Source organism: Ascaphus truei, chromosome 4 (assembly GCF_040206685.1).
Source record: "Ascaphus truei isolate aAscTru1 chromosome 4, aAscTru1.hap1, whole genome shotgun sequence".
In the NCBI taxonomy this organism is placed as follows: Eukaryota; Metazoa; Chordata; class Amphibia; order Anura; family Ascaphidae; genus Ascaphus; species Ascaphus truei.
In genome coordinates, this window is record NC_134486.1 from 409,975,974 (window position 1) to 410,035,937 (window position 59,964).

At 44.4% G+C, this 59,964-nt stretch overlaps 1 protein-coding gene across 3 annotated transcripts; it reads right to left on the minus strand.

Moving 5' to 3' along the window:
- Nucleotides 1-15,755: 15,755 nt before the first annotated feature.
- Nucleotides 15,756-34,043, minus strand: LOC142493956 (uncharacterized). 3 transcript variants are annotated; one of them, XM_075598760.1, is made up of 6 exons: nt 33,858-34,043; nt 26,788-26,861; nt 24,311-24,412; nt 22,691-22,794; nt 19,820-20,632; nt 15,756-16,447 (listed from the first exon to the last, which is right to left on the minus strand). In XM_075598760.1, exons 3-6 carry the CDS (start codon nt 24,367-24,369, stop codon nt 16,386-16,388), a joined length of 1,038 nt encoding a protein of 345 aa, XP_075454875.1. In that variant the 5' UTR covers nt 24,370-24,412; nt 26,788-26,861; nt 33,858-34,043; the 3' UTR covers nt 15,756-16,385. The 3 variants fall into 3 exon arrangements, with proteins under 3 accessions (XP_075454875.1, XP_075454874.1, XP_075454873.1); XM_075598759.1 differs by lacking the exon at nt 15,756-16,447 and adding an exon at nt 25,525-25,966 and having other exon boundaries at nt 16,457-20,632; XM_075598758.1 differs by lacking the exon at nt 15,756-16,447 and having other exon boundaries at nt 16,457-20,632.
- Nucleotides 34,044-59,964: the final 25,921 nt, after the last annotated feature.

Sequence of the window (59,964 nt, forward strand, 5' to 3'; positions counted from 1 at the left end):
TGGTGCTTGTGTTTTTTTTTGTAGCTTGCCCATTCATTGCCATAGTGGCAAACCATGCTCATATTATGGGCATGGTGTACCACTGTGCCAATCAATTGTTTATTTTTTTTTTTTTAAATTCAAATGTAATGTCTATTATTTTGTGCTTGTTATTTTATTTGTAGCTTGCCCATTAATTGCCATAGTGGCAAACCATGTCCATATTACAGTCGCGGCCCCTTTTATTTAAAAACTTCTCGGATATATATCTGTGACTTTTTTCGAATGCCAAGCACTTCACTGCGTTCATGCGGCGTCCATGCGACATTTATGCCGTATTCATGTCGCATTCATGCCGGCGTAACCCACGCTTGATCTGTTTAATAATAATGGTTCAGATTTAATTTGTTGCAATTCTTCGCATATCCGCCAGGTGGCAGATATTCATGAATTGTAATGAATTCTAATGTGTACACTATATGTTGTTCAGTAATGTGTCGACTTGCAGGTGTTTAAAAACAGTGATCCATTGTGAATTGACCTTGGTACTGAAGAAGTTACAATAATGTATCAATTTAGGCTTTTCATATTAAAAACTAAATGCGCAGTGTCTGGTGTTCTTTGTCCTGAGAGTTCAGAGATGAGTGCACCGCTGCAGTCCGTGTTCCAAAAACCCGACAGAATGTACGCTTATTTAATATGGGCTGCGATTAATGCAACAGATAATAAGTACTTCTGGCCTCGTTGTACCAGCAGCCACCGTGAGCTATCATGCCCACGGTAAGACCAAAAAAGTCAAGAGGACACCAACGGTAACTACCGCGTAAGTACTGTACTATACTGCAAAGTATTTTGAATACTGTACTGTATGTTTTCTGTACCGTGCAGTACTGCAATAGCACTTTTATTGGTTAGATGGCTTATTGTTTTTAACAGAACCATTTTCCTAGCAATTATTAGATATACTGTACTGTACAAATTGTTTTTGTGTTGCACCTCCTTCCTCAATTATCATAATATACACATAAAGTACCGTTAATATTATATCTCTCATATATATGTTATATATACAATATATCTGTTATACTGTATATATATATATATATATATATTGTTATCGCTGTATACAGTATTTATATAACTCTATTCTATATCTATCTATTATTATTGTTATTGCTGTATATTTATACAGTCTAACTATTATATTACAGTATTATATACGTAGCCATGCTGTAAAATGGTCTGCAGTTTCCTCTCCTGCTGGCAATAAGCCTGGTAAGTTACAGGGATGCCAGCAGTAATCATGGAGATTTGCCCTCACACCCTGGTGAGGTGCCCTATGTATGGATGGGAGTGGCTACATACTCTGAGTCCACTGTTAGTGACATCAGAGATGTGCCTGCCTCCTGAGAGATATAAGGCACAGCACTGCTCAAAGTTAGTGTGTTGGAGTAAGGAGCAGGTCTACGTTGAGACCTGGGAGAAAGAGGCCCACTAGTGCTGTAACTAGTGGCCCCATTCTATATCAATCAGCATTTAGCTGTGAACGCCATACTGTGTCCAGGGACCTGGCACAGGGGTGATCTCCCTGAGGGGAGAGGGGATCCCACTCTATTGGGAGGGCGTACCTTTGAAAGGTTCACATGGCGAGATGTGCGGCTGAGTAAATCGCTGCAAGGGGCAGCTGGCCCATACCAAGCAACAATAAAGAATGACCTTGAATAAAGACACTTCACTGTGTGAGTCTGGAATTACTCAGCAGGGGAAGGCACCACCAAGAAGGAGTTCCTCATCAGAATCATCCCCACGCAGACGCAGGGATCCTGGTGAGGTGGAGGCGCTGCACTGGATATAGGTAGGACTCACGCACACTACCTCAGCTGCCTGTCTGGGTTGGCAATCCCCACACAACATCATGCGGGAGACTCAGGAGTCCTGTTGCCAACAGGTGCACCACCAGACACGACCATGTAATGGGGACTGGTTAGACCACAGGGGCCAATGTGAGATTGGGTGGGTCAGGCCAGGCCAGAAAATCCGTTACATATATATTTAGCCATACTGTAGGCCTGAGCATAAATTATGTACTGTACCTGTACTTGTGGCCTACTGTAACGTATTGTTGTTTTTCCTTTAAACTGTAGGGAGACAACTGTTCTGGTTGACCAAATATGTGAAGAGAATGATGAGAAGAGTGCCTCAAGGGTCAAAGACACACTGCAGAAAAATCACAATCTAACCGTATCAGAGACCACCATCAAGAAGATGAGACGCAGAATTGGATGGAAATATGGATGTGTGAGGTTAGTACTGGACAGTACAGGAGGTGAAAAGTGTGGTTTAATAAACTGTACTGTACCTATAAAATTATTCCTTGTCATTACAGAGCATACCCTATGATAAGGGACGTCAACAAGATCAAGAGAGTGGTTCAGGCACAGGCATGGATCGACAGTGGCGAAACTTTTCAGGATTGCATCTTTACTGACGAGTCTACTATATCGCTGGAGAGATTTGCCACCTTTGCATTCCACAAAAAAGGACGCATATCTATGAAGCCGCGTCCAAAACACCCAGTGAAGATGCATGTGTGGGGTGCCATCTCTAGGCGTGGACCAGGATGCATTGTCATCTTTGATGGTACAGTATAATAATGCACAAAGTCACATGCTGTAGCCTTATGCACTGTACTGTACTACTGTAGTGTGCATTATTTTGAGCACTTTTATTTTCTTGTTACAGGAATCATGAATAAAGCTTTTTTCGAAGAGCAAATAGTGCCTGAGATTGTGGAATATATTACACGTGAATTCCCAGATGGTCACCGTTTCTACCAGGACAACGATCCGAAGCACACCGCGTCAACTGCGCATATTCTTGCCTGCGGTATCAACTGGGTGAAGACACCAGCGGAGTAAGTACGGTAACCGTGTCTCATTTTTTCCCCACTGTTTACTGTGTACAGTATCTCTTTAACTAATTCTCCTTTTTTTCCCACTCCAATGACAGATAGCCAGACTTCAATCCTATCGAAATGATCTGGCATCAGCTGAAGGATCATATCCGAAAAGTGATGAAACACTCAAAAAAGGATGAGTTGGCGGAAGGCATACTGAGTTTTTGGAACAATGTACTACTCACTGTGGAACGATGTAATAAATATATCGACCATATTGCGACTGTGTTGCCCATTGTGATAGAGCGTAATGGGCATGCATCAGGAAGGTAGTATGGTACAGTACTGTACTGTAGTATGGTAAGTACAGGCACACCAAGTACAGTATGATGCAGGTAAGTATGGCACAGATTGTATTACAGTATACAGCATGCACTTTACTGCACTAATTTTTTATTTTCAGAGAGACCTGCACTACCAATCTTGTTACAAAGTATTTTACAGTACAGTAGTTATACAGTAGTTCCAGTATACAGTAGTTTGACAGTAGTAACTGCAGTCCAATATGGAGTCGTTATACTGTACACAACGCCACTAAATGCACTTAACTCCACTAATTTTTAATTTTCAAACAGAGCTGCACTACCAATCTTGTTACAAAGTATTTTACAGTACAGTAGTTATACAATAGTTCCAGTATACAGTAGTTTGACAGTAGTAACTGCATACAGTAGTCCAATATGGAGTACCGTAGTTATACTGTACACAATGCAATTATATGCACTTAACTGCACTAATTTTTTCTTTCCTTTTCAGAGACAGCTGGCTGCACTAAAAAAGGACGGGCGGGGGGAGGGGGGTATCATGTATAAATTGTGTGAACTGTGTGTATAGTGTATCAACAGTCATGATTTACACAAAAAAACCTCTCTCAATGAACTACAGAATGCAATGTGGCCATGACGAACAAGAGAAAGACTTGCCCAGGACATACTTGAAAACGAGAGGTAACTTTCAATGTATTACTTCCTGGTAAAATATTTTATAAATAAATAAAAATTTGTATTACTGTTTTTATTATTATAAATGTGCATTATTCATGATTATTTGTATTTTTCATTCATCCATGATTATGCACCGGCCCTCAATTTTCAATTGACAGAAGAACTACAGTACACTACTGTACGTGTACAAAGAAGATAAACACTGAATTTTGTATTATTCATGATTATTTGTATTTTTATTCCTGATAAAATAAAATAAATATTTCATTACATTCACGATCGTCATAATAATTGAAATAGCCACCCCCGCCCCCCTAAGAATATTTTTTAAATCTCTTTTTTTTCCTTTGAACTTTAAATTCACTTTGAATGTGTGTGTGTGTGTTTGTGTGTATGTGTGTGTGTGTGTGTGTGTGGGGGGGGGGTTCTTCAAGAGGGCTTTGGGTTTGTGTGTGAAGTGCTTAGGGGTGGGCTACACTACTTCCTGTAGTTGCCAAGAAGGGATTATCAGATTAACATATTAAATTCGGGAAGGTGTGGATACACATTTCTATTCATTGGCTAATCAGATTAACATATTCAATTCGAGAAGGGCTTATCACAAGTGCGCATGCGTTACTGTAAACAAAGCCTCAAAGGGTTGGGGGGGGGGGGTGGATGGATGAGTCATCATAATGGATTAGCTGGCGCAGAGATGTGAAACCAGGCTCGGCTCGGGACGATTAAAAGCACAAAGCCAAGCATTTGAAAATGAATGGTTTGTGATGTCGATAAGAAGTTGAAATCCTTGAGCCTTGTGTGTGTGTGATAAAGCTGCATGAAGGATTAGCTGTACTGTAGTTCAAACAAATATTTTCAACAGATCATCATAATGTTTTGATCCCCACACCCCCAAATCAATAAAAATCACATAAAGCATGTGAATGACTAGTGTCGCATTAAAAAGCTACAGTACCAAGTGAATATCAGAATATCAAGAATTTTTATGCAGGCACATGTCTGGAAACGAAACAAAAAAAAAACAACAAAATTTTTTATTTTTTTTTCTGACTTGAACATGAATGTGAAGTTATACACGCATGCGCTGAAATGTGACACCAGGCTCTGTATGTTATACACGCAGGAATGTGATGACAGGTTCGGGATGATTGAAGCCAGAAAGCCATCTGGCTGGGAGAGGTGTCCAGTACTGCAGATAAGAAGTTGAAATAGTACTTTAGCCTTGTGTTTGTGCGGGGGCGAGAGGGAGAGCGCTGTATGCGCAGAAATGTGATACTGTAACACGCCTATGAGTTCCAACAATGTTCAAATGAGACATACAGTACTGTACAGTACACATAAAAACAGTATGAAAATAAGTAAAAGTACTGATTACAAAATAATACAGTACATACTGTATAGAAATGTGATAATTTTATATTCGAAGACGCAACATTATATTTTTGTAATACTGTATACTGTAAATCTTCCATTTTACAAATACTGCGCGCGCACGCACAGACTTGCAGAAAATGTACGGCTGAACTGTAGGTTGAATTGCTATTAGACTTTTAAGACAACAGCTCGCGAACGCCCACTTGTGTTTTTAGACGGTATTGCAGTATAGCAGACAGTGCTAAAAATCAGAGCGCTAACATACCGGAAACTGCCCCGGAAAAAAAGAAAATATACCGCATCTGCCCGCGGTTATCAGAGCGCCGCGGATCCGGCCGCATTAGGATAAAGGCGGCCGCAGCTGTATGGGCATAGTGTACCACTATGCCAATCAATGGGTTGAGGGGGTGGGGGTAGTTGCCCAAAGGAGGGTGGTTAGACCTCCCGGGTGGGTAGCAGGAGGGGTGGTTTAACCCCTTAATGACCACAGTAGTTAATAACTGCTAAGGTGATTAAGGTGTTAGTTGCCAGTAGTTAGTTTTTTTTAATTTACATCGGTGCCCACTGAAGAAGAGGAAGATGAGGGCGGCCTTCATCCTGGTAGGGGTAAGTACATCTTTAATTTACTATATGCTGGCTGGGTAATGTTTTGGTTATGTTTTATTTTTAATGGGCAAATGTTCTATTATCCATATATGGATAATAGGGATTTTGCCCATTACTGTACTGTATGTGTTGGGCGGAGGGGAGGAGGGGGTTGTTCAATGTATTGTATTAGTGTTTGTATTCTAATGTTTATTGGGGGTAGAGGGGGTGGGAGTAGGGGGTAGTTGCCCCAGGGTGGGTGGTTAGGCCTCTCAGGTGGGTAGTGGGAGGGGTCAACCCTTTCATTACCATAGCGCTTACTACCGCTAAGGTAATGAAGGGGTTAACCCCTCCCGCAAACTTCCCGGTAGGCCTAACTATCCACCCTGGGGCAACTACACCCTTCACCCACACCCATTACCCCCAATAAACAAGGTACCCTGGCTTAACCCCTCCATTGCCTTAGCGGCTAGCCGCTAAGGTAATGAAGCTGCTTTTATTTGAATAACATACAGTATTATTGTAGCAGGGGGTCTCTGGTGCTGAATCGTCTTAATTTCAGGTCCGGGGACACACTGCTTCCTGAGTTACAGGCGTCTTTATGGGATGGCAGTATCCCCACGTTTAAATCTCCCAGTGACGTGGGAGAATTCAAACATGGCAGGGATACCGGCATCCCATGACGGGGCCTGAAACTCGGGAATCACAGACAGGTGCAGCTCGGTAGGATTCACACAGAACGAGCCCCATTCAAACGCAGGGATCCGATGAGCCATGACAGCCTGCTATGGACTGTGTTGCGGAGTGTCCCGGATGTGCTCTAGAATTTTCCGCGGACGCTGGAACATAAGGAAAGGTTCAATCTGTACCTTGAGATGGGCAATGTTTTTGCGGATTTGCACCAATAAGTGTCTTTACCCCCCACATTTTCAAATATTTGTGCATTCGTTAGATTTCTAAAAATTAAAAAAAAACTAGGTTTTTAAAAAAAATTAGTAGTTGAAAATCAGCAAGAAAACGATTTATTTTCCTGAAAACAGAAAAAGAATGAGAAAATGGACCAAAATTTGGAAAATTGGGGACAATTATATATGTCTAAATTTGGCAAAAAAGGGAATATTTAAAGCAAATATTAAGAAATGGGAGAATATTTACATACTGTAGTGCCGACGGTTATTCTAACACAAACCAGTGGAAATCGCCAAAAAGACCCAGGTACATGCTGGTACATGCTGGGTCGTGTTTAAGACAAGTTTAAGGCATTTCTGCATTGACTAATGGCCCAGCAGCTTAACAGCGTGGGTCCCTGGCAGTCCCATTCAAACTGAATGGGACTACCAGGCACCCCTGCTGTGTTAATCCGATGGGTCATTAGTAAATGCAGAAATGCCTTAAACTTGCCTTAAACTAGCCAGGTTACACCCAGCATGTACCCAGCATGTAACCGGGCTTGTTTAAGGCAAGCATTAGAATACTCAATGTCTCGTCTGTATGGATTTAAAGAACTGTGATGTTTGGGTACTGGTGTCGCACGCTATGGGGGATGCAAGATGACTCGAAGGCTCCAATGTTATATATGCTACTTATACTATTATGCAGTCGGGCCCTGATTCTCTGCGTTCTGCTTCTCGGCGTTCCTCTAATACGTTGATACTGTTTCCTGACTTCATCCATGTATTTGTCATGTTTTCGCGCATGCGCAGAATGGGCCACCGACTCCGCACATGCGCAGAATGCTGCATTCTGGGATGGAGGAGGGACGGTATATCGCTGGTATATAGCTTTTTTTGTGCAGAGCGCACAAATGCTATGTTTCGCTGTTCGACGATTTCCACTTTCGGCGAGGGCCTGGAACCAAACCCGCCGTATGAGTGGGGCCCGTCTGTACTTTTGCTTTGCAAAGATTCACTGCAGGAACATTGGCTTTTACTATTAAATGTAAAAGATAGTCCCGTGGGGTCCAATGGCGGAGCACAGCTGTAGAAGAGTGGGGGCTACAAACCAGTAAAACCACTCTTTGACAAAGGGACCTGTTCCCGAAACGCGTCAGAGTAACCCTGTACTCCTCACAGACCACCAAATAAAGGGGCTTATGCAGAGAGGTACGGAGCAGAAAGGCTTAAATTCGCCGCAGGTTTGGCATTTAATTGTGTCCTATGCAGGGTACTCCGGTAGCGCGGTGTGCATGAAATTACTAATTGGCGAGTTTCACTTGGCGTGAAACTCGCCATTCTGAGGCGCGCGGTATCTGGCCACAATACAGCCAACTTTTGTTAGTGGGCAAAATTTCCCCTGAACGCGCCATTTAGTAGCTCCGATTGGCGCGTTCATGCGCATCGGAGCTACTGGAATCGTGCGTGTTTCCGCATTGGCAAAATCACGCTTCTCGCCACACGTCTGGCGAATTTGAATTGGCCCGCCAAGTTCTCGCCAGTAACTGCCTACATGAGGAAATTTTTGCCTCTAACCTGGCGAAATTTAACTTTACGTTCCTCTCTGCATAAGCCCCCATGTCTTTTAAATAGCTTTTACTGGTTTGTAGCCCCCACTCTTCTATAGCTGTGCTCCGCCATTGGACCCCACGGGACTATCTTTTCTATGCACACATCGGCGTGATGCACGCAACAGGCAAAGGTTGAGCTGATACAAAGGTTGAGCTGATACATTTACCACCGGTGAGAGTTTCGTGTAATTCCACATATGTGGTATATATGATAAACTGTGAATGCGGCTTGCAATATATTGGCCGCACAAAACGATGCCTGAAAACCAGAATCCAGGAACACATTAGGAACATTAAAATAGGTTATGACAAACATAGTCTTTCCCGTCACTACGCACTTTATCACAATAAAGATCCCTCGAGTTTGCAATTTAAGGGGATTAAAGTGGTCCCCAAAGAAAGAAGGGGAGGTGACAGGATTAAAAGTCTCTCACAACAAGAGACCTTTTGGATATATCAAATTAATTCATTGAGCCCTAAGGGGTTAAATGAAGACATTGATATTTGGTCATTATATTAGTTTCTGAAATATCTGAGTGTTTATAAAGACATCCAATCCTTTTTATATGTAATATTACTGCTTTGTATCTAATTATGGCTTTTCTTTTCCAGAAGCTCCACTATTCATGCGCCGAAAATGTTTTTGAAATAAATCTGTTTTAGATTAAATAAATTTTATGCTTTTTTATACATTGATTGTTAATATGTTCTGTGAGACAGAGTATCACAGATTAAGAGCAATTTGCTACACCTGTAATTGATGATGTGGCAATTAGACACCGCATTTGTGATTGGGTGAAGTGTAGTATATATATATGTACCTGCCCCCTCATTATGCATACATTCCCTGAAGAAGTAACCCAGTGTTACGAAACGCGTTGGAAGAGAGGTGTCTATGCTCTTCTCCCCCATTCCTATGTGATTTTGGACACTATCTGTAAGCCGCTTCCTTAGCGCTATATTCCTCCCCGCTGCTGAACAGTACTGGACTGACACGCACGCTGTGCGTTCCACGAGAGGCATTGCGGAAGTGGAGGAGCGACTCGTGACGTCATCGCCGAGAGCGCAGAACGAGGAGTGGCGGCAAACGGTGCAGTGATCCACGAACGCTGATTCCTGTGGCTTCTTTACCACCCTGTGAGCTGTGTGCTGTGGGGCTTTCCACACAAGGGACTCATCCACCCACCACCCCTAAATGGAGGACGCTGTAAGGGACAGATGAGACGATTCCAAACCCATTGCATGCTGAGATCCATCCGAGGGTGTCGCACAGTGTCATCTCCTGGTGTGGTAAACCTATATACCAACTGCTTGGTTATTCTCACTTGATGTACGCAGAACTATTTACTTTTAACCATAAAGTCACATTTTATACTTTAATACACTATGTGCGTTGTGCGCCTTGTTCTTTTGTTTTTTGTTTAGTTCCTGGGGTGTCGAGCCACCTCCAAGAAAGGCTGCAGACCCACGATTAGTGCCAGATCCACATTTAAGGTCAACAACATTGTTTGTTTAATCACGGTGCACTGTTCACTTGATATTTGTTGTCACTAGTTATTAGCTGCGCACTATCACTCTTTTCTATGAGTGAGTTCTCACCTGTTTACTCCAGGACTGCTTGTTTTACTAGGAGCTTTAGCATGACCTTTATGGTATATATTTAGATCTGCTATTATCTCTATAGTATCAACTTTTATACTGCTATACCTATACAGGTTCATTGAGTCTCACGTAGCTTTTATTATAGCTCTGTCATCTTTGCCCAATATTATTGCTTTCTCGATTATATATATGTTCCACGTTGCAGCTGAGCCCTGACTACTGGGATCATATCCCTTAAACATTGTACTATTAAATGTATGACTTTTTTGAGCAAATATTTTGGTTGTGCACTGGCTCTTTCTCTTTTTGCTATGATTGTCCAGTGTGGTAAGAATTGCTTTGTCATTTTACTGTGTGGCACCCTATTGTAAACCATTGCTTAATGCAGGGAGGTACGTGGAGTAGACAGTCTAAATGAGTCTAAATAGGATAATAATGTGATGAGATGCGGTCCAGCGGGAACAAGGGGGGACCCTAACCCCTCCCAAGCAATAATAACAATAAGAGTAGTTCCCAGGACAATAATAACATACAGACACTGATGCAAAGTAATTGCAAAAAGGGAAGCAATTACTAAAGGTGTAAAAAGACACCTGTGGGTAAACCTCAAGTGAAAGGAAGGACAAGGGGTATGGGAGGAAAGGGAAAACAGATAGGGAAAGAGGGTGGGGGAGAAGGGGGTGTTGGGAGGAGGAAGTAAGGAGGGGAAAAAAAAGAATAAACCAGGGGGGCAACGTTTCGGGAACGAATCGCTTCTTCAGGCCCGTTCTCAATGATCTGTGGGACCAAAGGTACTTCCCTCACCCTATATTCTAAATGAGTGAACCCATGCAATCAAAAAGTCCATGTGGGGATAAGCCCAAGCGCACCCAAATAGGTGCAGATGGACGCAAGAGCACTGGCTCAGATGCAGTGATATCGGTAAGTACACAGTCAGGACTCCCGCTGGAATACCAAAGCCACAGTCCAGACTATAAATGCTCAGTCAAGTGTTAGCACAACAGTGCAAGTAAGTGCACAATGATCAGTTCAGGCAATAGCAATTCTACAGTGCTGTATGTCTTAACCACTGCAAAGCTAAATTCTACTGGACATAGATGGCTTTCAGCACAACTTCAGTCTTAAGTAAAGACCTGGAAAATTCAACAATGATGCATATAGCCTGTCTAGATAACCCCATGAAAGGTACCCATGAATAGGTACATCTCTGATGATGAATGGTGAGATGTACAGTACCTATTGTTAGTGTACATACTGTACTTCGTATCAAAGACAGCAGTGAGAATATGTGAAGGGAACATCCCTTCTACTAGACTGACTGATTCCTTTGGCTATTCTTAAGGCCTACAGCAATGTGACTAACCTGGAATTAGCTAGTGTAACAACCGGGGAGTCACGCCGCGCCCGGGGTGCTCCCCACTCACCGGCATCGCCGCAAGGTTCCCCCGCGCCGCACTCTCTGCCTCCCTCCAGGCCGCCCGATCACCGCCGCACTAAGGCGCACGCCGGCGGCATCCAAATAGTGCCGGCTCTGGGCGCTCACCCGGCCACTCGCGCGGGGGCGCGGCCGCACACGGATGCACGCTCCAGCCTCTTAAAGGCACAACTACCCGGACGGCACTGTGCTATCAGTTGCAGGTACTTTACTCTGTCCTCCCTAGCTCCACCCCAGGGTGCTCATCTGGCCCTATCTCCTGTCTCAGCCTGGTGCATTCACACACCTCCACATTGCTGCTCTGTCATTGGATCCTCTCTCCTATATATACCCTGCGGTTTCACTCACTCGTCGGCTGAGCACAGAACCAGTTGTTCTCATTACTCTCTGCCTCCCTAGTCCTGTCTTGTCTTGTTTTGCAGTCTTCCTCGTGTACCGAACCGACTTCCTCTTCGACTCTCCGTACCTCTGGCATCCCGAACTTGGCATACGGCAATACGACTCTCCGCACCTCTGGCACCCCGAACTCGGCAAATGGTAAAACGATTACGTCTCTCTCTCTAACCCCGGACTTGGCTAACAGCACCCATTACCATCCGTACCTCTCCTGCCCCGACTCGGACACCCAGACCATTCTACTCTCAAGACGTGCCCTCGTGGCTGTGGGTGGCGTTATATCCTTTCCCACCTCAGCACCGCGGTCCCGCCTCGTTTGTGGTGAGCTCGACCTGACAGCTAGGCTACCACTCATCGGGATGCCTAATCTCCGGAGTGCTCAGCAAGAAGAATCTCATGGTGGAGGAATTTTGTTTGGCACGTTGGGTCCTAAGCAGCACTCACGTTAGAGTCAGCATGTTAACTACTTAGAGCAGGGGTGGCCTGCTTGAGCACAGGTGGCTCATTCAATACCGATTGAGCCACCTGCGGTGAAGCAGGGATATCCTTACAGCCTGACCTGTTGGTGTCCCTTGAGAACTGGAGTTGGCCACTCCTGATTTAGTGGATGTCTACAACTGCACCAGGATTTAAGATACTGGATATTCCCCATATTTCTTGATGTTTGTCAATGAAGCCCGACAACCAGTTGACCTCTGCTTAATAGTCTCTGCAGACGACACCACTACTAACTTGTATCAGCAATATACTAAAGACCTTCAGGGCAATCAGCAGAAAGCTTATCAGTTGCCCGGTGAGTATGTTGCCAAGCTCAGTTAAAGTAACAAAAACAGATATCAAGTACCAAGTAAAGTAGGATGTTTTATTGTAAGACACACACTTCTCACATGTACACATATACAGTATATCTCTGCCCATCATTCTCTTTCTTAGATGGCTTGCTGGTCATTCACTTAAAGGTCAGTTGCCTTGCAGACCATACTGACAAAGGGGTAGATCCACAGGAGTCCGTCATTTTTGTGCATTTTCGCGTTACGGAAATTGGGAATGAAAGTTATTTTTCATCTTAAAACTTTAACGTTAACATTCTAACACTTATTAATGTTTTCAATAATTTATAGTGTCCTTCCTTCATTTATTTTAATTGTACAATACGTGAATAAAAATTCAATATTAATCAATATTGTTGAGATATGTACTGTATGGATTGTACACCCATACGTAATAGTCATTATTACATTAGACAGTATACCATATTAGTTCACAAAATATCACTTTATTCACTAAAAACCATAATATACTGTAATTTATGATGTGTTTCAGACATTTATATGATCCAATATATATATATATATATATATATATATATATATATATATATATACAAACATCACAGCTTGCACTCAATGTACTGGTTCATATAGACAGGTGCTAGTCACAAATAATAGAAATACAACATTACCATTCTCTCGTCCGGTAAAGAAAGACTGCACTCGGTTCAGTAATCATGAAAATCTGTATTGGGCATCTGAATAGAAAAGATATATCACCCAATCCGACGTTTCTGTCCTGGAATAGGACCTTTCTCAAGGGGGTGATTTATCTTTTCTATTCAGATGCCCAATACAGATTTTCATGATTACTGAACCGAGTGCAGTCTTTCTTTACCGGACGAGAGAATGGTAATGTTGTGTGTGTATATATATATATATATATATATATATATATATATAAATATATATATACCCAGAAAAAAAGTCAATGATAATCAGTGTCTTGATGTTGACAACGCCTTTTGCAAGGTCTTACATGCCTAAGCGTTATTACCGTGCGATCACATGAATGGAGGTCACTGATGTCAAGTAAAACTGCTCATTAACAAATGATTTGCATGAGTAAGCCAAAGGTCCGTTCAGATGTATCCATCTGCATTATTGGGGATATGCATTTTTGATAATTATGGATAATTATGGATATTGTTCTGTAAAATGGCGATAGCGTAACACTAGAAATGTAACTCACTTCTGTGGATGTACCTCTCACTTCTGTGGATCTACCTCCACTTCTGTGGATCTATCTTAGTTGTTGCTTCAGACAGTTTGGTCACTGCTATTTCTTGGGACGCTCGTGGCTTTCTGGTCATTGGCATTTTCTCGGTCTTTGGATATTAACCCCAATGTAACCAGTAACACACAGACTGCATGATCTGCTTAGAGGTCCATGGACATAAGGTCTTATATTCCCCAATGTTTTCCCTAATCCAAAAAGGGCCACATTAGCATTGTATCTTCTTCATGAAGCGATATCGCCTGCAAACACATCATTTATACAACATTCATACCCTCAATCGCATTATTATATACTCACACAGGCTATCCTTCATTAGATAATAACTAGCACATTGTAACTGCTGCAGCGTCTAACATTAACAGTTATATAATGGGGAAAAAAACAATACTGTATGTCCATCATTATTAATACAATAAGTGAATGTATGAAAATACCCTAAAATGTATCTGTAATGATGATATACCCCAAATACTCCCACCCACCATGAAACCGTAGTGTTGCACTTACATTTTGAGGATTTCCTTTTGATTGTGTTTTACTACTATGGCCGTTTTAGCTCCTACGTATGGTAGATCATTTAAAATGTGATTAACCTTCCAAAATGTTTTAACCCTTTGCTTAGTTCTGCTCCCATTACCCTATCTTATATTTTCTTTAGAGATATTTATCGTGATAGTGTACAGTAGTGGCACTATGACATGTTCTACATTTGGTACAGCAATATTCCATTCTCTGGAGGAAACCTGCACCAGGTACCGTCAGACAAGAGTCGTTCACATAGTATATTGGACCCGAATTGAATTTTACATCTGTCAAATAGATCCCATATCCTGGTGATGTTACAGTAGGTAGGACAGGTGTGTGAAAATAATCTATCCGTAGCTACTCCTATCCCTACATTTCTATATAGGACTCCTTCAGTCACAGCCCAAGAAAAGCCACTCAGTCAGTCCTTCTAGTTCTGGGAGGTCTGATCAGCAGCTGGCGCTCCCGTTTATTACAGACCACGGGGGAACGCCGCTGCCCATGCTGTATCTGGCTCCTAGGTCTCTACTATAATGATGTAGGGACTACTTAGAAATCATTTTAGATCTTATCTCGCACAAGGAACATTGATTCTTTATAGGGACCTTTTCCATCTGTCTCTACAACTCGGTCTACTCTACCTGATCTCACTATCATTGCAGGGTTCACACATTAGTGACAGAAAGGGCAATTGTGCAGTTATGTTCATATACAAGAACTACACAGTGTTGCCAACATTAGCCACACTGCTTGCCCATGTGTCACTACATCTGAGGAGAAAATGTATCCTCAATTCTAGTGAGTATCTCATTTGGTTTTTGGTCCACTGTACTATCAATGCACTTGCTACCAATATTTAATATTAATTGTAAAGCTGGATCTTAACTAGTGCTGTGCACATTTCTAATGTCCTTCTTTTCCTCCCAGGAGTGAACTTGAGTTTTAATTATTTTTTGGTTATATTTTAGTTATTTCACCACCCTAATTTTTAACGGTATTTGAATAAAGTATCGTGTTTTAACCCTACCTAATACTCTTACATTTGTGGTTCAGAGTGCAGAAAACAGAGCCCACTTTTGGTACTAATACAGTATATAGATCTCTGTATAAACCTTTACCTATCACCACATACTGTAGGGCCGACGTGTATTCTAAAACAAATCTGGGTCAATCTCAACAAGACCCAGGTACATGCTGGGTACATGCTGGGTACATGCTGCAACATGTCAGTGACATTTCTGCAGACAGACCAATGGCCCATCGGATTAACAGCGGGGGTCCCTGGCAGTCATATTCAAACTGAATAGGACTGCCAGGTACCCCTGCTGTGTTAATCCGATGGGCCATTAGTCTGTCTGCAGAAATGTCACTGAAATGTTGCAGCATGTACCCAGCATGTACCCAGCATGTACCTGGGTCTTGTTGGTGATAGCCCCAGGTTTTCCAAGGCAAGTTTAAGGCAAGTTTTAGAATACTCGTTGGCGCACCCGTTGTTACTATATTGCTGAGCAGGAGCTGTTCACGTCATTGTCTTAATATAAGAGATTACAGCTCACATTTGTCCACACTGCATGGGCCTAAACATGACAAACACCTTAAGATACAGTATGCTGTATAGCGAACTGTGGGATTTTTAGCCTTGCTGTAGAGACCAACGATATGGGCCATTTCCCTTCCCACAAACTATGTAACAATATCTTTAAATGGGAAGACATCTCAATTTCTACTCGTGTACACAAAAAAGCCCACAAAACATTTTTTCTTCCATTCAAAAAGGCCGGTCCACCAGGAGCTGAAGCTTAGTTCTCATTATATTTCCATCAATGAACCAAAAACAAAGGTAACAGTAAATTGTACCCTCATGCCGGGATTCTGCTGTTTGGCCTTCACCCTTTTTTTTTAACCCTTACATTAGTTGCCATATTGTGATCACGTGCAGTATGCAATAGGGTCTACAATCCACCTTACGTTACTCAACATTAAAGTAAAAATAAAAGCAAACGCAATTACAGACATTCATCTATTCCAGTCTGACAGGCTATTTTGGATTTCGTCCTCACCCCATATTTCCTTGGAACCTGAAAAAGATCAAATATAGTATCAGTTCTTAGCATTTAATCTTTCTTTTCTAGCTATCACTTCCATGTCTTGTCCCTACAGTATGTGCCTTCTATCTACAAACTTTAAAAGGGGCAATCCCTTCTAAAACCCAAATGAACTAATGCCAGTGGGTTATATCTGGGTGATTTATGCTAACAGGGTGGGATAGGGGCAAAGACACTTAACTGACAACCCTCCTAGCCCGAGGCCCCCAAGAAATTAATCGTATAATTCATTTAAAGCAGCCCTTTGCCATCAGCTGGTTAGAAGTGTTCAGCAAAGCCAATAAGACATAGATTTTCACAAAAGGTTACTTTCTGGACGTCTACGCGGTGCTGCACCGCTAATGGGTTATTTTACATTAATTAGTCAAATGAAACTCCAATTTGCCTTTCCTTTCATGAACCACAGAAACATTATATTACAAACAACACCAACCACTTAAAGCTGCAGTTCAGTCAATATCCTGCATGTGTGTTTTTTTTAATAAATCAGTTCTGTAGTAAGAAAAAATACTTTTAGCATTTTCTGTTTTAAAAAAAACAACTTTGAAAGACCAATTTTCTTGTATTCTATTTTAACAGCCATTTGCTAAGGCACTGCCCCTTCATGTCCTGTCACAAGCCCTGGCACACCCCTTTGTCAGCCCTGCCCTCCCTCTAGCACATGTCAGTGCAGGAGTGCTCATGAATATTCATGAGCTTCCACTGTCAGTCAAGCAGATTATAAACAAATCCCAGCTTTTAATATGTCACCAAATTTCGACCTATCAATACATGGAGAACGAATTGAGCTGCAGCTATACAGTTCTTTAGGTAATTAGAGATTGCCCACATGAAACTATTGAAGTAAAAAAATAAATGGAAAAATAAATAAATAAAAAAGACTGAACTGCAGCTTTAACTTGTTCTTATGTAGCGTGGATTATGCAATTTTGTTTATGCTCATGGACATGTTGTTACTATCACATCATTAAATAGTTTGTAAACAATTTGTTAGATCAGTGAGCTCCCAATATCGTAACGTGTAGAGTTAGTGGAGTTATTTTTCGTGAAGAAATACACGTGCTACTCTATATTAGAGTGGGTTATACAAAATACAATGGGACAATCGTCTGTTGCTCATGGGAGCATCCAATAGAATACCATTAGCAGTGTGTTTGGTGAACAACCAATTCACAGCAGTAGGTGTCACACTTTTCTAACAAGACGTGGCATTGCAACCATATTCTTCCTATTAGAGTTACTCCGGCTTCCACTGAGATAGGAGATGGATCAGTCTGAATCACAACACAATATATACGGTATCGGTGTGTGGTGTCCTTTTCCTGATCACAAATAATCTTATCTGTACTTAGTATGAGGCTTGGGCGCTGTCAGCGCCCACACTGAAGCCACGATCTTGTTCCCTGGCAGTCCTTTACTCACTTCTGCCCACACTGAGGCTGCAGGGGCCATCTTGGTCACTGGCATCCTGCCTACAAAGAGGCAGGGCTTCCTCCAGGATGATGCCAGAGCATAGTTCCTGTTTGTTCCTGTCTATCTCCTGTGTTCCTGTGGATCTTCACCCTGCATTGTGTCTAGCCTGTAACCCGGACATTGCTCCTCTGCCGCTTGCCTCGACCAGAAGTTGTCCACCGTGGACTAAAGAAAAATCAAGCCCACAAGGAATCTAACTTATAGTGAATTAGGGCAGCGATGCGCAAACTGGGGGGGGGCACGAGATTGTCTGCGGGGGGCGCGGGGTTAACAGAGGCCCCGCGCGCTTCCTGAAGGCACTTAAATTAAGTGCCGGGGAAGGCGAAGATTTACCTTGGTTCCGGAGACGCGTCGCCATGGCATTGCGGCGTCATGTGACGTCGCGTTGCCTTGACAACGTGACATCATGATGCCGAGGCAAGAGGGGTGGGGGATGTGGACAGAGGGGAACAGCCGGCAGGGGGGCGCTGGGAAAAAAAAAAAAAGATTGTGCTCCCCTGAATTTGGGAACTCAACTGATTAAGCTACACATGCACTAATGCAATGCATTGAGCTAATGCTGGCATGATATTTGAAGCCAAATGGAATTCAGCTTCATTACACTTGCATGATTTTCTTAATGTGTGCAATATTTTGGTTTGTCACAATGTGGTATATTAACGTCTGCAACATCCGTATGTCTGCGGCCCACAGGGAGGTGAAGGTTTTAGAAATGCTAGGTAGTTAATCTTAGAATAAAGCAATGCAAGGATAGTGTAACGTTATGCTACTCCTGTTTTAGCATCAGAGTAACAAATGTGTTAATGTGGTTTTAATCTATTTGCGCCCCAGTATGCCTTGCTTGGGACAGCAAGGCTTTTTCCAGTGTGCGTGTGTATGGGGGGGGGGGGGGGGGTTGTGTGTATGTGAGGCCCTGCTAGGTTATACTGTAGCTTGTAACATGTATATATGTATAACACTTTAGGTACTTATTTTGGACAGTGGATGACATCGCTGTCCTTCATACTTGTGGAAGACAACTGAGAGCATGCATATGAGTTCTGCACCATAGTCCTAGGCTAATCCAGCCCAGCCAACTGTGCTAATCCACAGCCAACTGTGTCTTGCTCAACTGCATCAGGATCCCATCACAGATCTGCAGGTCCCTGCACTCTGTCTGCCTGGAGAACAGCCTGTCTGATTCCAATCTATCACTGAGCACAAGAACTGTGAACAATTCCTCAGTGGCAGTAACAGCAGTATCCCATAACTATATACTGTATTCTAATAAGAGAATTACAGAGTATTTTCTTTATATTTGTTCAGTTTAGTACTGACAGTTTATAAGTGTATCTGCTTCAGTTTATTTCTGAAACGGAGTTCCATACTATGACTTGCATAAGGAACTCCCCTAAGTTTCCATTGAAGTTAAAAGACTCTTCTATGACTTAACCATCAAGGACACTTGCTTTGGACTTAACAGTACTGTACCTTTATTGGCAGTTCAGTATGTACACAGATGATCATGTGTGGACTGCAGACCAGTGTATACAAAGCAAGTGACTGTGTGCTAAATCAAACAAGTATTAGACACATTTAAATTAATTAACACAAATAATAAAACTGTTTTACATGAAACATACTAGTGCAGCAGTTCTCCTAAGAAAATACTTCATACTCTATACACACTTAATCAACACAAATGATGACATTAATTTTTAACTTCAGAGAATACACACGAGTGGCTCGTATAACTTGTGCTACTGCTAAAGTCTCGACCACACACACCACATGTAAAAGGCTTCCTTCCTGAGTGCCTTTTCTCATGCCTCACACAACTTGACCCACTACTGAACCTTCTTCCACATATAATACATGCATACGGTTTATCACCTGTGTGGATGCGCTGATGCAAGATAAGATTGGAGCTGCTGCTAAAGCATTTTCCACAGTCAGAGCAAGTGTAAGGTTTCTCTCCTGTGTGAGTTCTCCAGTGTGAAGCAAGGTGTGAGCTTCTGCCAAAACCTTTCCCACATTCCGTACATGTGAAAAGCTTCTCTCCTGTGTGCACTATCTTGTGTACAACGAGCTGAGAGTTATGAGTGAAGCACTTGCCACATTCGTTGCATGCATACGGTTTCTCTCCAGTGTGGGTCCTCATATGGGTAGCAAGATTGGAACTCTGACCAAAGCCTTTGCCACACACATTGCACATGTAGGGTCTCTCGCCTGTGTGGGTTCTCTCGTGCCTTGCCAGATGTGACTGGAGCCTAAAACGTTTGTCGCAGGCAGCACAGGACCAGGGCCTCCCTCCTGTGTGGGTCTCTTTGTGTATGTTATAACTTGTCCAATCAGTGAATGTTTTCCCACAGTCATTGCAGATATAGTTATTCTCTTCTGTGTGGTTTCTTTGATGCTTCCTATAACCTGACCGAGTAAAGAATGTTTTATCGCACTTATTGCATTTATACACTGTTTCTGTCATCAAGGTAATGTTGCCTGCTGAATCTATGGAACTTCTTTCCCTTGTAATCGACTTCTCTGGAGAGCTTCTTGTAGAATTAATTTGCCTCTCACTTGGTCTGTGCAGTCTCTTTCCGTGTCTGTCAATTAGATGGCTAATGTAGGTTTTATTCTCTAACTGTGTCCCTTGAGAGCTGACATGAGGGATTTCTTCAAACAGTTTTCTGTCCATGGATTCCTCGTCTGCACAACAGAAATGATTTAAATTCTTAGGTTAATATGGAGCATAAAAAAACCCATTATACAGATCAACCCTGTTATAACGCGATCCGTTACAACGCAAATCCGCTTATAGCGCGATGCACGCGTGGCTCCCAATTTCCGTTTTTTGATTACTTTACAACACGATTATTGGTATCTTAAATACTTTATTGTACAATGCATACAATTGTACATTATTTCTAACGCGATCCGCTTATAGCGCGAAGTGATTCTTTGGACCCCAAGCACAGCGTTATAAGGGGGTTGAGCTGTATATCTATATACACATACACGACATGTTTTTATATAAAAAAAGAGAAAACAGCGCTACTCCAATAACCAACGTAGATAGATATTCATATAGTAATAGAGACTAGGCACTCACAGGACTTTGAAAAAATGCAGTAAAAGTTTATTCAAAAGATCGTCGTTTCAGTTCTAGTATATACACAGGTATAGGAAGACTCACTGTCCCCGGGGCCGCAGTTGACGAAGCAAAAGTCTGAATCACCAGGGACAGTGTCTGCTGTGGTTTGGCTACGGGGGGTCCATGCATCCTAATGGGACCCCCGCACAACATTAATCCTCTGGTGCTATGACCACAGTGGTCACGTGAACGTGGGTGGCAGCAGCACCGGAGACAATAAGTTTTGCTGTATATGAGAGATAAATATATATATATATCTACATCCGTATATGCTTTTTTTGTTATAGTTAGGTAAACTCTGAGTAAAAATGTATTGGTACAAAAATAAAAAAAAGCCTCAAGATGGGCACACTCACAAGAGTAGCAGGTAAAATCGCATTGTGAGAATTAATCTCATAGAAATCGGAGAATAACAGGGTCCGGTGACATCCGCAGTAAGCAGCTACAGCAATCCCAGCGTGAAATAATCGCCAGCAGTCAGGGAAACTGCCTACTGCGGATGTCTCTGGACCCTCTTATTCTCCGATTTCTATGAGATTGATTCTCACAATGCGATTTTACCTACAGTACAGTGCAGTGGAAGCACTGTATACTAGGTGATAATGGTGAAAAGCAGGGTTGCAGACCTGTCTAAGACATGTGAATGTGCTCACAAGTATTTTTTTTTATATATGATATATATATATATATATATATATATATATATATATATATATATATATATACACAGTATATCTATATCTTTCCTACTAAGAGTTTTTTGTGGCCTTGGAGAAATACTGCAAAATTGTAGTAACTAGGTACAATTTTACTATTTCTGAATCACATAAAAATGGCTGCATTACTGCTGGCGAGCCAAGCAGAGAAAGGAACCAGGGTATTTTTCTCAGTGAAAATGTCCCTTTCCTGGTACAGTATTCTCAGAGACTTCCCTGTAAATATATTTTGAACATTTTGCTTCCCAGAAACCCCCCGTACAGTTGGGATGAGAAAAAAAGGATATGGTTAATTTGGGAAATGCTGTTTGATGGAATGGCCCCAATCACTACTACAAACACCTAACGGAATTGGTACCTTCACCATGGCCCTTCTTAACAGATGTAGCAAAGTTTAGTATCCTTGGTGCCACTGCCACGTATGGTTGTGGCACCGAAGGACTAACACTGCGGGGTCTCCCATCCAGAAGCATGCACCCCCCGCAGCTCCACCATGGCAGACACTGTTCCTGGCACTGCTGGCATTTGCTTGTTTGTCTCAGGCGCCAAGGACAGGAAGTCTCGCTACATCTGTACAGACACCCAACAGCAAACTGCAATGAGTATCGTCATCATGTCAATTAGTACGCTCACCGCGCTTCTTTTTAACATGATCAAAAGAAACATGTCAAATATATGATAGCAATCATCTAAAACACAATTAGTCTTAGCATACGGTTGCCTTTCATTTTTAAAAAGCCATAAAATGTCACATCAGAATAAAGGCCAATTGTCCTCCTGAAAAGTCAAGTACAGCAAGTTACGGAAAAACAGCATGACATGCATCCTACTGTGTGTTACCACTTGGGAACTAATGTGTTAAGCCACTCTATTAGGAGCTTTGTGTACACTGCCTACCAGAGCTGGAGTTTCCATCAAAGTCCTTCTCGTCGGAGTCCATATCCCACATCTCTTCTCCTTTAATCTTCTGGGATGGTCGTTCAAAGTTGACGTGATCTGTTCTGTACATGGCAGGATAACATGCATTAGGAATGTTGCAGATCCTGGATCTTCACCATCAACAGTGAATATATTTGACAACATATTACAGATTTAGCATACTATTCAATGTTAATTATGTCAATACAGCACACTATATAGGCCCATACAGTATCTAGCAGTGCTAGGTCATAAGACACCTTACGGAACCAGAAGACACCTTATGTCCTATTCAATTTTGTGGGCTAGAAGGCATTTATGGGATAGACCAACTTAAAAAGTGTGGCCCTTGCAATACAAGTTCACTTCTCTACTTCATTTCAATCCGATGAGAATGTTTGAATGGATTAGTCGGATAGTTCCACAACCTGTCTATGTATTCCATGTAGAACCTCTCCACTGATGACTACCTCACCATGTTTAGGTCTTTCAAAATGCATAAAAGACCAACATAAACTAATGTCCGTGGTAGGTTTAATGGGTGAAAACTTGGAGATTGATTATATTCAAAATCTACAGTATAAGTAATTTAAATCATTTGGAAAGTTTCAATTTACAAAGAAGGGCAATTAAGAGGATTCTGAAGGAGGGGGTAGGGGGATTATTGTCTTTCAACTCCGTAGTAATGTAACCAACGTTATAAATGATCCCTCCCTGTCGGAGAACAATCCAGGAATGGGGAGGAATTGGAATGGTTACTCACATGCAGTATGACAAATTAAATCTGAAAGATAAAGGAACTAAAGTAACTCCCAATTTAAAATATTAAAAAACTTAAGTGATGTGTACAGGACGTTCCTCATACTGAAGGTGGTCACACCTGCGAATAGTCCAACAACACTACCACTTACTGCATACTTGTGTGATTATTTAAGGAATCAATCACAAAGATTTAACACTTTAACGCAGCAATCCCATCGACTCTTTTTTTTTTTTTTACAGGATTCGAGCAAGGTTGGGGGGTCCTCCGGAGCTTATCCGTGCTATTTTTAGCTCCCAGGTTCCCCCCTATTTCCAAAATACAGTGAACTTATCTTCCTAGTTACCAGTGTTTCTGAACCATTCAGGCAATCAAAATTGTCGCCAAATCGGCTCAAGAAGCTGTAATATCATCAAGAGGATAAAGTTCCGACTTCCTATTGTTGGACACTGGCGCCCAACTTTGAGTTTCCAGGAACCATATCGGCAACTAGAACCGTAACTATGTACTCCCATGTACTGTATTACTGACTCACATTAGCTTGTATTAGTTGAGTCTTCCTGAGAATTTGCAGCTGTACCATAAATTTACTTAGATTCCAGGCCCCTCGACGATTGGTCATAGTCACATCTGTTTCTCTTCTCTGCATCAACAATACAGAGTGGTAGTGTATGATACACATAGCTGTTATCGCATGGAGTAACATTCAGCATGTCATTGACAATCGTAAGGATTTGCTTACCTTAAATGTAATGATATACAGTACATCATGTGCAGCCAATAATAGAAAAAGACACCTTTAAATATGATTACAAATCATCAGAATAAAAATAACTTACCCAGGGACATCAGAGTCTGAGGAGTCATCTTCTTCATGTCTCAGGAATGATTCAGCCATCCTTATTAGACTCACTCCGTCTCAAAGACATAGGCTAAAAATGCTGTAAATAAACATGCAATGCCCTTCTGAGAATCGTTTCAGCAGAGTGGTCCTCAGCAATTCAGGGACATACAGAAACCACAACAGAACAGTTACTGAGTAAAGAACATTCTTATACGAATTGGAACTTTAACATTTTTCATCAACCGCTTTCAATGTCCGTACTCTTTTCCAAGCAGAAATCCCCATGTCTGTGTATATACAGTATGTATTTTTTTTATAATACTTGAAACAGGGGTTGTAGCTGTAGGTTCCTCCAACCTCTGGAGATTACCCGGAATCGGAGACATTGAAGTTTTTTTTGTGCTGGTTTGTGACACAAAAAAATACAAAGAACACAATGGGGTCAACAGCAGAACTATGCAACTTCATCTCCTGCTGATGTTGTGGCTTACAACTGGAAGCCGGATTGGGGCTGACCCCAGCGGCCACTTTGCCGCCGGTGGTGATAAGTATTCTTTCAGGTGGAAACCCATTATCTATGGAAATGGTGGATCTACAGAGGTCGGGGGGCTGGATCAAGTAGTAAAAAAAACAAAAAAAAAAACAAACACAGATCAAATATTGGCTATTGTGACGGTGAGGGGGTAACCAGGCTCTTAATAAAGAGCTAAGTCCCGGTCAACCAAAAGCAAGTCCTCCCGAGACGAGGGAGGGTGGTGGCGTCTGGAACTTCATGCCAATATGAGTTCCAGGACATTTTGGTCTAAGTCCCGATCAACTAAAGACTCTTGTTTTATGTGCCAAATAGCTAGAAAAGTCTAGTTTTTTACGGGAGAGGGAGTGGCTCAGTGAGTGAAAGACACTGAGTGGCACTGAGAGTTTGAAGCAGGGGAGTCTTGTTCAATTCCCAGTGTCGGCTCCTTGTGACCTTGGGCAAGTCACTTTATCTCCCTGTGCCTCAGGCACCAAAAACATAGATTGTAAGCTCCACGGGGCAGGGACCTGTGCCTGCAAAGTGTCTCTGTAAAGCGCTACGTATAACTAGCAGCGCTATACAAAAACATGCTATTATTATTACCCCAGGTCCCAAGTAAGTGTGTCTCTTCTTATGTAGTTTGTGTTCCATTTTGTGTATGCCTTTTTCTGCGAATAAAAGTACAATTTATTTACCTTCACCTGTTTTGCTCAATGAATGATCCTGGTTAAAAGGTGTAAATGCCTGGTCTCCTGTGACAGCTATCATTAAGCATTAGCAAAATAAAGTAATAGTCTAGGCCAGGGGTGGCCAACTCCAAGGGCAACCAGGAGGCCGGGTGTTAAGGATATCCCTGCTTCAGCACAGGTGGCTCAGTCAACTACAGATGTTGTAGCCTTTATTGCACCCACTGATGCGTTCAACGTTCATGGTGAGCGCGATTTCCCATGTGACTTTTGGCGTCCATTGTTCGAATAGAACCGCTCTGAAATATAGTGTTCCGCGTTTCTCGCCAACATGCGTCAGTGGCTACGATACCGGCAGGTACCTCGGTGTGCATGAAAACCACTACGCCACGCAGGTCATCAACAGGTGCCACCCCAGATTTATTCAGAGACACGGTTTGAGGCATTATCTCTAATGAGGGGAGGAGAAACAGCAGTGGCTTTCTGTTAGCGCCTGAGCAAATCTCGCAAGAAGATGTCCTCCTTGCGCAGCATTTAGAGCTGTTATGCCACGTTTAACCACGTTATTGTATAAACAGATGAAGTCTCCAGTTCCGCTCCGCTCTCCAGGGACGCTCCGTGGGCAGTACGCCGGTTGCCCGCGGGGGGGAATTTTTGCCTCCCCGCGGTGCGCGTTCACCCGTTATTGCTTGTAAAAAGCCAGGTGAAGCGCGTGCACGCTTTCCATGCGGCGCGGGGGAAAGGGGGGGTTCCCGTGCAGGAGCCGCGAGGAGGAAAAGACGGAACCGGAGACTTCATCTGCATAGGAAAATGCTTATTTTCTAGGATTAAACTTGATAACAGCGGGCCCTTTTTCCATAGTGTTTTGTCTGTTTACGTCCGTTTTTTCTCTCTTGGGAAAATGAAGGGATCTGCAATACAGTACTGTATGTATCAGGGGAAAAGGGGAGCAATGCTGAGGCTGTGAAACTACACACGATGTATCAAACTAAGAAACACTGTTGTTTTCAATGGGATTATTTTGCATGCATATAGTGCAGTTACTGTGCCCCCAAAATGACACTTTTCCTTGATAGATGAACCCTTAAATTTAAAATCTAAGTTAACAAACACTTAACATTTAAAAAATAAAGAAGTGTTTTTTTTTTTTAAATCTTAAGCATAATTGTGGTCTTGTCCTTTAATACACATGCAACGTAACAGTACAGAACAGGCTGTGTAACCTCATGTGTGCGGTGTGTGTAATAGGGAAGTTATCAAACAAAACGTTACTTTTCTGCCAGGTGCCTGCGAGGAAGAGATGTTCAGGTCGTCATTTCCTCCGTGAGAAAGTAACAGCGCTGATCCTAAGCAGAAAAGAGGAAGAAATAAAGCAGGGTTCGGGCTCTTTTTATAGGGGAAGTTCAACGTAGTGGGTCAAAAACATTTCATTAAACCACTGACCAATGCAACTGGCCGCATTAAAAGAATCAATCACCCCTAAATTCCCTGTCTTACTTGTGTAGCACCCTGCTAGAAATCTTTCCATTCAGTATTGGTCCCCGCAGGCAGTGTGGGGGTTAATCCCTTGCTGGGCCTGCATTATTTAAGTAATAATCCCCGAAGAACAGGGCATTACTGGCCAGTAATGCCCTGTTCTGAGGGGATTGTTACTATTATAGGCTAAATGTAGGCTTTTCTTTAATTTTTCATAAAAAATATACTTTTTTGTAGTCATTGATTTCTATCAGCATGATTGTCTACATTCTTATGCTTTTACTGCAAGTTTATTAAAAGGAAATTGTACATACACAGCCCCCTCTTCACACACACTCTCTCTCTCTCTCTCTCTCTCTCTCTCTCTCTCTCTCTCTCTCTCTCTCTCTCTCTCTCTCTCTCTCTCCCTCTCTCTCTCTCTCTCTCTCTCTCCTCTATATACACACACTGTGCAGCCCCCCTCCTCGATACCCACAAAACACACTGCAGCCCTCCTCCACCCTCTACCCTCACAAAACACACACAGCAGCCACCCCTCTACACCCACAAACACAGACACACACACCAAAACACACTCTGCAGCCCTCCTCCATCCTCTACCCTCACAAAACACACACAGCAGCCCCCCTCATTACACCCACAAACACACAAAACACAGACACACACACCAAAACACACTCTGCAGCCCTCCTCCACCATCTACACCCACTGACACTCACACACATACACACACTGCAGCCCCCCTCTACACCCACAAAACACACTGCAGATACACACCAACAAAATAGACTGCTGCCCCCTCTACATTCATAAAACACACACCAGCAGCCCCCATGTAAATCCACACACTGCAGACACACACACAAAACTGCACCCCTCCTCCACCCACAAAACACACACTGAAGACACACACAAACCAACAGACTACCAGCTCTATATCCACAAAACACACACTGCAGCCCCCCCCCTCTGCACCTACAAAACACACACTGAAGAGACACACACAAATCAACAAAACAGACTCTGCCACCTCTACATCAACAAAACACACATCAGCAGCCCCCCCCTCTACACCCACTGCAGCCCCCTGTAAACCCCCACGCACCAACAAAATACTCTGCACCCCTCCTCCACACACAAATCACACACTGAAGACACACACACTGCAGCTCCCCCTCTACACCAACAAAGCACACACATACAGCAGACACAAACCAACAAGACTCTGCTGCCCCCTCTACACCCACAACCTAATAAAACACTCTGCTGACCCCGTTTACACCCACAAAACACACACACAGACACACAAACCTTTCCCCTCACTCTCCTGTGCAGAGCTCTGTGTAGGCAGGGAGGGGGAGGAGTTGGTGCATTCTGTCCAATCACCTCGCCTGTCTAAGAGCAAATTTCACTCTTTGTGAATGAGAACTGAAAGCTGATTGGCTGAAAAATTTGGCAAGCTGCCAAAAATTCCAGGTCATTACTGATTGGATAATGCCCAGAATTTTAACCAATCAGAGAGCAGCGATTTCAGTAATGCCCGGCATTTACCAGCTTTAGCCTATAATACATTTTAGTATTTAACATGTTGCCTTTTTAAAAGGGCAGTGTTTCCCACGTTTAATTTTACACGTTGCGAGGACAGGGATCTGCAACCTTTGAAGGAAGAAGAGGCATTTTGTAAAAAATTTCATTGTCCAAAATATTGAGAGAGCCGCAACACATGCGTGAATATTACACCCCCTGTTCTGGCCCCAGCACACCCTGATGGATGAGTAGGGGACAGGCAGGTTAACTCAATCCCATACAGTATATCAGGCAAGGGAACCTTCTTACTTACTGAAGTGTTTATTTGGGGCAACAACATACAAATAAAAAGGGGGGAAAGCACTGAGGGAATACTGGGACATGAGAGCGATGGAGTGGAAGGGGAGCTATGTGGGAAGTGGGCTAAATGCAGGATATAGGGGTATGTATACACCAGTCACTTTGCCAGGATAGGAGAGATGTCTGCTCAATATAGATGCAAGTACTAAAAGGCAGCATGCTAGTTTAGGCTGATGGGAAATTAACTGGGACCTTACCCCCTGGCAAGGGGAGGGGGTTCAGTCCATCCTGGTAAAAAGGCTAGGCTGAGGACAGAGAAAAACACAATCCTGTTCCAGGACCTCCCCCCTTTCCCCCCCACTTGTATCTTGAAACTCCAGTCCTCAGTAGAAGACTGAGCCACTGCATGAGTCACCTGTGCTAAAGCAGGGATATCCTGAAAACCTGACCTGTTGATGGCCCTTGAAGACTGGAGTTGCCCCCCCCCTCCCGCTGCTGTATCAGCTAGTTATGTGTCTGTTTGATTAAGGATGGCTTCATAATTACTTTGCAAACCCAGAGCAGAATGTGGAGAACCGACTACAATTCTTATCACCAAAATACATGACATAAATATGGCAAAAACTCGCCAAAGTATTGGTTTATCATGGAAATAATACGTTTGTCAAATCATTTAAAATGTATATAATCCATATAAAAAAATGTTAAAGGCAATTTTCAAGCAGCTCCATTTAACCTAGAAAATATGCACTGTCTCCGCTCACTTTCATCACAGAAGACTGGCTCTTTAAGTGGACTTCCCATCTCAAGCAGCCATACTGTATATATCCTGGAAACATTTATGTTTGTGGCACGTTGTGATACCATTCAATGAACAAGCTTTCAATACCTCAGGTGTATTTTATTTAGCTGCTATTCAATGTACATGTGAATAAGACATGGTTGTGCACACCCGTGTATGTGGTATCCTTGTGTGCACACCCGTGTATATGGTATCCTTGTGTGCACACCCGTGTATGTGGTATCCTTGTGTGCACACCCGTGTATGTGGTATCTTTGTGTGCACACCGTGTATGTGGTATCCTTGTGTGCACACCGTGTATGTGGTATCTTTGTGTGCACACTGTGCATGCGGTATCCTTGTGTGCACACCGTGTATGTGGTATCTTTGTGTGCACACCGTGTATGTGGTATCTTTGTGTGCACACCGTGTATGCGGTATCTTTGTGTGCACACCGTGCATGCGGTATCTTTGTGTGCACACTGTGCATGCGGTATCCTTGTGTGCACACTGTGTATGTGGTATCTTTGTGTGCACACCGTGTATGCGGTATCCCTGTGTGCACACCGTGTATGGGGTATCCTTGTGTGCACACCGGGCATGGGGTATCCTTGTGTGGACACCGTGCATGCGGTATCCTTGTGTGCACACTGTGTATGTGGTATCTTTGTGTGCACACCGTGCATGCGGTATCCTTGTGTGCACACCGTGTATGTGGTATCCTTGTGTGCACACCGTGTATGTGGTATCTTTGTGTGCACACCGTGTATGCGGTATCCTTGTGTGCACACTGTGTATGGGGTATCCTTGTGTGCACACCGGGCATGGGGTATCCTTGTGTGGACACTGTGCATGCGGTATCCGTGTGTGCACACCGTGTATGTGGTATCCTTGTGTGCACACTGTGTATGTGGTATCTTTGTGTGCACACCGTGTATGGGGTATCCTTGTGTGGACACCGTGTATGCGGTATCCTTGTGTGCACACTGTGTATGTGGTGTCTTTGTGTGCACACCGTGTATGGGGTATCCTTGTGTGGACACCGTGCATGCGGTATCCGTGTGTGCACACCGTGTATGTGGTATCCTTGTGTGCACACCCGTATATGCGGTATCCTTGTGTGCACACTGTGTATGTGGTATCTTTGTGTGCACACCGTGTATGCGGTATCCTTGTGTGCACACCGTGTATGTGGTATCCTTGTGTGCACACTGTGTATGTGGTATTCTTATGCAGGTCCATTAAAAAGTAATCTTGTATGCCTACATTTCAAATATGGAACACATATTATATACAGTATCGTAGACACGGTGTTGCATGCTTGTATGAGTTCAGTTTATTATTCTATTTTATATATATATATATATGTTGCCATGTGGAAATGGAATTCTGGATCAATAAATACAAATTGAATGTTTAATCTGTTTACACCTTAGTACCTCCCTCCATAGAAAGTTAGAGGAGGTATCTACACAGCATCAAACTGCTCCAAATCCTTTTATTTGAACAGATGTTGCAGCCGCTAATGTTGTGCGTTGCATTAATAGTGACTTATTTAATAAGTTACGGACAATGGTTAAGGAGATAACACACGTGTTATTTTGTGTGTTAATTTGCACTAGCGGGGCTAATAACACCCGCTGCTGTATATCTGTATATACGATAAAGACCCAACCTGGCCGGCAGACTTTGTGTAGACGTGCCCTTTGGTACTATTGCTGCATATAACATTGGGTTGCAACATGTGATAAGATCATCTTAATAGGTCTAGTGCAAGTTTAAGGATCTCAGTGAGCCCTCCCCCACATGGAAGATTACTTCAACGATAGTTTAAGCAAGATCAACTTGCTAAACATTTAAAAATGTCATTGGTACAAGTGCCAGTCTTGTGCACCTGGGACGGTTAGGATTCAAGCATCTGATAATAACATTATTAATTACAATATTCTGGAGACAATTCCTTGTTGTATCAACACAGACGACCAATCATGTATCTGACATTCGGAGCCACAGTTACGGACAGTGCTATGCCAGGAGACGCTTTCCCTGCCTAGTCGCTGGGCCTTAGTGAGGTGGCTTCTGGCATCGTATCAGTGCGTAGTAAGGCCTCGTTCAGGGTGCAGGCTTCGGAGGGAGGGCGTGCTGCCATGCGAGCTGCTGTGGGACACAAAGTATTCCAATTGAATACTGGTTGTCAGGGTAGCAGCTGCCCTGTCTCCGAAGCCAGGAGTTGACGCTGGCTACAGTTTCAATAAACGAAAAATTCGTTTTTTGAAGCTGCAGCAGCGTCACTGGGACCTCGGCAGCCAATGAAATCATTCTTGAGAATGATTTCATGACTGCAACTTGGATCCCTAACCTGCCGTCTGTAGCCCCGCCCCCTCAACTCCTGAAAACATCTGCAGGGGATGAACACACATCGCCCAGCAGACTGCCGCCCTCCCTCCCGAACGCCCTCCCTCCAACTCCTGCCTCTGGCACCCTGAACGAGGCCTAAGAGTGATCCAAGGTGCTTTTCTCTGGCACACGGAAATGTCATTTAAGACCAAGGGAATTTACTTAAAATAAATATATATTGCTTATTATTCATCCAAGTACAACACTACCAAATAACACCTTCTGCAGACACTTCTCAAATTGCTTACTAAACTCCCTTTGTACTGTACACTGACGCTAAGTGAACCTGTTTCTACACACGCTTCCAACAACTTGGCAAACAACACAACAGTACAATTATACAACTGCAGGGCGCAGCCATCTCGTACAGAGACAGCGCAACATGGTACTTCCATGTAAACCGCACACAACATATGTGGCAATGTTCAGTGGTTGAACTGCCATTGGAAAGCATAACACAAAGCCCTGGTCACAATAATGAAACTTTTCCAAAAGACATTATTGTGAAGAAAATAAAAACCAAGAACACAGGTCTAACAATAACAGAAGGGGCCGCAGAATGGAGAATTGGAACAGGTATTAAGCAGGTTATCATTGCCTGTGAGAATCTGTACTATATACATATTACACCATCAGAATGATAAATTCAGCGGCACTTAAACATTTCTGTAAAAGTTGCAATACTGTGAAAACTTGGGACCAGCTGACATCTTCTCCATCACTTTTAACGGCTGTTTCATAATATGTTTAATCCTTTTGCTAATTTCAGTCCCAAAAGAGAACTGCAAAATAATGTAATAAAAAAAGCCCCCCACAGATCACCCAGAATATTAAAATGGAGTTTGTTAAAGCTGGATAAATAACTAAGATAATACAGCAGCCTAAAAAGCACAATAACAAACATTGTACAATATCAATGTACTATTTAGAAATATAGAAAATCTGCCAGTGTTATTAATATTTGCAAAAAATGCTGAAAAATTAAACCAATGCTACAGTGTGTGTGTGTGTGTGTGTGTGTGTGTGTGTGTATGTATATATATATATATTACAGTGGTCGACAAATCACCAAAAAATCTACTCGCCACCTAGTACCACATGTGTACTGCTTGGGCCAATAGGAGCTCGCCACGATGTTAAATCCACTCGCCCGGGGCGTGCAAATGTATAGGTTTGTCGAACACTAATATATATATATATATATATATATATATATATATATATATATATATATTATAGTACATATCAAAATATGTGTTAAGTAGGAGACAAGCAGATATAACAGTACAAGGGAGGCAATCACATACTGTAGCATGTGGTTAGAAATACAGGTAAATCCTGCCTGGAATTTACATAATATGTATTAGATGCTGTGCCTGGCAGTGGTAATTAAAGATAACCGGTCCATAGCTTGTAATGATAATCCAAGTTAAGGTGAGAGTGCAGAATAAGTGCCTCTAACATCGAATTACACCATGCACCGAAATGGGGATCAGGGACAAAATACACAACCTGCACCTGTCTGACACACACAATACAAGAAGTCATTAATCAGTGTAAATAACAGGCTGCTTTGCATTGCCCTCTTCCATTAACCAGCTGCAATGGGACCAGCCCTCTACATGCCCTCATTAGTGTGAATGGGGAACACCTCACTAAATGTCATTCATCTCACAGACATTCAGTGCTGTGTACCTGGCACTGAAAGTGTTAATAACACCCACCCCCTGCAGCATCACCCCCTCCTCCCCTCACTGTATACTATACACCGTGGACCTACTGTAGGACATAGCACACCCTTGGATCTAGCCTGACACCCGGCCTCCCCCCTCCCCAGCCACCCCAATTCTCCCTGACTTACAATGGCAGAACCTGCAGGTGCCTTCCAATGAATAGAGCCAGCTCCCTGAGAGGGCAAACTCCAGGGGATTGAAGATTGCCAGGGTCAATCCCGAAACACACAGTCATAGCCCAGGCTAATGCATTGCACTAGTGCCAGGGAAGGAAGAAACCTGCTGCACTGCAACACAACCCAGGAAACAGTTCCTGAACAAAGCCTGCACTATCATGGCAGCACAGAGCCACTCGCTGGAGGACACTGGGAAATGTAGTTTTTGCGTTTTATTTTATTCTCACAGCAGGAATAGCTGCAGTGTAACATCTGCCTGTGTTCTGTAACCTGCAGTGTAACATCTGCCTGTGTTCTGTAACCTGCAGTGTAACATCTGCCTGTGTTCTGTAACCTGCAGTGTAACATCTGCCTGTGTTCTGTAACCTGCAGTGTAACATCTGCCTGTGTTCTGTAACCTGCAGTGTAACTGCCTGCGTTCTGTAACCTGCAGTGTAACATCTGCCTGTGTTCTGTAACCTGCAGTGTAACATCTGCCTGTGTACTGTAACCTGCAGTGTAACATCTGCCTGTGTTCTGTAACCTGCAGTGTAACATCTGCCTGTGTTCTGTAACCTGCAGTGTAACCACTGCCTGTGTTCTGTAACCTGCAGTGTAACATCTGCCTGTGTTCTGTAACCTGCAGTGTAACATCTGCCTGCGTTCTGTAACCTGCAGTGTAACATCTGCCTGTGTTCTGTAACCTGCAGTGTAACAACTGCCTGTGTTCTGTAACCTGCAGTGTAACAACTGCCTGTGTTCTGTAACCTGCAGTGTAACATCTGCCTGCGTTCTGTAACCTGCAGTGTAACAACTGCCTGTGTTCTGTAACCTGCAGTGTAACATCTGCCTGTGTTCTGTAACCTGCAGGGTAACAACTGCCTGCGTTCTGTAACCTGCAGTGTAACATCGGCCTGTGTTCTGTAAACTGCAGTGTAACATCTGCCTGTGTTCTGTAACCTGCAGTGTAACTGCCTGCGTTCTGTAACCTGCAATGTAACATCTGCCTGTGTTCTGTAACCTGCAGTGTAACATCTGCCTGTGTTCTGTAACCTGCAGTGTAACATCTGCCTGTGTTCTGTAACCTGCAGTGTAACATCTGCCTGTGTTCTGTAACCTGCAGTGTAACATCTGCCTGCGTTCTGTAACCTGCAGTGTAACATCTGCCTGTGTTCTGTAACCTGCAGTGTAACAACTGCCTGTGTTCTGTAACCTGCAGTGTAACATCTGCCTGTGTTCTGTAACCTGCAGTGTAACATCTGCCTGTGTTCTGTAACCTGCAGTGTAACATCTGCCTGCGTTCTGTAACCTGCAGTGTAACAACTGCCTGTGTTCTGTAACCTGCAGTGTAACATCTGCCTGTGTTCTGTAACCTGCAGGGTAACAACTGCCTGCGTTCTGTAACCTGCAGTGTAACATCGGCCTGTGTTCTGTAAACTGCAGTGTAACATCTGCCTGTGTTCTGTAACCTGCAGTGTAACAACTGCCTGTGTTCTGTAACCTGCAGTGTAACATCTGCCTGCGTTCTGTAACCTGCAGTGTAACTGCCTGCGTTCTGTAACCTGCAGTGTAACATCTGCCTGTGTTCTGTAACCTGCAGTGTAACATCTGCCCGTGTTCTGTAACCTGCAGTGTAACATCTGCCTGTGTTCTCTAACCTGCAGTGTAACATCTGCCTGCGTTCTGTAACCTGCAGTGTAACATCTGCCTGCGTTCTGTAACCTGCAGTGTAACATCTGCCTGCGTTCTGTAACCTGCAGTGTAACTGCCTGGGTTCTGTAACCTGCAGTGTAACAACTGCCTGTGTTCTGTAACTTGCAGTGAAACATCTGCCTGTGTTCTGTAACCTGCAGTGTAACATCTGCCTGCGTTCTGTAACCTGCAGTGTAACTGCCTGGGTTCTGTAACCTGCAGTGTAACAACTGCCTGTGTTCTGTAACTTGCAGTGTAACATCTGCCTGTGTTCTGTAACCTGCAGTGTAACATCTGCCCGTGTTCTGTAACCTGCAGTGTAACATCTGCCTGTGTTCTGTAACCTGCAGTGTAACATCTGCCTGTGTTCTGTAACCTGCAGTGTAACATCTGCCTGTGTTCTGTAACCTGCAGTGTAACATCTGCCCGTGTTCTGTAACCTGCAGTATAACATCTGCCCGTGTTCTGTAACCTGCAGTGTAACATCTGCCTGTGTTCTGTAACCTGCAGTGTAACATCTGCCTGCTTTCTGTAACCTGCAGTGTAATGTCTGCCTGTGTTCTGTAACCTGCAGTGTAACGTCTGCCTGTGTTCTGTAACCTGCAGTGTAACATCTGCCTGCTTTCTGTAACCTGCAGTGTAACATCTGCCTGTGTTCTGTAACCTGCAGTGTAACGTCTGCCTGTGTTCTGTAACCTGCAGTGTAACATCTGCCTGCTTTCTGTAACCTGCAGTGTAACATCTGCCTGTGTTCTGTAACCTGCAGTGTAACATCTGCCTGTGTTCTGTAACCTGCAGTGTAACATCTGCCTGTGTTCTGTAACCTGCAGTGTAACAACTGCCTGTGTTCTGTAACCTGCAGTGTAACATCTGCCTGTGTTCTGTAACCTGCAGTGTAACATCTGCCAGCGTTCTGTAACTTGCAGTGTAACATCTGCCCGTGTTCTGTAACCTGCAGTGTAACATCTGCCCGTGTTCTGTAACCTGCAGTGTAACGTCTGCCTGCGTTCTGTAACCTGCAGTGTAACATCTGCCTGTGTTCTGTAACCTGCAGTGTAATGTCTGCCTGTGTTCTGTAACCTGCAGTGTAACATCTGCCTGCTTTCTGTAACCTGCAGTGTAACATCTGCCTGTGTTCTGTAACCTGCAGTGTAACATCTGCCTGTGTTCTGTAACCTGCAGTGTAACATCTGCCTGTGTTCTGTAACCTGCAGTGTAACATCTGCCTGTGTTCTGTAACCTGCAGTGTAACATCTGCCTGTGTTCTGTAACCTGCAGTGTAACATCTGCCTGTGTTCTGTAACCTGCAGTGTAACAACTGCCTGTGTTCTGTAACCTGCAGTGTAACATCTGCCTGTGTTCTGTAACCTGCAGTGTAACATCTGCCTGTGTACTGTAACCTGCTGTGTAACTGCCTGCGTTCTGTAACCTGCAGTGTAACATCTGCCTGTGTTCTGTAACCTGCAGTGTAACATCTGCTTGTGTTCTGTAACCTGCAGTGTAACATCTGCCTGGGTGGGTGAGTGACTGACTGAGTGACTGGGTGAGTGACTGCCTGAGTGAGTGACTGACTGCCTGGGTGTGTGACTGACTGACTGGGTGAGTGACTGCCTGAGTGAGTGACTGACTGCCTGGGTGGGTGAGTGGGTGAGTGACTGACTTCCTGGGTGGGTGACTGCATGGGTGGGTGACTGGGTGGGTGTGACGGTGAAAGGTTAACCAGGCTCACTAATAAAAGTCAAGCCCACTTGCTTACCCCTGATTCATGTTTTGAGGTCCTAGAGTGTCAGCTCTTGGACCTGACTGTCGTATATGCACTGCTGTGACTGTGTGCAAAATTATGCGACAATAAAGATTTTTTATGTTTGTTCCTTTCCCAAGGTGCTGGGACCGGGAGATTTCTAGGCGGTAAGTTTCGGGGTGGGTTTGTCGGAGATAGTCTTAACAGAATGTGGCTATGTATCGGGGGTCCAGAGTCATAGGATACCCCAAAAACTTAGGGGACCAAGTGAGATTCTCGGGTATGTTAAAGCACATTGCTCCGGTCAAACTCTAACCCTGGGAACCACCAGGGTTCCTGCTTCAGCACAGATGGGACATGTAAATCGGACACGAGGGGTTAATGTATCCCTGCAACCTACACGGGTGTGATGGTGAGGTGGTACCCAGGCCAATAATAAAGGTATTATGCCCGGCTGGGTGCCCCTGAGCCATTTTGGGCGGTTCGAAGTGTCAGCTCTGCAACCCAGTTATGACATGTGCATTGTATTTCAATAAATATGTATGTGTGTGTGTTTTACTGTTCCAGGAGTGCCAACCAGAGGAGATTCACAGGTGTGAGTTTCAGAGAGGATTTTATGGTAAAGTGTTGTCACGGTGTGTTTTGGGTAGAAGGAGGCCAAAGTTGCTGGTTACCCCGAAACATGAACTCAGGAATCCTACCAGATCCCTGGGAACATGAAGACACAGACCACGGGACAAAATCCTCCCTAGGAAGCAGTTTGCAGCTCATTGCCAGATCTCCCTGCTTCAGCACAGACCAGAACAGTAAAACCGGGCAGGGGGAAATCACATTTCAGGGTCCCCCGGTATATACCCAAACCCCCAGAACCCAGTGTAGGGGTTCAGTGTCTCTCCCACCAGGTATAAGGTGGCGAGAGTAAAAAATGTTTTTAAGTTCAGCGCTTGAGGAATAAAAGCTGCTGTGTGCTAACTTTTGTTAGGAAGCTCCTAGTGCACTGAAACTTTCTGTGCGTGTAGTTCAGGGAGAAACAGGAAAAACACCCATAGCGTAATTTTTATACGTTTTTATAAAAATTGATGAATGAAAGTCCCCCTCAAATAGTGTATTACACATGTTAGGCACTTTTGGGCTTTTATTCAGACCACCGGGGACCGGGAATTACTCATTTATTGTAGCCGCCACTTAGTATGCATCTAGTGACTCACTAAATGAGCTGAGGATGTGCAGCTCCAGACATCTAAGGCATCCCGCTGGCTTGGTGCCACGATGTCTGTAAAAGCTCAGAATTGAAAGGGCTCCGTGTCCCTAAGATGTCAGTTGGGGAGGGGTTCCTCAAGTACCCCCATCCTAGTGTGAAGTCCAGGCAGTTTGGCAAATGGTGGCAAGCCCAGACTTAGTGTCGCCAGGATGAGGGGCTGGGTCTCATATGATAAGAAGCAAAGGTGCTAGGTTGGCGCATGCTCTTGCAGTGGTGGTGTGAAGATGGTCAGTGCAAACCTCATGGACCTCACGATATTGATGGAACCGGATGGAGTAAAATGAATAAAAAAGGAAAGAATAAAACACAGTTATTAGTGCATCATATCCACATGTGGGGGATTGGAGGGAGGGGGGGGGGGTTGTGGGATAGGTGTGGAAGGAGGATACGCTGGAAGGGTTGTTGATGTTGATGTTTAGCAGAATGAGAAGCCCCCTCTGCTAGGTGTCTAAAGTATTGTCAACTCCAGGATAGGTGGGAAAAATTATTCCCATGGAGAGATTGACTGCACTAGTTAAGTATAGGGTTTTGAACCTTATAAGAATTCCTGCAGCCCATCGGGAATCAGATTAATCTGTTTTTACATAGTTACATAGTAGATGAGGTTGAAAAAAGACGTGGGTCCATCAAGATCAACCTATGCTAAATCTAGACAACAGATACTTTATCCTATATCTATACTTACTCATTGATCCAGAGGAAGGCAAACAAAAAACCCCATTTAAGGGGAAAAATGAATTCCTTCTCGACTCCAAGAATTGACAATCGGATTAATCCCTGGATCAACATCCTTCCCATGTATACTTATTTGGTATATCCCTGTATACCTTTCCCATCTAAAAAGATGTCCAACCTTTTTTTGAACAACTCTATTGTATCTGCCATCACAGTCTCCATGGGTAATGAATTCCACATTTTAACTGCCCTTACTGTAAAGAACCCTTTCCTTTGTTGCTGGTGAAATCTCCTTTTCTCCAACCTTAAGGGATGGGCCGAGTCCTTTGTACTGCCCGTGGGATGAGTAGTTCTTTTGAAAGCTCCTTGTATTGTCTCTGAATATATTTGTATATAGTTATCATATCCCTTCTTAGATGCCTCTTTTCTTCTTAAAAAGTAAGAAAGATTTCGTAAGGGTTAAAGATTCCAAGTGCCATTACAGTGGTGGCAGAACGAAAGAAGCAGCCCCATCGGAGTACACAGCAGTTGCAGGTAGCGCTGCTGACCGAGGACACTTCCAAGCAGGTTTCGCAAGCAACTCCCGCTCCTGGGAAATTGCTCCTAAAGACTTTATTTTACAACTTTTTGTTCTGGAAACCAACTATTTTGTTTGCCCCCTTCCCAGTAAGTGTATTTTGATTGTAATTATGTAACATTGTGTGTATGTCCATCTGAAGGAAATCCGTTATTTCCTCGCCTATGCTTCAGAACCAAAAGGAACCTATTCTCTGCCAAGAAAACTGAAGCCTTGTGACTGGATACACAATCTGCACCGTTTGCAGCAGACTTCCCCGGAGAAGCTTTCACGCCCTGCCACTGTTATCTTCGATCTTTGGTGAACTTTCAGGCCTGGTAGACGAAAGAAATTAAACGTAACGCAAGCCAGGTTTCAAATCCTTTGTCTCAATTTATTACTCATAGGGTAATGACCTTTATCCAGAAAAAAGAAGATATTGGTTAGAGGCGTAACATAGGCGTAACATAGGCGTAACATAGGCGTATCCTAGTTGTGTCTTGGGCGTAGTTTTGATTAGAGGCGTGATTTAGGGGCAGGACATATTAGTGGCATGATTTTTGGGACGTGTCTTTCCCAATACAAGCAATGTCTGAATACATGGCTTATTCATTGTCTGCTATCAAAAGAGACCTTGAGTCTTTAGCAACTATATTACACTATTTTGCTTCTTGCTTAGAACCAGTTTATTGTATTCTAACTAAAACAGCATGAGACTGTTCATACAAAAAGTATCTTAGCAATATCCTGAGCAGGAAGAAAGGAAATGCAATTTGGCAGAAACTGAGTGCATTTAGGAATTATATTTCAGCAAAAGGCTGACTACAGAATCTTAACTAATTATGATCAGACAAAATGGAAGCTTAACACAAGTGTAAATTCCTGCCTGACCTACTGGTCCTAACAATTCCCTCCTTTTTGTTCTCTAAAAGAACAAATACCCTTACTTGGTACTCTTCTCTATGACTATGGCCTTATGGGGACCAATAGTATCATAGACTCTGTTCATGGCCACATATGAATTATTAGTTGCATACATGGCGTGAGATGAAACTGAAGGTTTCCTTGAGACCAATGAAAGCATTGCACACTTAGCACTGTGAAAAATAACAAAAATTGCTGCGATTATGCTAATCACTACAATAAAACCATAGAGAATTTTCATACCCAATTTTTCGATCCAAGTAGTGAGTCCTGACATCCAATTTAAGCTAAGGCCTTAGGACTCTTTACGCATCCTAGCCTGAATTTCCTGTAGCTTATGTATATCTTGATGAATTGCGCCAGACTCATCCTCAATATAGGCACAGCACTTCTGTCCTACAAGTTTACAAACACCTCGTTGTGAGGCTAGCAGATAATCAAGAGCCATTCTATTCTGTAATAATACTGTTCGGATCTGCTCTTGTTCATTAGTCAGACGGATAATAGCATCACTTGTCTGATTAAGAGCATCATCAATATTTACCATAAGATCACTTAATTTAGAATAGAGATCCAGAACACCTAAACTAGGTATAAAAACCCTAGCTGCAATGAGGGTTGGACTAATGGTCCTGGCCAGATCTTTTCGATTTCTTAGCCTCCCTTGGGGTAACGTGTCAGATACATAGAAAGTGGGAAGGATGAAACCCAGATAACAAAGGGCAGTGTGATTGCAGGGTACAATCTTAGTGGCCCACATGCCACACAACCAATAGAGTTATATATATATATAACATTAAATATTTCTATAGATTAGAAAATGGCTTACATCTCAATATGTCACATAATTTAAGGGTCAGCTATTTGTGAGAATTGGTGGGGGCTAATTTCTGCTAAGAGCGACTGCACAAACATTCTTCTTGCACGCATCTTTCATACTGCATTTACTCAGAATGCAAAACGGACCAAGATGGCTGCTATGGTCAAAATGGCTGACTTGTGATCCTTTCCTTGTGTTTGACTCACGTCCCTTGGTGACCTCCCACCTTCCTCATTTCCAGTCTTCTCAGTCCCTCCATGTCCTTAAGAGACAGTCTATTTAAAGAACAGAACAGTTAACCATTTCATAGTCCTGATGGACCAAGATGTCCAAGTTGTGCATAACTTCATTCCTTTCTTTTCCGGCCATTATATCAGCCCAGTTGATTTCTTCTTCAGTCTCTTCTTCTGGGGGACTGGCGACATCATCACCGCAGAGAGGCATAGCATCGGTGGGGGTTGCAACGCACTTCTAGATCAGAGTTTTGCTGTACTTAACACATAGAGATCAATAAGTAGGACAAACACACACATACAAAAACATTCGCTAGCTTCGCTCAAAGCAAATCAATCCAACCGCCAAGTCCCCATGGTCCCTAAATCCTGGATAAATACACAACATTGCGCTTTAACTAGGGCGCATACATGCCCCTCCCTTTGAGGCTAAAATATAGTCTAGAGCTATTTTATTCTGCAGAGCCATTAATTTAAACTAAACCTATTCTTGGTTAAGTGAGTAAATGTCTGTGGTTGTATGATTTAAGATATCCCTGTAAACCTGTCATACAGTAACCCAACTCCTACATTTGGGAATAAATTCCCTGAAACTTATTCTTCCCATAGACTACTTTTTAGCACTTGTGTGTTGGGTGTCTCTCTTTTATTTCTAACTCTACCTGTGAGCAATTAACATAACCGTGTGTTTGACTGATAAAGCATTCTCGCACCGGGATATCATTCTTCAGGGAGATTCTATTAACCTATAAATCCAAACAAAATAAACAAAGTTAAACAAATAATACCTTATACTATTTTGTCATCCTTATGGGACGCCACTTACACAAACATAATGAACATACATTGTAACTGAAAAATAATAAAAACCTGTAAAAATAAAAAGTTAAAAGTGCGTGTGTTGAGGCCTGGACTTTTTTTTGCCTATTACCTTTCTCCCTTGATGATTAGTGGTCAGAGAGTATTGTGTCCATCAAAACACTTATTTGCAGGTGCTATGTCTTTGTCTTTATTAGCTGTTTGTGCCTAGGCTGGCACTATTTTGACGTGCGTGATGTGTATCCATGATAATAAGAAATGTTTACTGCAATGCTGGTGATGAGTAGTATTTAAATGGCCTTTTCATCTGGGATGAAGAGCGTGCTTGCGTAGAAAATGCTTGACCATTAACCCGTCTTGCGTAGGTGCACTTTCAGCTTTAACCTGTGCCTAGAAAGACTCAAAAATATATATTAGTTGCATGCAATACTTATTAATTGTTTTATTACCAATAACATGGTCCTTAATTCGTTACTTTGAACTACTGATGGTCATAACTCATCCCATAAGTGTCTCATAGGGAGAGAATTTATACCTAGAAATAAATTCTTGTATTAATATGGTTACTACTATTATTAGCATCCGCATATTAAACAGAGATATTCCCTATTAACGCTCCTCAAATTTTAAACTAAGCAACCAATGTTGACTTGACTTTGCTACAATCCAAGTTCCTAAAACTTGGTACCTCAGCCTGTGCCAAACCAATTGCTTCCATAATCAACTCTATCCTGTCTGCAGGCCATATCCCTAAGACTTGGAAAACTGCCAGAGTTGTCCCAATCTTCAAAAATGGGGACAAAAACACTGTCGCAAACTACAAATCAATCTCTCTTCTCCCAATACACACTTACTCTCATTCATACCTAACTGCCATTTGCCATTTTCTCTGTTGCAAATGGTGTCAACCTTTTAGTCATTTAATACTAACTAACCTTAAAACTCGCCCCACAAATCAAGCATCCCAACAGCCTGCACTCATGGCTATTGTCCCACACCCACAGTCACTCCTGGCTTTCACCTCAAACACTCCACTGTAACTATTCTGCTAAAAAAAATGTGAAATGCCTTGTATATAATATATACCCTGTTCACTTATCCAACTGCGACAAAAACGAATAAATGGTTACAAAATTATAAATTTGGCAGATATGACATATCCTTCAACATAGGGACGGCTTGCTACCTGCTTTGCTGTGACATCTGCAAAGGTATTATTATTTTTTACCAGGGGCCTGTCAGCCCTGTTAGTATGGCAGCAACTTTTATTACTGCAAGAGCCCTTGGAGTTAACATTGCTATAATAAATTCTGAACCTGCTGTGCATTTTGTATTATTTACAACATATCAAGTTCTGGATCCTCTGTAGGGATTTCAGAGAGTCCTTCAAAACCTATGTATTTCCCCTCTTTTGTTCATCTATTATCTATATATGTGAACAAAAATACAAAAATAGTTATGAAAACAGGTTGCTTGATATATACAGCAGCGGCAGCTCTTATTCGAGCAAAAGCCGCTGGCTGTATGCGGCTGGGAAGCGGGTAGCCGCGGCGCGTGGCGGCGCACTGTGACGTCACAGTCACACGCGCGCCCGGCTTCCCCGTCTTCCCCGGCTTCCGCAGGCTTCCCCGACACCCCTGGAGATGAAATTAAGTTAAGCGGGGGTGCGGGGAAGCAGAGGGGCATGACAGAAGCCGGGTTCGGGGTCCAGAAGGGGGGGTAATTGCGCGCGATGTGGAGGGGGGGTGCGTGGGGGAAACGCGGCGGCGCGCGTTTTTTACTGGCGGCAGCTGGGGTAGATCCCGGCATGCCGCCGGCATTTAGTGCAATAAAGTATGTCGCTACTGTAGCAAAATTAAACTGGTAAATAGATTTGTATGTGTAGTGACTATAAAAATATTTACTGCTTGTGTTAAAAGAAAAAGCCTGCAGTAGGTCTTTTAACAACTGTGGCATTTACAATATAAGAAAAATCCTGAAATCCTGAACAAAAGATTTCCTTTTAAAATAGACAAATAATTTTGAACTCTTTGCAAAGTGCTGAGCACACGGCCAGCATTAACTTTTAAAGACACTCTGATTTTAAAGAGAAAAAAATAATAATTTTCAAAGTGCTTTTTTTTTTCTTTCTGGGAAAACAGCCAGAAACTTCAGTGTACAGATAGAAGATAACGGGTTTCGCTGTCTAATTCATATTAACTGCATTTTGTATGGTCTTTCAAAAATTAAATAACGGGAATATTTCAAATTACTTATAAACACCAAATATATGCCAACAAGAGCATGCAAGATTCTTCCACTCATTCCCCTGAATGCCTTCTGAAAGAAATCTCATATTCCTGCAAACTTCCATCAATACAATTTTATGCTATCCTGTTTTAACTATGCCCTCTTTTAAACTAAACAAAATATCTTCAAACATGCAACAGTTATACCATGACTAAAAAAAACAGCAAGCTTGACCCTACCTGTCTTGTATGGCTTCTACACTGCTTATTTAACGGAGACAATTCTCGCTAAAATAACTGATGACCTCCATGCTGCTAAAGACAGATATCACCACACTCCGCTCACACCACTCAACCTCCCCGCAGCACCTGCCACCACGGACACCCTCCTTTTGAAGCGCTATGTACATTAATGGCGTTATATACATATATAATACAATATATTAATTCAAACAGTGTTTGTGATCTCTTACCAGCATTTTTAAACAAAAACATCCCGAAACATATCTTAATCCTGTAGAAATAAAATTGAAATGTGTTATCTTACTGCTTTACGGATAAGAAGACAGTTCTACATTACCTTGTTCTCATAAATAAACTGCTTAAGCACAGAGCTAGTTTATTTTAATGTGAATGCTTCGCATTCTTTAAACTGTAAGGGAGAGGCTGTGCCCCTCCTTATAGTAGGATAGAAATACCACAAACGAAAAGAAATGTGTCCGGTTTAAAAAGTATCCGCCTGGCCAGGACGAATAAACCTTTCTAACTATAACTAGGGACCGAGCTGAATATACTCCCCTTCCGTTGTGAGGTATTTCTCTCCTATATTCGGTGTACACCTTTTTAAAACATGAGCAACTAATATTCATATTTTTTTTACACACATGATAATCAGCATGACCCACAGTATCTTTCACACAAGAAATCATTCAGGAAAAAAATTCATCAGGGTTACAAATAAACTCTTTTACATAAGGTAGCGGTGTTTTTTTTTTTTTACAGAGACTTTCACTCTGAGCCCCCACGGGCAAAGCAGCACTTCCCTGCTTCTGACTGATAGTGGCACACTCTCTGCCAATGACCAAAAGCACCACAATTAAAACAGACACCATTATTCTGAGCTATTATTCCTGATTGATTTGTGAGACCAGCATAAACCATTAGTAGCTTATAGAAAAACAGCTTAATTATGACAAATAATTGCAATATTTATACTTACACAATATACAATGGTCGTTCAGCTAGATCAGAGATAACAATCTAGTCGTGCACAAAATTTACTGGCCTCTAACCAAAAATTCTTCAGTCACAATTTAGGTCTTTTTAAATTCCCAGAGGGGGTGAAGCATCATATATAAAAATTTACATATATACTCACCACCTTTGTGAATTCCCCCACTTCTAGACGCCAAAACTGAAGGAAATCCGTTATTTCCTCGCCTATGCTTCAGAACCAAAAGGAACCTATTCTCTGCCAAGAAAACTGTAGCCTTGTGACCGTTTGCAGCAGACTTCCCCGGAGAAGCTTTCACACCCTGCCACTCTTATCTTCGATCTTTGGTGAACTTTCAGGCCTGGTAGACGAAAGAAATAAAACGTAACGCAAGCCAGGTTTCAAATCCTTTGTCTCAATTTATTACTCATAGGGTAATGACCTTTATCCAGAAAAAAGAAGATATTGGTTAGAGGCGTAACATAGACGTAACATAGGCGTAACATAGGCGTAACATAGGTGTATCCTAGGTGTGTCTTGGGCGTAGTTTTGATTAGAGGCGTGATTTAGGGGCAGGACATATTAGTGGCATGATTTTTGGGACGTGTCTTTCCCAATGCAAGCAATGTCTGAATACATGGCTTATTCATTGTCTGCTATCAAAAGAGACCTTGAGTCTTTAGCAACTATATTACACTATTTTGCTTCTTGCTTAGAACCAGTTTATTGTATTCTAACTAAAACAGCATGAGACTGTTCATACAAAAAGTATCTTAGCAATATCCTGAGCAGGAAGAAAGGAAATGCAATTTGGCAGAAACTGAGTGCATTTAGGAATTATATTTCAGCAAAAGGCTGACTACAGAATCTTAACTAGTTATGATCAGACAAAATGAAAGCTTAAAACAAGTGTAGATTCTGGCCTGACCTACTGGTCCTAACACCATCCGTGAAATAAATTACAATTTATTTTATCTCCTTGCTTTGCTCAATCATATGATCCAGAGTACAAATGTGTTAAAAGGGCTGGTCTCCCATGACAATGGGGTCTCTAGTATAAAGGGGGGTTGCCCAGGTAGATGCCCAGCTAAGTTATAAAGCTATAAGGTCTAGTATTGTGTGTAAAACATTAAAGTTTGTTTCTATAGTGTGGCCAGGTATAAGGTTATTAGGGTGAGGGAGTATATTCATCTTATTCTATCCCTGACACCAGAGAGAGAAACTTCTAGAGTTTTACACAAAACATCAGACACAGGGAAAAGTATATTTTATTAAAGGTTTACATTAATACGTATATATGCTGTAACCTGTGAATGAACTGTGGGGTAAATATGAAAGACACCAAGGCTTATATTTTTATTAAAGTAATGTTCAGAGGGGGTCATCCAGTATGGATAAAAATCCATTTGCATGGGAGACAGAGAGTGGCTACTCAGCCCTCTAGGCAATCCAGGATATTGGTGTTAAACCATTTGTTAGCAAGGAGGGGTAAAGGAAGAGCCATCCTGCCATGTTGTCACCTACCCCAGACTTTCCTGCATTGAGCCTGAGGGGGGCTTAGAATAGTAAGGGAGCAAGGCGGTGATCTGCGCACATGCCCTCTTACTTTTCTGAAGCCACAGGTGCCAGCTTTCACAAACCTGGCAAAGAGTGTAATTGGTCAGCGATGAAATTCCACACCAGGGGTTGGTGGGACTGCCTGTCCCAAAGTGTATGTGCCACCATCCCAGAGGTGTGATTCAATGTGTGGTCCAAGATTTCCAAGCTCTGAGTAATTCATCTAAGATTCTCAGAGGCTAAAGTCTCCAGCAGGAAGAGGCTACTTGAAGGAAAAGCTGCATGGATTATTGTTGTTTTGCAACTAGGAAAGGTAGTTGTGTTACCCCAGATTCCCAAAGTACTGCTGCGGCACAGTTTATTCGAGCATTTGCCCGTTCTGTGCCGCAGCAGTAGCCTGGCGCGCGCCCGAGTGTGACGGGCGCGCGCCGAAGCAGCGGAAGAGCGCCCTCCGATCGGGGCGCTCTCCCTACCGCTGCCGGGTCCGCCGGGTCCCCCGGAACCCCCTGCCGCTGTCCCGCGATCGCGGGACACCAGGGCTCCCTCGGGGAGCCCCTGGACACGCGTGAAGGGGGCGCACGCTCCCGATGACGCGTGACCGCGCGTCTATGACGCGCGGCACGCCGAGGGGCGGCCACTAGCAAGCCGGGAGATTTCCCGGCTTGCGGTACCGACCACACTTCAATAAAGTGTGTCGGTAGTGTAAGTGTGTCTTTTTTCTGTATTTTTTGTAAAATTGTGCGTCTGCCTATTTAAGTGAATAAATTACAATTTATTTAATCACTTGTTTTGCTCAATTAAATGATCCTGGTAAAAGGGTGTATTTTGCCTGGTCTCCCGTGACAGTCGGTGACACTTGACTGGGTGGGTGACTGAACTTGACTGGGTGGGTGCTGCTTCCTGCTTCCCTGCCACCCAGACGCTTCAGAGAAAGGTTTGTCCATAGTTGTTGCTGTGATTGCAATAGAAAGTAAGATGAACCCTAAAAAGTTCTGTAGTATCTTAATAATAAAAAAAAAATGAGAACATAAAATATAGGACCCTTTCAGTGTGAGATTGGCAGGCAAATTATTGAAAATAAGGATAAAGCAGAGGTATTAAACAAATTCTTTGACTCTGTATTTACCAGGGAAGAGTCAATTGCAATAATAGTGCCGCAGAAGGAAACCACAACTTCTATGTTAACAAATAATGAGTTAACTGAGGAAGAAGTTAATAGGCGGCTTGATAACATAAGTAAATAAGGCACCTGGCCCCGATGGCATACATCGAAGAGTTCTTAAGGAGTTATGTTCAGTAAAACTATGATATTTAATATTCAAGGACTCCATTTCCACAGGCTTGGTATCACAATATTGGCGTAAAGCAGATGTGCTGCCTATGTTTAAAAAGGGAGCTAGATCACAACCAGGGAATTACAGACCTGTAAGACTGACTTCAATAGTGGTAAAACTACTTGAATGTTTAATATAGGATAATATTCAGGAATACCTAATGGAAAACAAAATTATTAGTAATAGTCAGCATGGATTTATGAAGGATAGACCATGCCAAACTAACCATATTTGTTTCTTTTTTTTTTTTAACAATCTTTTTTCCTTTATTGGAGACAGATAAAAGTTGGTACATTCAGGGGTTACAATCAGTACAGTATTTAACAATCGGATAGGATTAAGTTGACTTGGTTGTGTTCTATGGAGACAGTCTCAATAAAGCCTTTTCTCAGTTTTATGTCCAAAAAGAGATGGGTAGGGGGAGACTCAGGTTGGGGGGGGATAGATGGGAACGACAAAAGATGGGTTGGGGGGGGGGCAAGTTTCGGGGAGGGTCGGAGGAGGGGGGGGGGGAGGCGTTGGGGAGTTCCTCTCTTATTGTCAGTGCCGGGGGGTAAGTGAGGGGAGATGGGTTATTTTATGTAGTTGGGTCTAGTCTGGTGTCGAGATTCCTAGACTTATCCATGGTTCTCAGGTGTTGTGGAATTGTGGCATTTTTTGCCTGAGCATTGCTGTTAGCCTTTCCATGCTCATGACTAGGTTTATTCTGTTTACTACTGTCCTTCGTGAGGGTGCTTTCAGTTGTTTCCAGGCTGCTGCAACTGTACATCTCGCGGCCGTGAGTATGGCCGACATCAGTCTGGCCTCGGGGGCCGGGATGTCCTCCATTGGGCTGCCCAGCACGTATGTCAGAGGGTCCAGCGGGACCTCCAGGCCCAGGGTCTCGTCTAGCAAGCTCTGGATTCTAGTCCAGAATTTCTGGATTTTGGGGCATGTCCACCATATGTGGGCCATGTCCCCTTTCTGTCCACATCCCCTCCAGCACAGGTCCGATGCGCCGGGGAAGATCTGGCTCAGTCTACTTGGGGTCAGGTACCATTGAAATAGTATTTTGTATATGTTTTCTTTTGTTACTGTGCAGATTGAAGTTTTGGGGGCTGCCTCCCAGATGTCCTCCCACTCCTCGAGGTCTAGGGGTACGCCCAGGTCTATACACCATTTTTGCATATAGGCATGTGTGGGCGAGGGGAGGGAATTTTCGATTATTCTGTAAATTGACGTAATTAGTCCCTTCTGGTATTCTCTCACTTGGCAGAGGGACTCAAATTTGGTTATGGGGGGGAATTTTGAGGACGCGGACAGAGCTCTGAGAAAGTGTCGTAGCTGTAGGAATGCAAAAATAGGGAGGTGGGGGGCCGCTAATTTGTTTTTGAGCTCCTGGAAGGACAGAGCTTCATTATTCTCCAGCAGATCCGCTACCGTGCTAATATGAAGGTCCTGAAATAGACCGATTTGGGCTTGGGTGCATCCCGGAGGGAATTCAGGGTTCCCAAGTATGGGGGTGAGTTGGGAGGGGGGAGAAGTTAGGCCATATTTCCCTCTGTTTTTGGACCAGATAGACCACGTGCATTTCATTGCTCCTAACTCAAATTTCCGGGGAGGTTTTCCTTTATATTCTGGGGACCATAGCAATATAGGGAGGGGGAGAGGGGATATATAGCTAGCCTCCATTTCTAACCAGCAGGTTGTACTCGGGGGGCTGTTCCAGACTACTGCTTGTCTGAGCTGGGTCACGTGGTAATATCTGACCACATCTGGTACCCCTAGTCCACCCCTCGTTTTAGCTGCTAAGAGCACTGACCTCGGAACTCGGGGTTTCCGATACTTCCATATAAATTGCATTATTTGCTTTTGAATATCCTTTAGGTCGGCTAACGGTATTGGGATTGGGAGGGTTTGGAAATAGTATAACAGTTGGGGAAGGATATTCATTTTAGCGGAGACGATTCTGCCGAACCAGGAGATCTGGTATGTATTCCATGTCTCTAGGTCTCTCTTGATTTGACTAAATAGGGGGGGATAGTTTGTTTTATATAGAATGGAGTACTTTTTAGTGATTTTTATCCCTAGGTATTTTATATGGGACAAGTTCCATCTATATTTGTAGTTTGATTGGAGAAGTTTCCATGTGGCTTCGGGGAGGGATATATTCAGTGCCTCAGATTTGTCCCTGTTTATCTTGTAGTCTGAGGCCTGACTAAATTCATCTAATAATTTGTGGAGATTGGGCAGGGAGATATGTGGGTTAGCTAGGGTCAGAATGACGTCGTCCGCGAAAAGGGATATTTTGTAGTTTTTGTCAGCTATAGTTACACCTGTGATGTTCGGGTCTGCTCTAACTTGGGCCGCCAGAGGTTCTATTGATATTGCGAATAGCAAGGGGGATAGGGGGCAGCCCTGTCTGGTTCCGTTTCTAATGTGGATCGGACTGGATTGTCCTCCTGGTAATTTTAAGTATGCCGTGGGGTTCTGGTAGAGTGCTCTGACCCCCTCTAGAAACGGGCCTGAGAAGCCGAATTTGAGCAGGGTTTTGTCTAGGAAGGTCCATTTGATCCGATCAAAGGCCTTCTCGGTGTCTAGACTGAGGATCATGGCTTGAAGTTTGTTGAGATGCACGTGGTCAATGATATTAATAATCTTCCGGGTGTTGTCAGAGGCCTGTCTTCCTGACACAAATCCCACTTGGTCTATATGAATTAGTCTGGGGAGAATAGGGTTTAACCGGTTTGCTAGGATCTTGCTAAAGAGTTTCAGGTCTGTGTTAAGCAGGGAGATTGGTCTGTAGCTACCGCATTGCAGCGCGTCCCTTCCTTCCTTGTGTATAATTGCTAGGTTGGCAGCTGTAATTGTGCCTGGGATCGGGGCTCCTTCTAGGAAAGAGTTGAACATATCGAGTAGAAAGAGGGAGAGCGGCATGCTAAATTTTTTATAATAGGCGTTTGAGAAACCGTCTGGACCAGGGGTTTTGGCTATCTTAAGGGTGCTTATGGCTTGTGCCAATTCCTCCTGGGTGATCTTACCATTTAGGGCTTTGAGTTCCTCTTCCGTGAGAGATGGTAGATTACATCTTGCTAAAAATTGCGAGATATAGTCTACGTCTACTGGGTCTTGGTTGGGGGGGGTGGAGATTGTAGAGATCTGTATAATATTTTGCAAATTCTTGGGCTATTTCTTTTTCGATGTAAGTGGTGTGGCCTCCTTTAGTGTGGATTCTAGTAATTTGGCCCCTTGTTTTTATGCCCCGAAGTTTTGATGCTAATAGTTTATCAGCTTTGTTGCCTTTGTCATAAAACTTCTGGTTGGACCATTTAAGTTTTCTCTCCCCCTCCTCTAATTGGGATTGTCTTAGTTCGGTCCTAGTTTTTTCAAGTATTCTGAGTAGTTTCTTGGAGGGTGACTTTTTATGCTGGTGTTCCAAGGTAGTTATTTTTTCAGTTAGCTCTTTTTGCATTTTTAGTTTCTGCTTTTTTTTATAAGATGCTAGGGAGATTAGATCCCCTCTGATTTGAGCTTTGTGGGCTTCCCACAGTGTTGACGCTAGGGGGACTGACCCTTTGTTTTGTTCAAAGAACATATTTAGTTTGTGTCGAATCGTATCTACTGTTTGGGGGTCGTTCAGTAAGGTATCATTAAGTTTCCAATTATAGGAGGTGTGTTTCACAAACGGGAGAGTTAGGGTCAAATCTATCGGGGCATGGTCAGACCACGTTATTGGTCCTATATTGGAGTGGGAGGACGCCTGGAGGACATTTGTGGAACCTATGAAATAGTCGATCCGCGAGTATGATTGGTGCGGGGCCGAGAAGAACATATAGTCCCTCTGGCCGACGTGCTGGGCCCTCCAAATATCTGTGAGGGAGAAACTTTTTAAGACCTCTCTAAGTTTTGTCGCTTTTTGTTGGGTCTGGGCTACATATTGGGTGGACGGTTGGGTGGTTCTATCCTGATCGGGGGATAGGGCCATGTTGAAATCGCCAACTATGAGCAACGAAGCTAGAGCTGATTGATCAAGGGAGTCTAGCAGGACCTGGATAAATTGAACTTGATTTTCGTTTGGGGCGTATATATTTATTATAGAAATAGGGTTTCCAGAGAGGGAACCTTGAATGTGCAGGTATCGGACATCTGGATCTCTGTTAATCTTGGAGAGGGCAAATGAAACACTGTTCCTTATTAGAATGGCTACTCCTCTTTTTTTAACCTGGGAGGAGGCGTAGTAGGCCTGGGGAAAGGTCTGCTTGAATGTGTTTGGGGGATCATTAGAGTTGAAATGTGTCTCTTGTAAGCATATGATATCGCTCCGGAGTTTTTTAAGTTCCTGGAGTGCTAACTTACGTTTTTTAGTCGAGTTGAGTCCTTTAACATTTAGGGAAGTGATTTTAATTGATGACATTATTGTGGGGTCGTGCTTCCAGGATTGAGAGGCCTGGACCCCGTATTTATCCCATGACGGGGGTTGGTTTGTTTATTATTGGGGGGGGGTTGGTTGGGGCGCAGCTTGGTTTGTGAGTCATTGTGTCCTGAGGAGCTCGGGGGGGTTGGGTGGGAGGGAGTTGGACGGGGGGAGGAAAGGGGGAAGGGGGGGGGGCACACAAGAGGAAAGTAAGAAGTGGGCTTTCTGAGGGCCCATTTGTTTTTCCCTGTGGCACCTTCGTGTCCAGGGGTTGAGGGGGGAGTCCCCGGGAGATCTTTCCGTGACGTCGGTCGTGGTAGACTTCCAGGATTGGAGGTCCGGCACCCTCCACTTAAAGATTGGTAGGTGGGGGTGAGGAGGGGGGGGGGGAAGGGGGGTATTGAGGTTGGGTATAGCCTTGGGAAGAGATTTGTGTTCTCTAGTTTGAGGAGCTTTGTGGAGGTGGGGGGGGGAGGACAGGGAAGGGTGGGGGAGGTGAGACGGTTGGGGGGAGGGAGGGGGAGGGGGGGGGAAAGTGGGGTGGGGGGGTGTGAGGGGGGGGGAGGGGAAGGAGAAGGGTGGGGCAGGGGAATGGGACGTTAGGGTGCAGGGGAGACCAGGGATATCTCCCATGAGTTCCTCGCAGTTCCCTTCGTAGTGATATGTCCTTTATAGGTTTGCATTACTAGACACCTGTGTTTAAAGTGCTTATCAGACGCCTGTTTCACTCTGTCTTAGCCATTGCCACGATGGAGTGAGATTTCGGGTACCAAGCGCGTGTGTAGGTTTTCTACTGTGCTTTATCTGGGCAGGGGGGGGAGGGACAGGGGGGGGGGGTAGGGTATATGCGTGGAGGGAAGGGGGGAGGGGAGGGGGTGGGATAACGGGGGGGGAGTGGGGGGGGAGGGGGAGAAGGGAGGGGGGAGAGGATGTGGAGTAGGCTGGCTGGGTGGGGAATGGTGGGGGGGAGGGGAGTGAGGGGTTGGAAAGGGGGGAGAAGAGAGCTTTGGGTTTAATGATCCGTCTTATTACATCGACACTTTTCATTGCAGTACAATATACAGATTACTGGATTACATTGTTAGGCAAAGGCTTAAGGAAAAAAGGAAAATCACAGCAGTGTGTATCTCCAGACATTCATTCCCTCGTTATTCCTCTTGGTAAGCTAGGGGAGATCATGGGTACCTTTAATGAGAGCGGTTCTCTTTTCGGTGTGTTAGTTGGGGGGGGGCAGGAGGTTGAGGGGAGGGGGATGGGAGGTTGGGGCGGAGGGGGGGTGTGTGAGGGGGGGAAGGGGGGGCGGGGTGGGGGGGGGAGGGGGTGGGGAAGGGGGGGGGGCGGGGTCGGGGGGGGGAGGGGGTGGGGTAAGGGGGGGGAGTGGAGGGAGGGGGGAAAGGCTGTGAAGTAGGCAGGCTGGGTGGGGGGTGATGGGGGGGTAGTGGGGAAGAGGAGGAGTGTGGGGGGGAGGGGGAGAAGGGAGGGGGGAGAGGATGTGGAGTAGGCGGGCTGGGTGGGGGGTAGTGGGGGGTAGGGGGGGGAGGGGTTGGAGGGGGGGGAGGAGAGAGGTTGGGGTTTAATGACCTGTTCCATTTCATCTACACATTTCACTGCAGTGCACTATACAGACTAATGGGTTACATTGCTAGACACAGGTAAGCGCAGAAAGGAAAATCACCACCATGTTTATCTCCAGACTCTCATTCCCTCGTTATTTCTCTTTTTTTGTCAGAGAGGAACTTCAATCTCACAATATTTGAGAAATAAATTTTGACCGGGTATGGGTGTGCATATGCTGTATTTAAGAGCCCGTTGCTCTGAATGCTTATCCTGATAGGGGAACCGGGGGGAGTAGGAGGGGGGGGGAAAGGCAAGGAAGGGGGGTAGGTGGGGGGGGGGGGGAGCTGGCCTACCTCTCTAGGCGTAGGTAAATTTTTCAACTTATGGGAAATCTTTTTGGCCGTTTGTGAGTGCTGTAAACCTTGTTATGAGTGTTTATTACTCATTCTTTAACCAACTGTGGGTCTTTGTCGCCCATTACTAGGCATTATATCGGTTGCGAATTCTGTTCTTTCAGGGGGCGGGGGGGAGGGGGCAAGGGGAGACATCTGGACACACATTTGGGTTTGCATATCACGTTGTTAGGGCATCTCCTATATGCGGCAGTTCGCGACCCCATGAGGGGTTAATTGAGTTCTTGCCATTGATCGGGGCCTCAGCAGTTCTAGGGCTCCAGGTGTATCGGGGGGGGGACAGGGGGGGGAGGGGCGCTTGGGTGAACATCCACGGTACCTTTAGGGGTTGTCGGGGGGGGGGGAGTGGGGGGGAGGAGGTGAGGGTGTTATTTTCATACGACCTGACTCTTGGTGGTTTCAGCTTGGGAGGGAGGAGAGGGGGAGAGGATTCCCTTGCCCAAAAGGAGTTTAGGCGGCCGGCGGCCCTGTCCACGCGGGCGCCCTCGGTGCTGGGTCTCCTGGCTTTTGGGATGAATGGCCGGGGGGAGAAATAGTATGAGGGGGGGAGGTAGGGGGGGGGGGCTTCTTTTTTCTCTTTTTTTTTTTTCCCCCTCCTTCCCCCACCCCCCCCCTCGGTGGAATTGCGCCATTGCGCACGTGCGGGCCTTGTCGTCCTGATCTTGGGACTCGTTCCTCGGAGCTGATGACGTTAGCGACTTCTCCCCGTCCCATGGTGGGCCCGTTGGCGGACGAATCTACTTTGCTATCTCAGCGGAGATAGGCCCGTCATCTGCTGGCTTGTGCTGGGGCTCCGGACGGCTCGGCTCGGGGCGGGCAAGGTAAGGATAGGGGAGGGGGGGGAGTGAGGGGTGGGGGGGGAGGGCAATAGGAGTGGGGGGAAGGGGAGGCTTGGGGGGGGGGAGAGTGGGGGAGGGGGGGGAGAGTGGGGGGGGGGCGGGGGGGGACTGGGTTCTAGGGGGGGAGGGGGATGGGGGAAATTCCCGGTGCTTGTGGTAAGGAGGGTTGAGAGAGGGTAGTGCTGGAGGGATAGACTAAGTGGGGCGAGAGGTCAGTGTGGTATGGAGGTTTGGTTGAAGCACGCGGGTCAGCCATCTTGTTCTTGCGAGGCAGGCTTTGTTGCTCCCTGGGTCTTTTGGCTGGCGATTCGTTCCGACGCTCTTGGTGTTTCCGCCGGGTCTGCTCGTAGTGCTCTGGGGGGGGCTTCTCTCTCTCTCCCCGTCTCTTCGGCTGGGGACTCCTATCGCCTCGAGGAACTCCTTGATGTTGTCAGGATCGGTGATGGTGAAGAACCGCCCGTTCCTCGGGACAACGAGCTTGAAGGGGAAGCCCCAGCGGTAGGGGATTCCGCGATCCCTGAGAATTGCCGTGAGGGGTTTCATCCCTTGTCTTTTCAGGACGGTCCATCTGGAGAGGTCGTTGAATACTTGAATCGTGTAAGTATCCATTTTGATGCCGCCGTCCCTTCTCGCAGCTGCAGAGATCTTTTCTTTCGCCGTGTATGTGTGGAACTTCATAATGACATCCCTTGGGCGCTTTGGGTCTGGCGATTTAGGGCCAAGGGCTCTGTGCGCCCTGTCGAGTTGGAGCTCGTGTTCTGTGAGGTCAGGTACCAGCTTTAAGAAGATGTTTTTGAGGTGAGTTGGTAGTGATTCTGGGGGGACCGTCTCGGGATACCTCTGAACCGCAGGTTCTGCCTGCGGTCCCTATTTTCGTGGTCTTCAATGGTGGATTTTAGCTCGGCAATTTCGTAGCCCATTCGCGCCATGTCATCCTCCAAGTTTGAGTGGGAGTCTGCTATCGTTGCCATTTTCGCCTCCACTTCGTCTGAGTTCAATTTATTCACATCCTCTATAATGTCCCTTAAAACCTTCTCGAGGTCTTGAGTGAAACCTTTCCGCATTCTGAGGAGTAGGGCTTCAAAGAAAGCCGGGTTGAGCTCTTGCTGTTGTGCAGGACTGTGCTGGGGCATATCGGCCGCTGGGGCATATCGGCCGCCTCCGCGGCGTCCTCGTGTTCTTCGTCGCCATCTTGGATGTTTGCTGCCAGCTCCATCTGTCTCTGTGCTGGGTGGAAGAACTTAGTTACGGGGTTCTGCGATTTCCTTTGGTTCCTCCCCGTCATGCTTGGGTACCTTAGGGAGGCTGTTAAACACTTTTGGGGGAAATTCGTTCGGTTTGGAGTGCTGTTCTAATAGCGTTCTGGGGAGGGTGTCGGGAGTTCTCCTTTTACCCTTTTACCCGTCCATTCACGGAGGATGGTGGGTTGTGGCACTTTGAGGCTCAGGCAGTAGGGCCAAATTTTTGGCAATTGGGACAGGCAGCCGTGTACCCCTTTAAGGGGAGATATTCCTTTAAGATGGCCGCTTCCTCCTCTGCAGCCACGTGGTGGGACCAGCAGTACCTTCAGTGAGAGGGTACTCTCCCTGTGCTCTCCCCTGCCGGGATCGCCTGATGGGGTATGGAGGTAAATTTATTGATTGTCTCGGGGGGGGGGGGGGGCACGCGGGGACCGCAGCGGAGTGTTGCTGCTCAGGCTTCCTCGTGGGGCTATGGGAGGCTGCCACAGACGCGCCTCAGTCACCACTCACGGGGGGAGGGGGGTTTCCCTGAACACCACAGGGAGATCGGGCACCGCAGGACACCCGGAGCTTAGCTCCACCGCCCCTCCTACCTCCCGCTCCGCTGCTCCCGACAGCTCCTCCGATTTTGTGTGTGGGGCAGGGGGAGACTTCCACCGGGGATCGGGGCTCCCAGGAGGCCTCTCAGAGCGCCGGCAAGCCCACTCCAAATGTCAGGAAAAGGTGAGTCCTGTGTGCAGCTAGTCTTTGGGGTTCTGGGCTGTGAGGTTTGGGGGGGGATTTGTTTATTTTAATGCTGTATCTTAGTTTATTCGTTGGAGGGGCCCTGGAGCAAGTCTCTCAGGCAGCCATTCCTCGAGACGTCACAGGAAGTCTCCCATATTTGTTTCTTTGAGGAGGTAAGTAGGAATTTAGACCAGGGTAATGCAGTTGATGTGGGTCTCCTGACGAACCTGACTGGATTCAGCAAAACGCGTAGAGCCAAGCCTGTTAGTGAGAGCTGTCGTTTCTTAAGCCATGAGGACCCGTTGCTGCACACCTGCCCCTCTCTCCGAGTATCCGGAAGTATCATGGATTTAGGAAGGATAGGTCATGCCAAACTACCCTTATTTGTTTCTTTGAGGAGGTAAGTAGGAATTTAGACCAGGGTAATGCAGTTGATGTGGTCTTCTAAGATTTTGCAAAGGCTTTTAATACGGTCCCACAAAAGAGGTTAGTGTACAAAATAAAGCAAATTGGACTCAGTAAAAATATTTGCACCTGGATTGAAAACTGGTTGAAGGATAGACAATAGAGAGTTGTAATAAATGGAACTTTTTCAGGTTGGGCTGTGGAGTACCTCAAGGATCGGTACTGGGACCCCTGCTTTTTAACTTGTTTATTAATGACCTTGAGGTTGGCATAGAGAGCAAAGTCTCCATCTTTGTTGATGACACTACACTGGCGACACACTTTATTCGAGCACGGCTAGTCCCGCGAATTCGGGTATACTCGGGTGTATTCAGGTTTCTGATATTTTTCAGCCAGAGTGCATTGCGTTATTTTCCGGCAGGAATTTAAGCTTTTTATTCCGGCTGGTTACAATACTGCAATGCCGTCAAAATACACATGGTGGCGCTTGCGAGCTATTCTCTGTGAAGCCGTCCCCTATAATGAATTGTAATGCAGTATACAGTATATATATATATACAGTACTGTATAACAACAACCCCTGTAAGCCCTAACATACAGTACTGTACAGTACTGTACTGTATATGCACATACATAAATGATACTACTGTATGGGCGGCGGGGGCGAGATGTGTTTGCAGCAGAGAGAGATCCGCTGCTCTCTCTCTGCGCAAACATCCACACATTAAAAATTATTTGAAATACATTTTTATTGATAGTGTAGATGTGCAGGGGGTCTCCGGAGCTGAACCGCGTTGGTTTTAGGTCTGGGGACCCCGTGCCCCCCGAGATACAGGCCCCTTTAGGGGGTGCCGGTATCCAGCTCTGCGTTAAAAGCCCCGATCACGTGACCGCGGCCTGTAAACCAAGCAGAGCAGAGGGATACCGGCACCCCCTAAAGGGGCCTGTATCTCGGGGGGCACGGGGTCCCCAGACCTGAAACCTGTGCGCTTCTGCTCTGGAGACCCTCTGCACATGTACAGTATCAATAAAACACATACAATATACAGTATAAATAAACACTCGTTCTTTACCTTAGCGTCTATGCGCTATGGTAAAGAAGCATTATTTTAATAATATTGTACAGTGAGCAGGGGGTTCCCTGAGCCAGAAATTAATGATTAATGCTCAGGGAACCCCCCCCCCCTGCTCCTGATCAATATTATTAAAAATACGGAAAATGCTGCGTCATTACCATAGCGGATAGCCGCTAAGGCAATGAAGGGGTTAACCCACCGTGCCCGCTTTATTGTGTGTAGTGGGGATGGGTGAGGGGGGTATTTGGCCCTTGGTGTGAGTTTACGACTTGCGGGAGGGGGGGGGGGGTTGCGGGTGCACTTAACCCCTTCACGATCGTAGCAGTTAATACCGCTACGGTCATGAAGGGGTTAAGCCCTCCCGCTACCCCAACCCC

What these genes read in the sequence shown, in the direction of transcription:
- LOC142493956 (XM_075598758.1), bottom strand. Translation starts at nt 24,369, where the DNA reads ATGGCTGAATCATTCCTGAGACATGAAGAAGATGACTCCTCAGACTCT. An exon ending in TCAGACTCTGATGTCCCTGG is followed by an intron (nt 22,795 to 24,310) that starts GTAAGTTATTTT and finishes TGCCATGTACAG; the next exon opens with AACAGATCACGTCAACTTTG. An exon ending in TGATGGAAACTCCAGCTCTG is followed by an intron (nt 20,633 to 22,690) that starts GTAGGCAGTGTA and finishes TCTGTTGTGCAG; the next exon opens with ACGAGGAATCCATGGACAGA.